Below are 65,121 nucleotides of genomic sequence, written 5' to 3' on the forward strand. Positions count from 1 at the left end.
AACTCACGAGAGAAATAAATGTAGGCCATACAAATATTTCTCCCGGCCCGGGAATCGAAACTGGGACCTTTCCGTGGCAGTCCGGCATGGTAACCGTTCGGCCACAGAGGCAGTTAAAATTATATAAATATTATAGAATTACTGAATTTGTATCAAAGGCTGAGTGAAGAAATAGACTTCTCACGGATGGCGCTACGCCAAAAAAGTAGTTGAAACGAAAAACAAAGATCTGTTTTTCAAAACAAGCACATTGAAAAATTCGTAAAGCCCGTTGGTTTGTTCCGTGGCTAAGTTGGCATAACGTCTGACACGGTTTGTTGGATGAAACTTGTTCGAGTCCAGCCGGATCGAAAGATTTTTTCTTAGTGTGCTTTTATATTCGTATTAATAATTATAACAAACTAGTGGAGTAATTTCACAAACATATTTGAATATCATGATGAAACATAATGACGTTCAATAAAAAACTTGAAAAAAAAAATTATACTATTAATTCCACCCGCAGAGTTGAATGAATTGGGCACTTTTCACAAATCGTCAAGCGGTCGACATCTATAAACCAATATCGTACCGTACCCGTGGTATAAAAAAGTCACATGTCTCACACATGAAAGTCAAAAAAACAATACGAACTACATGAAACAAATTAAACAAAAAGCATAAACAAGTTATTAACTAATTTCGTTCGTAGAATACCTAAACTTCTCTATAGAAAAGTTGTCACTTTGTTTGATGTCGCCTTATTACCTACATTTAATATAATGGAAAACACACAAAAATGTGTTGTTTTGTCATAAATGCGTCAAATATCGTCCTCTGTTATACGAGCGCCAAGGTATTACATAATTTTCCGCCCTAATAACACAATGTTCTATAATCTAGCCAGTTATTAAACTGAATTACATAAGCTAAATGCAGTAAAAAAGATGTCATTTAACTTTAATTTTCCAAAAACAGCTCTATGTCATAGCTGGTTACGTTTACAACTGTCACAAAACATTACATAACGTCACTAAATCGACATTTTAAAAGCTCTATAAAAAACACTTTATCCCGTATAGTGTGTTCCCACTATAGGACGATAATAAATAAGAACGGATGTATAAAAGAAGGGCTCTACAATTGATTGACATTGATACTCCGTGGTCGCTAATTATCATATATTGCACCCTTCTTGGTGTAGTAAGGCCTCATCTGCAAAATAAAATTTTTCAGGATAGTGGCTATAAGATTCTACAAACTAAATTATTCAATACCTTTTTTACGGGAAGAACAAATCGTGCGCGTGGTGGTAAGTGATATGCCTGTCCATAACAGTTGCAGAGCCACTCAAAGCATTAAATGACAAAGATCTGAGGAGCACTGCCACTGCGCATGTCATCCTGAGACATGTGTTGACAAGTCCCATGTGCCTGTAATTTCACCAGCACCCTTACCCTTCAAAACCGGGACTCAGTAATGCTTACATTACTGCTTGGCGGCAAAAATAGGTAAGGTGGCAGTACTTTCCTGGATCAACTCTTTCACAAGGAGCTCTACTGCTACAAAATTAAAATTAAATAACAGATATAACTTCACATATATGCGTAATTGATCTCATGTGGTTTTTTTTTTATAATAACGCACACAATCAACATAGCCCCGCACTAGGGAAACCCTGTGTCGCGGGTGCCTTGGACACATACATAGACAACCATAAATTACACCCAAACCCACGAGAGAAATAAATGTAGCCCTTACAAATATCCCGGCTCGGGAATGGAACCTAGGACCTCTGCGTGGCAGTCCGGCATGGTAACCGTTTGGCCACGGAGGCAGTTAATTATATTTATGATTTGTATTATATTATGACACTTACTTAACAAAAGTATTTCTGACGTTTGACCACACTTAATTATTATGTACCAAGAGCACCATATCTTTCTGGAGATACAATAATAAGCATTTAAGAACAATTTAGAACGGCTGCGTGTGGGTTCTTAAGTAAATTTTCTCGTAAATAACTTCGCTGTGTGACTGTCAAGTGTTGTAATTAACTTAATGTAACCTAAGTCAGAGTTTTTTATGGCACCAAGTGACGGGACGAACAAGTCTTACGTCTGTTGTTGTGTGTGGTAAGCGATGCGCCAGTGCCACTCAAAGGCTTTAAATGGCAAAGATCTGAGGGGCACTCTCACTGAGCCCGTCATCAGGCACATAAGTTGTCAAGTCCCATGTGCCTGTAATTTCACCAGCACCCTTACTCTTCATACCCGGAACGCCCCGTAACGCTCACATTACTGTGTTACTGAATCAATCTTTATCTTGGTAGGAAAATACTACAAGTTTTATTTATTCTCGTACCCATGGAAACGGACTCACTATTCATGCTATACTACATTAAATGCAAATTTATTTTCACGGTTCAAATAGCCGTTTCCCAACTCGTCCAAACTCTAGTTCCTCTGTTATACAATCGTGCGTTTATGTCTTTAATGCAATGGCCGGCTATCTATTTAAGTATTGGTTGGGCTAAAGAAGCGAATAGGGTATGGCGGAATCGTGATCCGTAATCTTGGTCGTTGTTTTACTGCCTATAGATGAATAGGTGGGATGATTGAATACGTGTAGTAGACTTAACTACAGAACGCATGAATTTAAGAAAATACTCTATTAGCTATAGTCTTATTCTTTTATTAATTCATTTCAGCTCTATATAGGCTCTACATATCTATATATCCTTTCGATCCTGCCAAGTTTCTGTGCGTCTGTGGTCCTGGATTTGCCCGTAACTTTTACTATGCAGACTTTGGACGACCCGGATTTCTTCGGCCTGTCCATAGCCACCACTCCGTCAAGGTCTTACTCCAGCGGTTATCACCACGTCTATCCAGATGTCCTTCCCAAATGCACTTAAGATCTATAAACACGGTCCCCAACGTCTTGAACTTTCGTCCGACTTCAGATTTTGAAGTTTATCGAGGAGTGTGATACCTGGCGCGTTCCATGGCGCTTTGTGCAACTCATATTGTGTACAGTTTCCTTAGTATCTATACTATTAGGAGTAGCTTTTATTAAATACCTTAAAAATTACCAATAATGGAGAAGTATTATTAAAATCATCATTAGGCATGATTAAATATTTGAATAAATTCTGACCTTTCAAAAAGTCTTTAGGTACATATTTAGATTTCATTACTTAGATTATGTAAAATTTAAGTTGGTTTTATGATACTAGGTGACGGGACGAATAAGTCTTTTATCTGATGGTAAGCCACACGCCTGTCCATAACATTTGCAGTGCCACTGAGAGCTGTAAACCTCAAATATTTGAGGGACACTGCCATTGCGTCCGTCACCCTGAGATATAGTTGAAGTCTCGTCTGCCTGTAATTTCACCAGCACCCTTACCCTTCAAAACCGGAACGCAGTAATGCTCACATTACTGCTTGGACGAACTCTTTCACAAAGAGCTCTACTGCAAGTAAGTTAAGAACTTATAAGCAAAATATTAGGCTGAGTGCCTAAAAAAATGATATAATTTTTATGTTATAGGTGTAAAAAAAATTTACCTCTGTATATATGTAACGAATTTTCCGCAAAAAATATCAGAAAATTAAATTATTGAAGAAAAATTAAAATCTACTGGCGGTATGGCTAATTAGATGCCTTCATCAAAATAAACATTATAACTAAAACCCATCAAAAATCCTTCTCCAATAGCGAAAAAATAATAATTGTTACATTGACTTAAAATATATAGAACAGCTGATTTGTTATTAAGAACACATATCAAAATCATGCAAACAAAACAACAACCCACAACGTGCCAGCGAGTCTAGTTAGACTGGAAATGATCTCTTGAATAATGCAACAGTGGTATACCGCCTACTGCGATCAACTACCTAGACTTAGATAGCCCTTTTGGTTTTGTAACTCGATTTTAAACCTAGGCAAAGTACCTTTAGACCTCGGGCAACAGAATACTAAGTGTTCTTTTGCAAAATGTTGTAACAGTTAACTCTAAGTGCAAGACAAAGACAAAAAAAATCCACTAAGTAGTTTATCTATCGCCATTGCATTTGATATAATACTAATTAAGTGTAAATTTAGCATATAGCAGAATGCAAATGTTTTTACTTTACGTTGAATTCCCTCTAGATCAGAGGTTCTCAAACTTTTTTTTCTGGTAGACCACATGAAATTTTTTTATTAATTATTTTACAAATTCATCAGTTTCACACCTGACGTTAGTGAGAAACTGAAAGAAAAACAAATTTATGATAAGCTTTACGCGTTATTGTCTTACCGAATATCGTGTTTGTTTTGAAATGATTAAGAACTTCATAGGTCGTTTATGTGTCTATTATTAAAAAGTATTATGTATTTACATAGACATAAATTTTGCAACGTGGATTATTCCATTTATGAAAAGTCAAAATGTTGGTCTTGTGAATCCCCATTAACGTCTCATACAGTCCTTATTTTTTCGCTAACGTGGACCCCTTGTAGGTTAGAGTGGACCCCTGGGGGTCTATGTAGAGAACTGATTTTGAGAATACCAGTAAGCTCTATGCTAGTTATACGTACAGCCAAAAAACAAAAGAAAAGCCATAATCCGTATTGCCACATCCATGCGAATCAGATAGAAAACGTTTGTCTTATGTACCTGCACTTATCTATTATGAGAACCACACGGAAATGATAAAACCGTTCATACAATTAACTTACGGTTATCTAATAAGTTCACTTTCAGTTCACGTGTTTAAGTTTTATGGGACCCGTATTGGTAGCGAACAAGAAAATCTGATTAGGTCTCGCACGCGAACGCGCGCTACCTTGCGTGTGGGGAAGCAAACTTTTTACTCATGAGATAACTTGTAAGTACTTACAGTGATTGAATAGAGCAGCGTGCTAAGTTGAAGCTGGTGATTATAGGTATGTATTGTGAAGAACAGTTTTAGTTACTATACTCTAGCTAAATTCCATATAGAATGTTTAATAATAAACGTTGCTTGGCAACCAATGAGGGCAGGTGTAAAGAACATTTTTTGTCAATGCTCATTATTTAGGCCAGGTCTACCCACGGCATGTTCGCGTAACTGGAATTTAAATACGCAAATAGGTAATCGGGAAATATAGATAGCATGAAATTAATACTTGCTTGACCAATTATTGCTAAGTTAGAAAAGTACCTAATTGACAAGGATTATTTATGAATAAAGTAGGTAATTAAGTTTTTGCTACCTATTTTTTATTTTTTTATATTTTATTGGATTAATACTTACTGCTAGATGTGGGTAATGGTTGATGAGAAGAAATAAAATTGTAAGACTTTATTTTATATTAATTTACTAAATACCTCATCTAGCATCAATTATGGATGCTGAACATTAATTACTACTTCAACTCGAATGTTTACAATCTCTCCCAAATGAAAAACTCATTAGAGATGATACATTTTTATAAATAATTAATTAACTCGTAATTTTTATGCTGGTTTCAAATTACTTACTAGTGATTTGAAACTTCTATTGAACAAAATACATCGCAGAGATGTCTTCAAGATGAATATTATCAACATCCTAATCGAATTTCGGGGAAAAATATTGAATTGTGATAACTGTAAAAGAGTCTGAGGTGAAAACCATAAAAATCATGTGTTTTTATACGTTGACATTTATGCCACATCGAAATTGGCTAGAATATAGAGTTTATTATTGTTTATATTCTGAGTTAAATGTATACGTCAATTTTTGTTGTCATCGATTACATACATGATCATGAAAACACTTTGTGCTAAAAGAAAAGTTATATTATACCGTGGCTTATACTACATTTAAATCGTCATGAGATGGTTAGACTGATTACAATTTGTTGTTATAATTATTATAAAATTTTTATTGTTATACTTTAATTTATTTAAAGTATTTTAAGAAAGATCTGATAAGCGTTTATTTATTCATGGCGTTTTATTCATTTATCTGTAACTGTATTTAATAGTTACTTTATACCGCATCACTAATGTTAATTAATCAAAATAGTTTGACACCGGGTGCAGTGTTCGGTACCCACGGTTGCGTCACGTAATAATCTAGGTGGAACAAAAGAGACGAGCAATTAAATAAGTATTTGCTAAGCGGCTCCGGTAAAAAGAGCGCTAAATTAGCGCAAGCTTCTTCCTGATAATTAGTAATTATCGCAATTACTGTACAGTCAGCACCTTCGAACATCACAATAATCAAATAAAATCGCCATCTCTAGCCAGTGCTGGTAGCCGTAAAGTTTCCTAACTGGGTGATGAAATACAGTAATAGACTTCTCATAGATGACGTTACGGCTAAAATGTCGTTGAAAACCAAATACAAAGATCCGACAACAAGCACATAAAAAAAATTCGTGAGGTCCGCTGGCTCGCTCTGTGGCTAAGTTGGTACAGTGTCTGCCACGGTTTGCTAGATCACGTCGGTTCGAATCCAGCCGGATCGAAGGAATTTTTTCTAAGTGTTCGGTCTTTGTATTAATAATTATTCAATACTTAATACTCAATATATTTATTGCATTCACATGGTACATACATGTCTTAAAATTAAAATAATGCTACACATATGAGCCCCTTATTAGCGATAACAATAAGAGCAGAGATGGGCCATGGTTTCAATTATTAATTAGAATTGTTACTTATCAAATAATAATAAAAAATAAAAAATATGTCACACAATAGGAAATACGTCGTATTATAAGCAGAATTGTCACTTGAAAGTTTGAATTTAATTATAACAAACTAGTGGAGTAATTTCACAGAAAATAATTGAATATCAATTTAATACAAATTTGATCAATTAAACGTTTGAATTTTGTGCCACTAGCTCCATAAACAGTTAAGGAAATAGAATCAAATTTAAAAAGTAAGCTTTGTCGGTGTTCATAATTATTACCTAGAGTATTTCATCTCGCTGCTTTGTTTAATTAATTCTAATTACTGTATGCATGTTAAGTGAATTATGTATGTTAACTTTTTTATAGTTCATTCTATTAATGATAGTATTCGGGGTAATTAGGCCATTAAAATTATATGCGTAGGTAAATTCGCAGGCCTTATCTTGAGAATTACGACTAGAAAATTTTACTTAACACTAAGTTAATTAAATATTTTTTAATTATGCGTTTTGTGGTTTGCTGCAAGAGAACAGACACATTGTTCAATTTTAGTGTTCGTTTCTTTCTCGAGATAAAATTATACTTTGCAATAGAAAGTAATCTTTATTATTTTTTTAGGTGTCAAAATCTTCATGTACATTTTTGTTTCCTTATTAGTGTGTAATTAGATTTTTGATACTATTTACTCACACCTTCAGTAACAAATATTATAGTTACGTATTACCTACCTACCCGTAAATATTATACACCTAAACAATCCTCCAATGTATATTTCGCAACTGGAACTACTTTTATTTTCTGACTGTACTATATTCCGCGAGGAGTATTAGTTGTGCGCGGTGCGACACAATTATATCATCGGCACACATCGATTACGTGGGAAATGAGATCTTCACATTTAACAATCACGCGCTGCGCCCGCGCACTTCGTCTCGTTACTCATGCATAACCATCAGGAAATGTATTGCTGTTTAGATTTAAAAATTGTATGAAGTCCAATTTATTTATGTGTTTTTGGAAATGTGTATTAATTACTGCGATTGTGAATTTCTACTGATGGAAAGGACTATGAATTCTTCTAATAATAAAAAGAGAGATTTAAAAATAATTTCTTTTTTATCACACTTTTCTCTGGTGCCTGGCCACCTACTTAGATATTAAAAATCATCCTTTAATTCCTTTTCTTCGTTATTCTTACTTTTCTTCTTTCTGTCGCCACTCTCTACTAAATTTCCTAAGCGAGCACAGGTGATCGCCTTCGTATAAAATTCTGACCAGTTATATATTATACCATTGAAAATCATTTAATCTATTTACTTGTAAAACATCAGTATTGTTATGAATTACACTTGTATTTTATTTGGCCTGTGGTACGAACACAGGCCCTTTAGGGATAAGTTCACTTACTTTAAATGTTAATCCGTTGTAAGGGAGTGTTTTATACACAGACCACATATACCAATGTACCTGTTTTTTATATCAATATATTTTGTTAAAGCCTGTTTGTTTCCCTTCCTCTACCTTTTCTTTCTTTATTTCTACAATAAAATTAATGTGGACCGATCGTTATTTACTTTCATTACTCTATGCGAGACCCGCGTGACAACTTTATTTCGGACATGGTAAATTCTATGCTCTGGTGGAATTATGAACGTCACATTTTGCAATTCATGCCTTCCTGCTAGTTGGTTGGTTACCACTAAAGTCTTATTATTTATACTTATCGGTCATTCTCACAATTCGGTGTTCTCAGCCTAATCACTGTAGCCATTTTTTTCTCGCTTATTAGACCTAATAACATTAAAATATGAACAACCTTAAGCTAAACTAATAATATCTCTAAATGGCCTTAGAATAGACAAAGTAGTTTTCGAGTTATAAGACACAAACATATTATGGCATCGGTAATTAGAAATTGTTATTTTACAACACTGCGGTAATTAGAAAGTTCGAACATTTTTAAGAAAATTAAAAATAACAAGTAACAACATCTACAACTTTCATTTCGATTTTCTAATCTTTCTGTTTAATTACACCGAAACGAAATCCTTTTTTGCTGTTTTTTTAACTTTAAAGGTTTTTTTGTTATTAATTATTAAAAAATCTACTCTAAATTCATTAAAAAAAATCTGGAATGACACTTGTATCGACAGAAATAGTCGTAAACCAAATGTAGCACAATATCTTCTTCTTCTCAGCACTGTTGGATATATGGCTCTTAGTATGATTTCTCATCACTGTCCTCGGTTTGCGGCGATTCTAATACAGGACGGCCCTGCCGTCTTTTTGATGCCGTCCAACCATCTCGTTGGTGGTCTGCTCACATTTCGTCTTTCTAAACGAGGTTTCCAGAACAAAACTCTCCGGCTCCAACTCATTGCCATTTCTGTTTGGTACTCGATGACTTTGGTGCGTTATTCCATATTAAGATATGGAATCGCTCGCGTAGAGAGACTCCGATCATAATTCGATCCATAGCTCTCTGGGTGATCTTGAAGCGATGTATGAACCCTGCAGTCAGAGTCCATGTCTCACAAGGGTAGGTCGTAACTGGTAAGACGTATTGGTTGTATACTTCGGTTTTGAAACATTGTGGGATTTTTGCCTGGCACATATGGTCTAATTTGCCGAAGGCTGCCCAGGCGAGTTGTATAGGTATGTGTGTCTATTTCTTTTAGATACTTATGTAAATTGCAAGCGATTCAGTCGAAACCGGTATATTCGCACTATTCGAGTGCCGAGACGCGGATGATAGCTCGCGATTCAGGTGATAGTGACTTTCAAATATTTCGTGGTTAAGGGATGCGCACTTTGAAATGATATGGCGATGGTAATTATACCTTCGGGCCTGATACTCCGATATTTGATGGTAGATTTTAAAAGAATAGCCGTCTTGGGTTAATTTTTTATGTGTTTACACAAGCAGTATTTCGCCATCCAGGATCTTGAATGGTACTGCGTAATCCATCCCGGACTAAAATGAGAAGTAAATTTGCACACAAAGGTAGCGTTCGGACAGGCTAGGTTAATTGGAGAACAAGGGTTTGAAAAATAAAATTTAATATGATAATTAAGTAGCAGAGCTAAAGCCTTAAAAATGCCCTTAGATAAAAGTACAAACTACATAAAAAAATATTTGTGGTTCTCTTTAATGTTATACAGAGAGAGGAAAAGCTCGCATATACAAAAATTTGCTATTTTGAGAATGGCCGTTAAAATTTACGCTCACAATGGCTATTTGACAAACAATGTCGAGATGCAAGTTTATTTTAATTTATGCTTAATGTGTTCTTGTATGTTGTTCATTTTGTTTCATTTTTTTAAGATACCAGGTGACGGGACAAAGAACTCGTGCGCTTGGTGGTACGCCACGCGCACGCCTGTCCAGTCCATAGCAGTTGCAGTGCCAGTGAGAGCTTTAAATCACGGAAATCTGAGGGGAACCGATACTCGCATTTGGGCTCATTCGAGTTCCATTGCAACTTTAAATCGACGCTGGAATGATGCTACAAACCCCCCTCGTCATCGCGTCAACCTGAGACATAAGTCAACAAGTCCCAGTTGTCTGTAATTCACTAGCACACTTATTCTTCAAAACCGGAACTCGGTAATGCTCACATTACTGCTTGGCGGCAGAAATAGTTGAGGTGGCAGTACTTCCCTAGTTGAACTCTTTCACAAGGAGCTCTACTGCAACAAAAAATTAGTTTAATTTGAAAATTTTCTCTGTGTTCCGAACCAACATTAAAGTTTTTTTTAATTCACCTAGTAATTTAGATGATTTTATTATTTTCTATTCTATGTCGAAAATATCCTCAAAACATTTCTTTACTCATGTAACATAGATGTGCATGTCTTTTACGATAGTTTTCAATAGTGTTGTTTACTTTTCGTCTTAACAGTTATTTCAATCGAGTTCTTAGGGTTCACGATTGTTACACTTAGGGAATGAAATTATTTTCAGATTTATGAATGATTTGCATTAACAGTTGGAAGAAATCTCTTTATGGGATAAGCTCGCCTTTGTACACAAATATTTAAATTGTTTCTGAAAATTTGTAAGTTACTTTGTGGTACAATAAAGTGTTTAAATAAATAATAAATAACATTAGGCAAAGTGGTTGATGACTTTATCATATATCAGTCAGTCGTGACCATGGGACCTGTAAAGAACCCGAAACATTGATTTGTTTGAAAAAACAAACATACGTGATTTAGATCCGATAAATAGATTCATTTCCTAAGTATTTCAATATTCACATAGTCAAACGTTAAGAGTAGCAGGTATAGAATGTAAGAAATAATAATTTGATACTATTAACGATTAAAGAGTCAGGTCAAGAGTTCCATTAAAGGCAACGAACACGAACGAATTTGAGCTGTTTGCGTTTTATTACACGCTTGGGTAGGATTTCACTGTATCAACGAGTAGTTATTGAATTTGCTTCAGTATAGATCATATAGTATATAACATTTGGTTGATTATTATATTATTTTTACTAGATATTGGTTTTACTAAGATGACATTAATTTATTTTTCCTTAATTTACTCCATTAGTTTGTTGTCATTACTAATACAAAGATCGAACACAAACAAAACTTCTTTCAATCTGACAGGACATGAAGCTGCCATACCAGGGCCATGTAGGCCTGTAAGATAGAACGAATTTTTCGTGTTCGATCTTTGTAGGTATTAATCATTTTAATCAAGTATTCTATTAGTTTTTTTTTTAAATAACTAAATGGCACTAGAATACTTTGTGCCAAAACATCAAAATAAAAGGTTAAGAAATGACATCACGTTCTCCGTTCAATATCCGTTCGAAACAAATGCTGTCAAATAAGTAATACTCGACTATTTAAAATACGTACGATGTGAATGAAGCTTCATACTTGACATGAGCTGTTGATTTGTCAAGTATTACTTATTTGACAGTAAGTGTTAAGGACGGATGTTAGGCGGAGAACGGGAGTTAGACTCCCTGTTTCCTACAGGGGTTGGCAAAGGTTATGGATCTCCACCTGCTGTGCACCAGACAAATGGAAGGTAAATCAAAAAAGAAAGAAAAAATGATCTGGAAAATAATATATAAATATTGGAATGAATTAATACATATAAGAACTATTTGTGATAAAAAAAAACATTACACGAAATACGACAAGGACTACGTTTTTATATCATTAACAATAATAAATAAATGTTTATTTTATTTATTATATTTTATTAATTTAATTGCTTCCGTGGCCGAAAGGTTACCATGCCGGACTGCCACGCAGAGGTCCCAGGTTCGATTCCCGGGCCGAGACAAATATTTGTACGGCCTACATTTATTTCTCTCGTGAGTTTGGGCGTAATTTGTGGTTGTCTTTTTATGTGTCCATGGCACCCGCGACACAGGGTTTCCCTAGTTAGGCTATATTGAGTGCGTGCGTTATTATCATAAATTATCTTAAATATCTTAAATAATAGACATTTCTTAAAAAATTATAATAAAGAATAGTACACATAAGGAGACATGATAAACGAGTAAGGAATATGTGAAGACAGGAATTGCTGGTGGATTATATTAGTCATTATAAAATATAAAAATAAAATAATATTAATGATACTGCTTGACTACTAACAGTGGTATGATATCAAAAAAATTACTTTTTTCTACAAAATTAATCTACATATGTATAAAATAATAAAGAATCAGTCGATGAGATGCTTTCGAAGATTTTCGTTATTAATAAACACTGTATTTGCTTACACAGTGGGGGTACCATCTTATGAGTTTTCATTGTAGTATAAACTAACTGTGTCTATTAATTTCAAATTACACTTTCCTAGTTGAAGGAATATTATTTGCACCGATGAATGTTATCTATTGGAACGGCTTATCCTTTCTTTTACAATAGGGTGACATTACCATTAGCAAAGGTTTTGTATGAAACGTACATGGATTTTATGATCTTGATCCATCCAGGTGTGTTAATGCTCTTTTTGTGTTCTAGTTTTGAACTATTTGCTTTACATAATTAGGTTGCTATTTAACCTGAATGTTGTGGTTACTCCGTAAAATACTGACTACTAACACTTTTATTTTAAACAATTAGCAAAGTAGTTTCACATAAAGATTATTAAGTTTAGAGTACTAGTGCATAAAAGTATTTAAATTTGGAGTTTGCAGTATACATATGGCATGTGCGTTACCCAGGCAGCTCACTCTTTTGTCCTATTCTATTCGAAAGTAAAGCGATAAGACGAATTGGTGCAAATTATATTTCATCAATAAGGTGACTCCATACTAGTTTATTATACTGTATACGTGTGTGTTTAGTAGCAGTAGAGCTCCTTGTGAAAGTTCAGGGACTGTACTAGTACGGCCACCTTGCCTGTTTCTGTCGCCAAGCAGTAATGCAAACATTGCTGCGTTCCGGCTTGGAAGGGTAAGAGTGCTGATGACATTAGAGGCTCATGGGACTTGTCAACTTATGTCCCAAGGTGACGGGCACAGTGGCAGTGTCCCTAAGATCTTTGTGATTAAAAGCTTTATGTGACACTGCAACTATTATCGATAGACGTGTCGCTTATCACCAGGCGCACGACTTGTTCGTCCCGTCACTTGGTATTATAAAAAAATACAAACGTAAGAGCGCGGCTTGAATGTGTGCGCACCCGTGCACGGTACGCGGCGGGCGTGCACACATACAAGCCGCGCTGCTACATTTGTGTGGAGTTACCATACTTGTCTTATTATACTATGTTGTTACTTTGCTAGTTAACAATGTGTTTTTTCCCTGTAATAATAAAACTCCGTACCTCAGTGTGCAATACGCAAAAACGCTACAGCTTATAAATGCGCCGTGTAATTTCACGCTACCCGCGTCCGCGCGCCTTTGCAGTGAAAAACTCTAATCGGTTCATTTTATGACGAGTGCTCGTAATTCATGTTACAAAATGATAATACAGAATCATAATAAAATTTATTACCAGCGAGTGCGAACTGGAGCGTTTATCGACCGTTTCCTTTCCCGATACTGAACCGACTTTTATTATCGATTTTCATAGAACTTATGTTTTAATCATTATAACTATTGTAATTAATCTTTTAAATTCCTGTGCGGCGAACTATATTTCTCGTTACTTGACGAAATGCCAAGCCGGAAATAACAAGGGTCAAAAGAGTCGAGAGAATGGGTCAATCTGTTATCAAAAAAATACCCAGCGGAATTGTTTAGCACGCTGTGGTAGACCACAACAAAACTTATACGAACTGTCTAAATTGTAAGTAGTTTATATACTATTTTGTTCTTGTGCTGTGACCAAAAAAGTGTATATCTATCTATCTAGTAGCAGCAGAGCTCCTTGTGAAAGTTTTCGTCCAGGGAAGTACTGCCACCTTACCTATTTCTGCCGCCAAGCAGTAATGTCAACATTACTGTGTTCCGGTTTTAAATGGTAGTGGTGCTGGTGAAGTTACAGACACATTAGAATTGTCAACTTACGTTTCAGGGTCTACGTAACAGACGCAGTGGCAGTGCCCCGCAGATTTTTGCGAGTTATTAACAATCAGTTACATAGGTACATAACAAACAATTATTACAACATTTAAAAACCACTAAGGTTTGAGTCAATGTTGTATGTTGTCTACAGCGACAATATATAAATCTTACTATAATAAAGTATTACTATCTATCTACATATCTTTGTTGAATAGCACACGTTACGTCATTTACGTAGTGTTTAAATTGCAGTTTAAAACGTGAATAAATATTCTTTATTGCTCATTAAAAATTACGACGACAGCACCGAAAAGTAATGTAAGTTGGTATCACAGAATAAAGTAATTACAAATAGCGACCTTATTGCTAAGTAGCAATCTTCCAGGTAACCATAATATAAAAATTTAAGAGTTGGAAAGAGGGGTGCAACCAAAGAATATCTTCCAATTTGAAGAAGTGTTTGCAATGACTACACTACACACTGAACACTAATATGTACATATAAATTTATTTATACACTTTTGTAGGAAAAAAAAAATGATTTTAAATTATTATTATCTTAAAATACAAGCTTCGGGTCTTTCCAGAAGTTGACGAATGCCTTGTTCACCTGTTTCATTCTAAATTATCATTTGCCATTTAAATTTTCTCGCTTATCACCTGATGCTACCTCTGATGCTAAGTTTAGTAGCACTAGAACTCCTGTCAAAGAGTTCATCCTGTGAAGTACTGCCACCTTACTTATTTCTGCTGCTAAGTAATGTGAGCATTACTGCGTTTCCATTTGAAGGGTAAGGGTGCTGATGAAATTACAGGCACGTGGGACTTTTCAACTTATGTCTCAGGGTCACGGTCACAGTGCAAGTGCCCCTCTAATTTCTATGGCTTAAAGACGCACTGCAACTGTTATAGATAGGCGTGTCGCTTACCACCAGGCGCACGAGTTGTTCGTACCATAAAAAACTTTTAATGTTTAGATTTGAGGTTAATTGGCTACCGTTACGCAGTTGCATGCGATATTTGAATTAGTTATTGTAATATACTTACGCGTCAGTACATATTAGAAAACTAATAAATTGAATAAATAAATTGAAAATTTTCAAGGTTTGCAAATTTCCATATACTAAGGTCTATTATATTTGTGGGCAGTTATATCGCAATAAACAATTTCTTTAATTATATGTTTTTTTCATGAAACCGAATCAACTCTGAACGTTGGGCTTTACAAATTAGTACTGTACAACTTAGTACAGGCAAAATAGGCCTGGAAAAAATTTATTTGTGTAACGCACCGAGAAACACAAAAAACATGAAGACAGAGTGAATTTTTGAAAACGTTCTAGATATATATAGCGTGTTATTTTTCTATATTAATTGTGTTATTTATGTTGTACTTATTTAATTCTAGTCTACATTTATTTTTTTCTTTAATTTTATTTATCATTTTTTTCAAGTAAAGGGTCCACTGGAAACCAGCGCTGTGGCTCCGCTGCAGTATTTGCTGACATTGACCCTTTTCAGTGCAATACACTTTAGTATAAATTCATAATATTGTACTCGTAACATGTATTGTACTGAATAAATTTATTTTCTTCTTTCTTTTTTAGTAAATATATAAATAACTTAGTTTGTATCCTCAAAAATAAAATAAATAAATAAAGATAAGACAACATCACATACATACATACGTTGTTCTGCCAAAATAAGTAACTAAAGCACTTGTATGCCTGTCTACTCGGACAAACCGTTCAATTAGGCAGAGCCAACTTCGAGAAAGAGGTCACTCGTCGAATGCGACTCGGTTGGGCAGCCTTCGGGAAGCTCCGGGACGTCTTCTCGTCCGCAATACCGCAATCTTTGAAGACAAAAGTCTTCGAGTAATGCGTGTTGCCAGCGATGAACTACGGGTCTGAGACATGGTCACTTACTAAGGCCTCATAAAAGAGCTTAAAGTTACTCAACGACCTACTGAGCAAGCAATGCCCCGCATTTCACTACGTGATAGAATCCGAAATAAGGAGATCCGTAGAAGAACGAAAGTCACCGATATAGCTCAAAGGATTAGCAAGTTGAAGTGGCAGTGGGCAGGGCATATAGCTCGTAGAACTAACGGCCGTTGGAACAGATAGGTTCTCGAATGGAGACCACGAACCGGAAGGCGTTCAGTAGGATGGCCCCCTACTAGATGGACGGATGACCTGATAAGGGCGGCGGGTAACCGATGAATACACGTCGCGTCCGACTGACTGATCTGGCAAACTTTGACGTCTTTCGGCTGGTATGATGATGATGAAAGCACTTGTGTTATGGAAATCGAAAACAACGACGAGTGCACAAACACCCAGACCCGAGACAATATAGAAAAGGTAGTTTTCTATATTGATTAGGTCGGGATTCGGCCCCGTGACCTAAGAGATGGCGATACCGTCAAAACACAATGCACGCGATTACGGAGCTCGCCAATATTTGTTCAATTCACCATCACGTATTGTACGACTACTTCTATTGCCGGGTATAGGTTTCCCGTATTTTACACCATCGGTCATGTTCTTGTGCTAGTCTCACCAATTTACGGCCTCCGACTGTAACGATATCGTTTTCCCATTTCGCAGCAGGACCTACAACGTTTGACGTTTCTGTAATAATTTCTTGGCTACTATCCCGTTGTCACTTTACTCCATTTGTCATCACGTTATGGCATTACGCTTCATGAGATTCCCGTTGATATTCAAAATTTGCCATTAACAAGGTTTAACATAATAGTGGAACAAAAACTTTATACTAAAGGTTATTTATACAGTTTCTGTGTACTTAGATGACAAAAATCTGTGGTAGTGACCCGTTTAGCTCTTGCAGGTATTCTCGTTCTAAGATGTTTTAAATAAATATCGTAAATAATAAATGTGAACAAATGTTTATTTACAAAGAGCAACCGCTAGAGTTTCTTGCTTCTTCTCTCAGGGAGTCTGCCTTGCGAATGAGCTGTAGAGTTTAATCAATATGACTATTTGAAGTGTATTTCGCTATGAACAAAATTTTTTCTCACTTTGATTTCGAAGAAAAGTAAATGAAGTTATATAATATCTATAGAAGATACTTTTGAATTAATGATAACGTAATGTCATTTTTTTTGGTACAATGAAATATTTACATAAATACATACTCTTTCGCGTAAAAATGTAGTAGCATGTTAAGTGTAACATGCTACTACATTTTGATACGTGATTAGTCGATGGACCAATCACGTGGCCTTGGTATGACGTGAAAAATTGAATGAAATTGAAAATGACCAATCACATAGCTTCGCCGTACTTTCTCTAAATCGTAACTTAAAGCACAATCTTACTAAAATGCGAAAAACGGATTGTATATACAAACTTTGCAGACTGATTTCACATCACATTTCATTCATATTCACACACTGGATTTTACCTATTCTTAAAATAATGTATCCAAATTAACAACCTTGATAAGAAATTTAAAATAAACAGAAAGTGTCGCCATTTCCTGAATATTCACTCTTTATAAGATACGAGTTTGAGAAAGTAAGGAATCGTAGCCTTAAATCATGCGAAATGTCCTATCAAAGTTAAAGTAGCCAATGACAGAGATGTGACTATTGCTACTTATACATATAACGCGAAAATATTATACAAGTTAAGTACTACATACATATTTCAATATCACCTAGTAGTTGAATTAAATAAAAAATAAATACGTTTTAAAATTACAGTTGATGTAAACCAGCGATTCTTGGTACTGGAAACATATAATTATATCAGCTAATCGCTGTACGAATCGCGGGGGCTGCGTTATTTTAATTACGACTATAGGGCTATTTTCAAGATCACTAAATGGTAGGCCGCAATTGAATATAAAAACAATTACATCCGTAGATGTAGCTGTTTACTCTATAATTGCCAGTTGAATTTACAATTTGTATTACATTACAATATTTTTAAGATATTCAAGCGTATATTTAGCCGGCGCTGATGAAAGGTGATAACCGCGCGCCGTCTGTGGAGATATTGTAGACGAGCCTCAAGGAATTATTTTAATACCATTAATACGCTGCTGGCTGTGGGGCATGAGATCTTAGGTCGCATGTGCAGAGGCCTTACCATGAACTCTTGTCATCCTGAGGCACAAGTTGACAAGTCTCATGTGCCTGTCACCCTAGCTTCAAAACCGAAACGCAGTAATGCTCACATGGCAGAAATAGATAAGGTGGCTGTACTTCCCTGGACGAACTCTTTCGCAAGGAGCTCTACTGCTACTAATTTAATTAATGTGTACTATTTTTTTTGTTGTTGTCTGTAAATTGAATTTGTATATTCTATTCTGTGCCCATAATTAACAAGTAGGTACTTTTTTTTTTTACTTCACAAATGCCGTGTATGGCTGACATAGGAATGCAAATTTACTCCTATAGTAATATATGTTAACTTTAGGCAACTTCACAGTAATTCTCTGGCTATGCCATAAATAAATAACTAGAGTTTATTTTTTTATCATTGTCCAGATGTAACTCAGACCGTTTTGTATGTATTACATGTAACTCAAGAGTAGATTGAGTAATTGTACTTCTAATTTCACTGTCAACATCACCTTACAAATAAAAACTGATTGAGATGATCAGTCAAGGTTGCTGAACTCTGATCTGAGGTGGTCACGAAATTGATACTCGTCAAATACAATTACGAAAAAAATTTGACAGAGAGACAAATTGTTTGGTGGATTAGTGATTGCTAGAAAGTTTCTTATTTTTATAAAAAAAATAAGTGCGCATTTGATCTCCAATTGGGATTTAAATTATTATAGTAGTAGTAATATTTTCTTCGTAGTAATTTTTTAATGATGTCTAATGACATAATGAACAATTCGTGGGCCTAGTGGTAAGCTACACGTCTATCCACAACAGGTGCCTTAAATCAGGTTATTCCCGTCTGATCCTCTATAAACGTATCCCCTGATAGATCCGTGACAATGACGGGATCCGTTGGGAGTTGCAAAATATCTATGTTTATTTATGTAGAGTGAATCAAAAGTTATTTATTTTTTATATTATTGGCGGTGGATGAGTTGTAGGGGATCAGATGGCATTAACTCCATTAAATAGCAAATATTTGTGAGGCACTACAGCTGCGCCCGTCATCCTTCAACATAAAGTTGACAAGTTCCATGTGCCTCTAGTTGCAGTAGCATTCTTACCCTTAAAAACCGTAACGAATTAATGCTCATGTTACTGTTTGGCGGCACAAATATATATATGTTTTAAACCACTTGACTTTGTGAAGACTATCAAGAATAGCTAGTTTATTTTTATCCATTACTATTTATATTTGGTAATATACGTCCTGTAGCTTAAAAAAAATGTATTTTGTATTTGTATTTGTACTATTTGTAATCGGGTGGTAGAGACTAGGAGACTCATAGCACGGGTCTAACCTAGTTTAAGCTCTTGTCTTTCAAACATTCCTTATTATATTACGCTACTTATAGATACTTTGTACACGATAGAAACTAAACGTAAACGTTAGTAAATTATTATTATTTATATCTAATGACCCTGGATAAATAAAAATTAAAATAGTTACCTTTTTGACAAGAAGCTATTTTAATTCTCTCAAGTTCATTGTACGCAGGTACCCCTCATGTGGATTCAAGGTGGCTCTAATGCACTCCAGATTACCACAAGTGCACAGAAGTCGGTGTAGTGTGACTTGTAGTAATTGCAACATTTATGCAGTTTTTGCTCGAGCCCATTAGTGGTCTTTACGAGCTGCAATGAGCATGCATCATTCGCATGAGTGGAGAACATGCATTTTAATTATCACTTTTATATTTGCTGAAAATTTAATTCTATTTACAACTTGTTCACATGTGACTGTCGAATATTATTGATATCATTTAATACAAATATTATTGCCATGATTTGGTAAGTCTGCATTTTAGAACAATAATTCTTTTAAAAGTTAAGTACCTATTATTTTAATAATTTAATCTTTGCCATTTAGGATTTTTTTTACAAATAGAAATAAAATATTAAAGTCAAAGTCAAATAATCAATTATTCCATAGGTAAAATTTTTACACTTGAAAACGTCATGTTTTCAGCTCACTGTTGCTACTGCTCGTTCACTACACTGACCTCCCTGAGAAGAACGAGCAAGAAACTCTAGGGATTGCTCTTTTCAAACAAACTTAAGTGCTATGGAATAAATACACTTTGAATCATAATTGTGTGGAATATAGACTCATGTTGTCTTTCCATACATCTTTATCTAATATGCTCTTCAATTTTATAATATGACTTTTCATGTCATGTCTGTCAGTTTTAAAAATCAAGGATATGTCGTCAGCAAACAATACTACTTCGCAAAGGTCCTTAATAAAGAATGGTCGATCATTAATATAAATGAGAAATAGGAAAGGTTCAAGTATTGAGCCCTAATAAAAAAATCTTAAAATTTAAGACTATTTTCGTCGTAACGTCACGGGAGAGGCGATAATCTTAATTAGATACCAAAAATAATAATAAAGTAATTATATTACATAATGATTTAAAAAAAACACTTCCGTTTCAATTAGACTGACTAAATATAAATGTTCGTTGTTTCTATGGGTTTGTGTGTGCATGTGTCCTAGATTACCTTTTCCATACTACGTATACCATTATTACCTACTCACTACAGATTTAGCATACACAATGCGCGATTTTTTTAAATCAGTATGTTGCATGAGACGTTTATACCAATAGACGAGATTGGAATATCTGCCATGAAAATGTTTTGTGTTATTGATCGAATAAGTTGAATAAAATATATAATGAAAATATTTAGATATACCTAGGTAAGTACTAGATGAAAATATGAAATAATTTACGCACTAGCGAAAACTAAGCAATATCTATAAGTACTTTATAGTTAAAGTTACCTATATAAAGATGTCGGTAAAATAATTGATAATTTTCGATTCAAAGAGACCAATGAAGGGAAGAGTACACAGAATTTCACCATTAATAATCAGGAGTCCGTTACATGTGTTTTACAATTAGTAATGCAGAGTCAATGAACAGAATGCTATAGGCATATTTATATCACATTACACGTCGTTTTTCTGACGAAGAATTTTCCTTATTGTAATTGAAAGTTGCTTTTCATTAAACAACAAACTACATAAATACCCAGTGAAGCCCCGACGCAATAGTTCCAATTTGGCGAGTGCGATCCAATTACTATCGCAGAGTGTCGCCAACTTTCAGTAAAATGCCGTCATAAAGTGCGATATCCCACTGCGAGAACGCTTTATTTTCCTATAAAAGCGTTTTATCCACGTATAAAAGCTTAAATCTGCGCGGAGCTTTCCCCGGTGGCGAGCGGCAAAAAGAGCATTAGCGCGCGGCAACATGGCAGCGGCACGCCCGCGGCCGCGCCCTCTCCCGCCCGCACGTCTCGCACCGCCCCGCGCCCGCACCGCCCCCCGCGTCATTGGCCGGCGCCGCCTCCTGCCCACCGCGCCGCGCCGCACCGCCGCTCCGCCGTCAGTCGCTCTCCAGATCTCGTCTCGTGCGATTCGTGTGCAAGCGCACACCACACTTCGTGAAGTAACTACGACTCTACCTCGTCGTTACAGTGGGACTTTGCCATCGAACTTGTGAACTTTCCTGTGATTTTCTCGACGTAGCATTAAGTGCTCAAACATACTAGAGGATTGTTGTTGTAGAGCGGCGCGCTGCATTTTTGCGTCTCAAAACGTAACCGCAAACCGTTCGCGAGGTGCACATGACTGAGTAATTAGGCGGCAAAGTGGGTTATTGAGGTGCATCGGAAGTGGCGATGCGCTCGCGGCAGAGACCAAGCAGCCGCGAGTCACAGTTGCAAAAAGTGTGAATCGGCATCTCGGTGCGGCGGGTGCTGGTGGTGGTGAGATGAGCCGGTCGCGGTGACCGCGCGTTGGCGTTGGAGTCAGGAGCGACGGCGAGGTGGCGGCGAGCATCGCGCTGGGAGGTAGCGGCGCAGCGGTCGAGCGGGGGTGGCATACCCCCGCGCTGGATGCGGCAGGGTGCGCAGGCGCCGCGGCGGGCGGCGGCGGCGCGCTGGCGATGACGGTGCAGCGCGACGAGCGCGAGGCGCGCGCGCCACGCACGCGGTTCATGATCACGGACATCCTTGACGCTGCGCCGAGAGACCTCAGCGCGCATCGAGACTCCGACTCCGACAGGTCGGCTACAGACTCGCCAGGTTAGTTTCCTTTTTACTTTTCAACCCAATGTCTTCCATAGGTCGAAAATTAATGATAAAGAACAATGAAACAAGTTGACGCAACAAATATAAACTCTACACTCACCGAAATTTCTTTAATAAGTTTAAATAGTTTGCTCTGAACTTGAAGTTCTAAAATTGAATCCGGCGCAGCACCGTACAAAAGACATCAACGAGTGACGGGTGTTAAATGAAATTGAGTTTTATATCAATCATTTTTAACTTAAAATCTAACGTACGCACACAATATTTTTAAGTATGCGGAATTGATTAATTAAATTACAAGCTATGCTAAAATCTAACAATGTACCTTCTACGCCAAAAGTGGACCACGTCTATTTCGCTTTCGATGGGATCACGTGAATATTTAAAAAAAAGACTTCAAGTATACTTATAAGATTATGATCTCCAACATGAAACGCGTGTCATTCAATAAATACATTATAGAACCTGAATAAAACGATTGGCAGTGCTGGCATTAATGACATTATTGATTGCAGCTGAATGCAAATTCTAACAGGTGTATATTTTGTGTAACGTTGTAACTATCATAATATCTGTCCAATTAATAAATGAGTTAAGGAAATTATTGTAAAATTATGAAAATATATGTTTATAAGATCTATTGGTCGTATAGAGATCATGTTAAGGTGTAGTAACTCGATTCTACAAGATTTAGTATCAGGATCAAGAGATCAGAGGTGGTTGCAGGTGGCGCGTCCGACCGGCACAAATTTTGTGTGACTTGAGAGCTTTCAATTTGACTGCAGATTGCCTTCCTTTTATATTATTTATTATATCAACATTTCATTACATTTAAATTTACGAATGAATTAAAAAAAAATATCCGGCTCGAAAGACCAACGTCTGAAGCCTTACTTTGACTGTAGGTATTTGGAGTTTTCGAATAACAACAAAGCTGTTGGCAGTTGTTTAATTTATTTAATGAACATGTACGGAGGACAAAATTACAGGAAAATGTATTATTTTTTGTAAGGTAGAGTTCCCATAAATGCAATCTAGTGTTGCCTTATTTACATTTACTAAAGACAGAATTTATTACCATTGATCTCGTGATGGTACTTTTTCGTGTCATCCAACATTTCCAAATTAATTATAATTGTACTAACATAGTTTTAGTTTTTTCTTTTTGTAACTAACATCATTAGGTATCTTACCAAACGAAAAGTTGTTGAATCATTTTATCAGTTTTAAAAGTACCGCATAGTTTCATATTATTGATTTTTTATTTCATTTAAAGCTTGTCATGTAAGCGTGCCGTATTATAATTTCTCATTAATGTTTTAATGAGCAGAAATATTAAATTATTCACCTGGGCCCGGATTAATTAAGGTCTTAGACAAACGCTCTTATCTGATCTATTTCTACTACACACATTATTTTAAACTAAATTTATTAATGCTTTTTAATGCTCGCCACGGTTGAAGAGATTGAACTTTTTAGTTTAAGCCATTTTATTGTATCTGAATATAATAAGGAATTACGAATCCGTACATTAAACCTTTGCTAAATGATATTTTCGATCTTAAAAACGTTATAATAGCATTTTATTAATAAATTTATTTGCAATTAAATATACTTTAATTTTTAACTTAAAATAGTAGTAAATTATAGCAACGATATGTTATCTTCTCTTAAAAGTTATATTTAAAAAAATAACACTTAGATAGATCTAAAAACTAAATTATGTTTGAGTTTCGATCGCATTATCCCGTCGACGATTTAATAGACAGGCCGATAAGTCCGAGGTGTTAAATAAATTAAATAATAAAATGTATAATGGGTACGATAAACACAACCCGTTCTCAACACTCGGGCGAGATAAGTAAGCCCTTATAAAACGGTTCAAATTAATCCTGGCTGAAAGGATCCTCGACTACACCAGGGAAAAAAGAAAAAACTGACGTCATAATCAGCTTTTTGTCAAATGTCAAGCTACGTTCGCTTTTTAAATTTTTAAATAGCTCACCGAAATCCACGGCTATAGATCGTACTCTGTGTACAATCGTGAATACAACCTTTTACATAAAAATTTTAGGGTCATATCAATTTTATTATGTGTTAAACAACTGAACGTGCCATTGTGTGGGAAAATACCATGTAATTTTCATATTCTTGACCATATATCTCATGAGTTTACATCCCAATTATTGTCTTTAACATCCGCTGGCAGTAATTAAACGTTTCAAGTAACTGTAAATAGAAAACTTCTCGAAACGTAAATTGAAAAAATATACTTATATATAATAAACATACTAAGAATGAGAAAAAAATACAACGTTTATAGCAATTAATGCTCAAACAAGCCAGGCTGACAATTGAACTAAGTAATTAATCTCTGTATAATGATGGGGTGAGCAGTCACACCATCAAATTCATTACTAAAAAACATATTTAATTGTGGGTGCTTGCGTGAGGCATCTGTTGCGCTTTTCTTATAAGACATTGATCTCGATATCTTTGACGGTATGAATGAATATCGCATTAGATTATAAAAACTTTCATAAATCTTTATTTTTATATTAGGACAATATTTTGAACCAACTATATTGTCACAATAGTGTTCTTGTCCGTTAATTTCAAATGTCTAAAATTATACCTCTTAATACCATCGCGTATATTTTACACGCAAGTAATTTGAAACGTTTAAGACACTTCATAAAATAAGAACGTTGACGAGACAAAATCTAGACACGAATCAATTATGTCATCGGTTGTACCTTTATTACCGTCAGCCACTTTCTCGTTACTCGAAACGTCAAACTAACCTCAAATGCGCGCCAATGCTTTGCTAAGCTTCTTAGCATACCTCACGGAACGTCTCTAAATATTGAACTCTATTCTTAAGCAAATAAAGATTACAATAGTGCGTGATTGAAGCGTGACTTTTGGCATCGCGATAAGGACAAGAAGGTGACAATTCTTTCATCGCTCGATAACATCAAAAGTTTTTATTGTGACAATAAATAGATTATCAGTGATATAAATAGGGTCCGTTTTAGTTCTCATAATACGGCTCCCATTCGCGGCTTTGCGTCGCATTTGACAGGCGATGCGAGCTGTGAAATTGAGTTCAATTTTTGAATATAAAGGCTCGTCTCAAGACTGTGATTAAAGTTTTTTTAAAGGGGATTATTTACAGTTTGTTTAGCTGTACTAATGCTTAGGCTGTCATGTGAGTAGTTCAAAAATTTGGATTGGAAACTTATTTAAAAGAACTTGAATAATACTTTTTCTTACTTTCTTTTCTTTTTCTACTTTTTCTTACGCTTTGACTACTTTTAATCGGATATTGGCCTCCCAGTTTATAACTACAAATCTTTGCACCATTACTAACTAGTAGATACATTGCCGTATAATATTTAATATAATAATAGTTTTATAAATAGCATTTATATATTTCAAAAATTTGGATCACAGCACATTTATAACATATAGGTTAAAGATTGACAAGAGATGATCCTAGGCTCTCAAAATAGGGTAACCTGAGACAGAGGAGTCTGTATTCCTCCATGTCATAAATGCAATATGCAAATTTTTGAATAGGAAAATTTTTTAATGTTAATATAATATTTTCTTCAACCTTTTCTGCTTTTTTTCTTCTTCTTTCTTTTTTTTCTTTCTTCAACCTTTTCTACATTTTTCTGCTTTCCGGAAACCATTATGGTTTCCGGAAAGCATTGCAATAGTAATTCTTAGGTGGTCAAATAATCGAATTCTCTATACGACCAAAGCAACGAAATTTACCACGGGGCACTACCAGGAATACCCAGACCAGAACAAATCATAAAAGATCATTTCCCAATTTGGTCTTACCGGGAAACGATACCTATTCTTGTAGAGCCTACAGTAGTGCTAACCGATACGCCACCGAAGTAATCAGATGTCATATTTTATGTCACCTACTAGTTCATTTAAATATCCATACTTATTACATTTCCTGTAATTATGCGCGATATATTGTATTACATTACAATATAATACGTTACACATATGGATATACGTAATATCCATACAAGTGATGTGTAGGAACCGTATAATAGCCACAGAGCGTCGATATGTGGAAAAATATCGCAAAATGCATAATTTTTCATCCGATTTCACTTGAATGCTCTTGTCAAGTATATTTCGATGGTTCGCTTTGATGTCGTATGTTTACTCGATACATTTGATATTAGGTACTATTATGTGAAACTACGAAAAGAAATCTGAAAGCAAATTATCGAGTTCTTAGGTTTTCGCGATTACACATTGGAAATGAAACCATTTTTTAAGATCTATGTTTCGGGTCCTTTACAGGTCTTATGGTCACGGTTGTCTAATACCTTTACTAGGACATGGAACCTGCATAGGGCCCAAAACGGTTTTTTGTAAGTATACGCGATTTAGATCCGAAAATGTTTTGTTTCCTATGAACGCAAGTCAGTCCGGATAGTAGAGTTGTATATGATAGTAAACGTTTTTTTTTGGCACCTGATGGTAAACTGTCTTGCCTGTTAACCTCTTAACAATTACAGTGCTATTCAGAGCTTTAAATTGCAAAGGTCTGGGGGCACTACCACTGCGCCTGTCACCCTGAGACATAACTTGACAAATCCCATGTGCCTGTAATTTCACTAGCACCCTTACCCTTCGAAACTGGAACAGAGTAATGCTGACATTACCGCTTGGCGGCAGAAATAGGTAAGGTGGTACGATAACCTTGGACGAACTTTTTCACAAGAAGCTCTACAGTTACTAGAAATAAACTACTACGTGAAATATAGATAGATAGATAGATGCACTTTATTGCTTACACACAAAAACAAAAACGTACATAACTAAGAAGTAATGAAAGGGCAAAGGCGGTATTATCGCTGAGAGCTATCTTTTCCAGACAACCTGTGAGACAGAGGAAAAATAAACAGAGAAGGAAACGTAGTGTGTCTGTGGTAAAATTGTAAATACCTTCATAAAAACTTGCATTTCATTAGGGAATAATAAATAACCATATTGTAATCCTTGTATACCTACTATACATATATGTATATATGAATATACATAAATAAGCTTATACTTACGAATAAATATACTTACAAGTTGAAGACTAAGACCGCGCCGAAAGATTTTTGCATTCAAGTTTTTAAAAAAGGAAGCGAATTAGAATGTCGGATTTCAGAAGGAAGTTCGTTACATAATCATGCAGCCTGAATCGCAAAGGAATTTTCGAAATAATCTGGCGGGTGAAAGGAGGCTTTAGTATGTGACCCTGGGATCGATCCCACATTTAGTTTAATTTCCATTAAGTTTCTGTATTAACGGTCAATAGAGGTTATTTTAATGTGTTATTATTTATTACTCAGGTGTAGAAATAACTAGAATTTTATTTGCACAGTGTTTAATCACGAACAATTCTCAAAATTCCCTCGAGTAGGCTAGATTTGAACTAGCACGTGTTTGCCAGTCCGGGGCTAATCGGTCTCCCAATTGAGCTACGGAACAAATCAGCAGACCTCTTCAGTTTCTCTATGAGCTTGTTGCCTATTTTTTGAGTTTTTAATTTAAACGGCTTTCTGTCGCAGCGCCAACTTATGAGAAACCTATGATACTCAATATGGCGATTTTTAATTTTCCTCAGAGATACACTCCCGATTGAAATAGTGGTAGATTTCAAATTTTAATTGTAAATTAAACACACTAATAGTTTGTTGAAATGCAATCTGTTGTGTAAAGAGCCCATTTAATAACAGCTTTTCTACGTAATTAGTGCCGCAGAATTATTGACTGCTGCGCAGGCGCAGGCAAACTGCGTTAATCAACTGATCGTAATCATTAATTAGAACGAGGAACTTATTGAAGAAATATAGTTTTAAACTGCTATACTTAACATTACAAAGAATACTTTATAGTATTAGGTCATACTCACATTATAGCTCTGTAATTTATTAGGAAATAGGATATACAATTATTTTATTTACGAATACATGCAACTCTGATAACATCACCAATTTTTGCACGGAAGTGGTAAATTTGTTGTTGTACATTAAAAATATGTAACTGTATGCATAACTGTACTGCTACAAGCAAAATAGGCGCCTAGATGTCGAGTTGTGGACACCAGCTAAACACACCATTAAAAATCTATATTAGATTTTTTTTATAATAAAATCAAGTGACGGGACAAACAAGTCTTGCGTCTGATGGTATATTACACGCCTGCCCATAGTTACGGATCTTTGCGATTTAAAAAACGCAAAGATCCTTAACTACGGAGGGGCACTACGGCGGCGCTTTAAATCGCAAAGATCTGAGGGGCATTGCCACTGGGCCCTTCACACTGAGACATAAGTTGAAAAGTCCCATGTCCCTGTAATTCCACCAGCACCCTTACCCTTCAAAACCAGAACACTGCAATGCTGACATTACTGCTTGGCGGTAGAAATAGATAAGGTGGCAGTACTTCCCTGGACGAACTCTTTCACAAGGAGCTCTACTGCTACTGATAAAAATCTATAACTATTTTTGTACCTTGAAAGCCACTACAGAAACTGGGCGCACATGGTTTAAATTGCCTTTGGGTTCCACCGCTTAACAATAAATAAAAATGGAATTATCTATGTCACATGGTAACCCACAAATAAATGTTGTGAAAAAAATAAAGCTTGCACTAACCCATCGAGTATTTAACCAGCACTAACCTAACATTCATATTTGAAATTTTAAAATAAGAAATTCGAGTATTCAAATAGAAAGGAAAAAATACGGGGAAGTTGCCAGACAAGTTTTCCCGCGAAAAAATATCGGAATATTAAATGATTGAAGAAAAATTACAATCTAAGATCTGGCAGTATGGCTAATTAGAGGCCATAACATGCCTCGAAAGGCGTAAAATTTGACTACTCGCATAGAAAAGGAATACCTAAACTAATGCAATACGCTCTTCGTCGTTGTACTGTGTTATGGCAATGTGTAGTGACGTAACGCATTGTGCGCTTGTGCCGATGCCACGCTACACCGCTCACACGCAGTCATCAACGATCAATTAATTTGTTCTTGTGCGCATACGTTAATACTCTTATTAATTTATGTAAACTGATAGATAGATTTTAATTTTCTTTTATGAAGTGGCAGATCAAAACCGGTAACATCAGAATTTGTAGACAGTATGCTAGTTGACCTCGACGTATATATCTCGGCCGGATTAAATGATGACCTCAAAAAAAAGATTCAATGACTAAATGAATATTAGCGGAGCAAGCAAAAGCGGTATGATAGAAATGTAAAAGCAAGCGGTGGGTATACGATAGGTACCTTAGAAAAAATGGAATATCATATGGTTAATCAGGTACCATACAAAAAAAAACAAATTATCGTTTAGTACAAGCTTAGACAAGTAGTCAAACTAAGCCATAATAAATAATCCGCCATTGCTCCCTGCATTTTTATTTTATTTATTTTTATTTTTTTAATGTACTGTCAGCAAAGTTGCAGTCTTACCGGTCTCAAAAGCAATGTTGTTTGCAGGCAGAGAATGTAGCTAGCCAAACCTTTACTTTGTGCACGCTATTTTTAAGATAAACTTTTGTTTATAACTGAAATATTGTGTAACCCTTAAGCACCTTTGGTTGGTGACCCTTAAGGTGGTAGATAAAGCATCAACTTTGATGACAATAAGATAGGCTTGATGGATAGTGAAGATGCGTACGAGGTAGGTACACGGTCGTCTTAGATACCTGTTTACTCTGGCCGTAAAAACATCCTGACAATACAATTCGAGAAATGCAGAACCTAATGATTGTTGAAGCTTTGTGCGAGTCCGTAAAACATCTAGGTAAAGTATAAGGGTGTAATCACTCATCTCTTTTAGACCTGGTGATGGAAAGGAATTTGTGAAATTGAATCACATAAAACCAGTGTGTTTACATTCATAATCACTAGATCTGTAGATGACATAGATGGCACGTTTACAATTGTCTCTTTGGACGAACGGTTACCATGCTGCACTGCTATTTTTAAAATCTCTTTCTTAAATATTCGTTAACAGTACCTACACACCTACTGGGCTCATAAATGTGCTTAAAATAAATATGAAACTTATTCGACCTATGGAAGTTAATAAAATGTTTGAGTATTGAGTGTTAAATATTAACACAAGTAGTTCTTATTAATCAACAATAATTTCCACCACCTACAGTGACAAATCTATTTTTCTGGGTCTGAATAGACTCATATTTTACTTTTTATCTCTCGTAATAGTGATAAAGGTTAACGGTGGAATGACACGATAAAGATAATCAAGGAATTGCATTCTTTTGCACTTTTTTTTTGTAATTGTTTCGATAAATGTTCCTATTCACCCCTATAATACAATCATCTGATGATTATCTGTACATACAAATAAATCCATTCTCTCACTCGAATAAGGATATATTTAAACGAGCGCGATCCTCAAACAAAATGACATTTAAAAAATCCGTTTTTATGAAGCATCATGTTGGAAAAGGTGCATCTATTCATACTGTACACAGCGAGGAGGCTCTTTCTATGCGCCAAGGGACTCTAATCCACGCGCGTTTACGTACTGCATCCGATGCGTATTCAGTCCGAATCCGAGATTATACAAATCTAGAAAAGTCGGACCCACTTCGGATGTCGCTTGTGCACTAAGTCCGATTCGAACACGAGAAAATACATATATCGCTTGTACACCTAGAGATAAAATGATCCCTGTGACATTTACAAGTACGTATAGTAGTGCCCAAACATTTGTACGAGGGAGGATCGCAACGCAGCTACAGATTGTAAAAAAAAACAATATAATCCTAGAATAAAAGAAGCACCGCCATGCTTACAAGAAGAATAATGACATTCATTACGTACAAAGAAATTTGTATTGCTTAATGAACTTAATTTTCAAACAATTTAGAACCGTTGAAAAGTTATTCTTTATTAACTGCCTCCGTGGCCGAATGGTTACCATGTCGAACTGCCACGCAGAGGTCCCAGATTCGGTTCCCGGGCCGGGAGAATTATTTGTATGGCCTACATTTATTTCTCTCGTGAGTTTGGGTGTAATTAGTGTTTGTCTATGTGTGTGTCCATGACACCCGCGACACAGGGTTTCCCTAGTGTGTGCGTTATTATTATTATTATTATTATTATTATTCATATTTGGCAGATTGTTTTAAAGAATATCTAAGAATGACTTCTTTTTTTCCTCTTAAACAAAAATAAATAACATCAGTAGTAGAAAAACATTTTCAGGGTTACACATTCAAACTAGACAAACAAAACATTATAGTTTTGTCATATCTGTCTATATGTCTATTATATGAAATTTTTCTCGTTTGTTTGTACGAGGTATTTCATGAAATTTGGTGTGATGTCTAAAACAGAAATGAATAAAAATTAAAAAAGAAATACATGTTCTGAAACGTGCACGAAAATTTACGCTTACCTTTTGCACAAAACTTCTTATGTCTCAGATTGACGGGTGCAGTGACAGTGTCCCTCAGATCTTTGCGATTTAAAGCTCTGAGTTTAAGACACAGCAACTGTTATGGACAGGCGTGTCGCTTACGCCTGGTTGTAACACAACTTGTACGTCCCGTCACTCGGTTTCATAAAAAAAATATTTAGCTAAAAAATCTGTTTATTAAATAGAGCAGCTCACCGTTTTCCTATAACCGTAGAAATTTAAACAAAGACTCTCAGACTGTAATAGACTTACTAACCATTAAATAAATAAAAATACTGCCGTATCACTGTTATTTGACACCGTTTGATACTTCATGAGGTCGCTAATAACAATCGTTTATCACCTTGTGCCTGCGCCTGTCTCCGCATTGTCTAGCAAGGTCCACCAATGAACTCTATCAGTCACGATTTACAAGCGCCCACCTGCATTAATTGTCGTTTTGATTTGGAGTTACAGGTAATTTATGTGCTGACAAATTCGTTCCCTTGATATTATAAAACCATGTGTAATCATACGTCAGAAGTGCTTTTGTCATATAAAAGTCATAAAAATAATACGAAGTGCATGAAACAGATTAAGCATAAAAGTCATCGACTAATTTCGTTCGTAACTGGCTCCGTGGCCGAACGGTTACCGTGCTGGTCTGCCACGTAGAGCTCCCGGGTTTGATCCCGGGTCAGGAGAAATATTTGTATGGTCTACATTTGTTTCTCTCGTGAGTTTGAGTGTAATTTGTGATTGTGTATGTGTGTGTTCTTGGCACCCGCGATACAGGCTTTTCCTAGTTAGGGGCTATGAGTTTGTGCGTTATTATTATTATTATTATTATTATTGTAGATTCTTGAAGCCTCTCTCCTGAAAAGTTATTATTTTGCAGATGTGGCCTTATTATTATTACACAGAGTGCGAATTGTAGCATATTATTATTCTATTATTTTATGATGCTAAGCTATATGAACAAGTCGTGCGTCTGGTGGTAAGCGACACGCCTATCCATAGCAGTTGCAATGCCACTCAGAGCTTTAAATCGCAAAGATCTGAGGTGCACTGCCACTGCGTCCATCACCCTGAGACATAAGTTGACAAGTCCCATGTGCCCGTAATTTCACCAAATGTTTATTTCTGTGTTTATTGACTATAACAAAAAACATCAACATTTTGCGTTTGTCATCTTCAAGTAATGTAAAGGAGACACTTAGTCTACCAAAGACCAAAATAAAAGACGACGAGACTACGACTACCACACTTGGCTACTCATCTGCTGTTAAGGGATAATGTAGCCGTCTTTGCTACGCGGTAGTAAAGATACATTTTTTTTTATAAAAGATAAGTGCGCTTTTGAGCTCCATCTCACCTGATGGAAAGTCAGATGAGGTTGATGATGTAGCATGCACACTTAAATAATTCTTATTCACCCTCGCCTTGAAAAGGTCCAAGTTATAGCGTTCGGGGAACAAGTCCGCAGGCAGGGAATTCCACTTCCTAGTCGCTCGCCATATAAATGTGGACGCGACGCGCTTCGTACGAATCTTGGGAATGTCCACAACATGGGGGTCCACAACCCTAGCCCACGTCCAGTCCCCTGATGATGGAGAATGGGGAGGGCGGAATCAAATTATGCAACTCTGCAGCTTCGCCTCTACTAATTCCGAGTCACCTATAAGCCTCTTGACACGCAAAATAAATCATCTTATTTTTTATTTTAAAAATATACTCGCAATACGCATCTATTTTTATCTATATCATTTTAAACTCGCAATACGCATCTATTTTTATCTATATCATTTTAAAATTCAAATCTCGTTGTATACAATTTAAAACCACCGAATAAACTAACTTCTAAATGGCTGCCAATTTAAATACTTTCAATTATAAATTATTATATTATTAATTAAGAAGTAACTGTCACATAAGTGAAATAAAAAGATAAAGCTGACCTTAATCTGTACAAATTAGTTGGTGATACGGTTTTATTAAGCAATTAAAACAAACTGGCATCAATCAGCCGACTTAAGAAATTAATATTCAATTATCGGCTTAACTTAATGTAGATATGAGTTGCGTTATCCTATACGTACCTAACTTATGTTATGTTTTTATAAGTACTTTAGGATGGGTTTCATGTTATTAAAGTCAGGTTTATTTTTCGTGCTATCTTCCCAGAGTTGGTCATTTTTACTTACGTTGTCAATGGATTTGCATTTATTGTCTTTACACTGAGCTCTCGACTGTCGAATGATTATCTAATTAATATATTTCTTATAACACAATCATGGTTAATAATAAAATAGAAAGAATAACTGTAGAGCTAGAGATGCTCAGTGTTTCCAAATCAATGTATTGCCCTCCGGAACAATGCGTACAGTACATGTATAATCCATCCAAATCTTTAAGTTTTCTGCAACTAAATATACGCAGTATTAATAAAAATTTTGACCAATTTAGACTTCTATTAGCACAAATTAAAGCTCCATGTGATGTCATCGTGTTGACTGAGTGTTGGCTGCAAAAATCACCATACATACCTACTTTATCTGCATACGAATCCTACTATACTAAACGACGTATAAATCAAAACAGTGGTATTGTGTTGTACGTACGTAGGGGGCTAAACTGTAACGTATACGAGTTTACTTCTCTTATAGGTGCGAACTGTCTTGTTTGTAAGATGGGAACTGAGCTTGCTCTAGTTTCCATCTATAGATCACCCTCAATACATAACATAGATACTTACCTAAATAGTCTCAATGATCTTTTATCGAGTTTGAATTCCTTTCCCTTTATAGGCGTAGTGGGAGATGTTAACGTGGACATAAAGGATGACAGCACTGACTTGCGATCTGATCAATACCTGGACTTGGCTGCTTCACATGGCCTTTTGCCTGCGCATACCCTTCCAACTCGAGAAGAAAACTGTTTAGATCACGTTTTGTTGAAATCCAAAATGTCTTCTGTTACCATGGTGATTCAGTCAGATATCACAGACCACTATCCTGTACTGTTGTCGACGCAGTTTGGATGCAGTCTGTCTCATATTTCCCACACACGTACTAAATTGGATCAAAGTGCTATTGTCCAGGATATCATTGAGTCTGATCTTTCAGAAGTGTTGTACTCTTGGGACGTGAATGCTGCGGCAAACTTGTTGGTATCGCGTGTATCAGACATAGTCAAAAAACATACAAAGGTCTTTACTATCACTCGTTCTAAAAGGATTATTAAAGCCTGGATAACTCCGGGCCTACTACGCTGTATCCGCAACAGAGACTCTATGCACAGGAAACTTAAGAGAGACCCTAACAATATTATACTTAAAATAACGTATACGCGATATAGAAATTTCATTAATAAACTCCTTAAAACCTTAAAAAGATCTTACTTGAAATCACTTCTAATGAATGCCAAAAACAATGCTAAGGCGACTTGGGATGCAGTCAAAACCATTACAAATATAAATTCTAGAATTAATCCGTCTGATTCTTTGCTCAAATTACATTCCGACCCGGTAACGTCAGTAAACTCAGTCAACCAGTTTTTTGCTGGTATAGGGATCGATTTAGCGAATAAAATTCAACCATCTTTGTCTGAAGTTAGCCGCCTTCGTCTGGCTCAATCTCCATGTGCAGAATCATTCGCTGTTTTGGATGTTGACAATGGGGAAATTGAAGGGTTGATTTTGAGCCTGCGTAACAATTGTGCGGTTGGTTGGGATGGTATTTCCTCGTCCATTTTGAGGTCGGCGCGTCATGTTCTGGTTCCATTACTTACCCATATCTGCAACTTGTCCCTTTCTACTGGGATATTCCCTAACGTATTTAAAAGAGCGCTGATACATCCTATTCACAAATCTGGAGACAATGACGTCGTTAATAATTATAGACCGATCTCCGTTCTTCCGGCTATGTCGAAGATACTGGAGAAGGTACTAAACTATCGATTAACTAACTACCTGGAATCAAAACACTTACTTTCTAGTAACCAATTCGGCTTCAGACAGGGAAAATCCACCAATGACGCAGTGTCTGCGCTAATTAACGATGTTATCTCCCACCTTGATAAGAAAGACAAATGTCTCTGTATATTTCTAGATATTACAAAAGCTTTCGACACGGTCTCCATCCCTTTACTTCTGTCAAAATTAGAAACATTGGGTATTAGAGGTACCCAACTGGATATTTTCAAAAATTATCTATCAGACCGCTCGCAGGCTGTTAAGATGGGGAGTTATGTTAGTTATGATGAACGACTTACAATTGGCGTTCCGCAAGGAAGTATTCTCGGACCTACCCTCTTTACTGTGTATATTAATGACCTGTGCCAACTTCAGCTTCCAAATTGCAGGATCTACACCTATGCTGACGACACTGCCCTGCTAATACATGGCAATACATGGGAAGAAGTGCGTTTACTGGCTGAGAATGCTTTTACTGCAGTAATGAGATGGCTAACCTCTAATCTACTCACTCTTAACATATCTAAAACCGTATTTATGCCGTTCGCTCACAAGCGGGTTTCCATTCCACCCACTTCTACATTTCTTATAAAGGCCCATACCTGCGAAACTCCAAGTCATAACTGTACTTGTCCTTGCATTGCAGCCACCAGTCAGGTGAAATATCTCGGTGTCATTATTGACCAAACCCTTAGTTGGCGCAATCACATAAATTATTTGAATACGCGTGTCCGTAAACTAATATATGTCTTCAAAAACCTCCGACAAGTGGCTGATGCTGACACCCTCTACATGACTTATTCTGCCCTTTGTGTATCCTTGCTCACTTACTGTCTTACAGTTTGGGGTGGTGCGGCAAAAACTACTATACTTAAACTGGAAAGAGCCCAGAGGGCAGTCCTAAAAGTTATGTTTAAAAAACCCTATCGGTATCCAACTTCGTTATTATATGCCCACACCTCAGTTTTGTCGGTTAGGCAGTTATACGTACTACAAGTGATCTTACAGAAGCATATCCTATTAAAATTTGACCCTGCTATCCTTAAGAAACGTAAAAATAATTATGTCTGTCCAAACAGGCAACATAAAACTACTTTGGCTGGAAAACACTTCCGTGTACTCAGCTCGCGTTTATATAACTCCTGTCATAGTAAAATAAATATTTACTCTCTTTCCCGTTATGAAGTCAAGAAAAATGTTACAAATTGGCTAAAAAGTCATGACTACGCTGCCACAGAGTCGCTGTTAAGGTAATTTCATATTTGTTGCATTTTCATAGTTACTCACAGAGGCTGTCTACTTCCATTCAAACTTATGGCTTCTGACTCTCCTATTTTCAAGACCTTTTTATGTACTCAATGGCAACAATTTTAACAAACCCACATACATCTCATTTACACACATGAACTTTCGAATCACTCAAAATACATAACACCCACACTCCACTATTTTTTGACACACTGCTCCATTACTAAACTAACATAGTTTAAGTTTCACATAAATTACACTAACTCTTTCTTTTGCATCTTCTGTATAAGTTTTTTTTTTTAACATTACAAATTTGTCCCTTCTGGGTCCCAAATGAACAGTTATATTGTACTGGTTTTGGGACTACAGACTTCCTTTTTGTATTCTCGTAAGCCATATGCTTAAAATATACGATTGATGCTTTCCCGCCGTGGCTGCAACAGTACCATCTGCGAACACAGGTTAAATCCTTCCGTAGGGTCTGCATGTTGCCTGACTGGACAGCAATCAATCAATTGCTAATTAAGTATTGTAACTATCTCTCCAGTAACTGTGAATGGCTATCAATAAAGTTATTATTATTATTATTATTATTATTATTATTATTATTAAACCTAGCGTAGTGGAGAAGGAACGCGTTTCAATAGCACATCTTTATTTTGGCATTTAACTAAAATAACTTTTTATTAAAATAACTTTGGAAGATAATGTAAATTTAGTAGCAGTAGAGCTCCTTGTGAAAGAGTTCGTCCAGGGTAAGTTGCCTGCCAACTTACCTATTCCTGCCGCCAAGCAGTAATGTCAGCGTTATTGCGTTCTGGGTTTGAAGGGTAATAAGGGTTTGCTGGTGAAATTCAGAGAACACAGAACTCTTTCACATGGAACTCTAATGTTACTAAAATAACATAATGCGTATACGAGTATACTTCTTCTTGTACTTCTCGTCGTCTTAAGGTGTATACCTCGTATGTGGTTTCTATGTAATTTTTAAGGATGAAGATAAAAGTGTGTTGTAAAATCATAAAATGTACTAAACGCAATAATGTTTGTAGGTAGCATTTTAATTAGTTAAATTATACCTCTTCCAAATACTATATTACATTAATACATTTGAGCTAGAAGTTTTTCTTTTACAAAAATCAGTAAAAACGAACTATGTGAAAACACGTATGCGAAGTTTTCACCGTAAGGCGCCGTTGTATAAGAGCTAGGTAGTTGTGGGTTGAATAATTTATTGCAAATTTTCTGTCCAGTTCCCTAATTTTGAGCTCATCTGACATGAACTTCGCTTGTAATAGCTTCAGCTTGGTCTTCGTTTGCCTTTCTGTCTTTCGAGCTTGCCTTTCGTAATATTTTTACAAAAACTGTATAGAAAAAGAAACTTTAACCGAACTTTGTGGGGTACACAACACGTACTTAATGATATAACTATATAATATGTACACATACTATATTGTACGTTCTGTTTTGATAGTTTAATGTGTCTTACACAAATGTTTTTTGAGTTATTTAGACTGTACTTACACAATTAACAAAAAATAGACCAATTTTCAGTAATCCAACTTTATATTTCTTTGATTATTATTTTGTCTGTTTCGTAAAATCAACCCTGTTATTAAATATTTTTTAATGTATTGTCGGTGATGTTTTCTGTATTTTAATGACTGACAATCGGGCGTCTACTGTTTTCATAATCATCATCAACAACCCATTTATACATGCCTCTGCTGGGCACTGGTCTCCTCTCAGGCTATAGTTAGGCCATAGTCCGCCTCGCTGATCCAATGCGGTGGTAGTCAAACCATTATGCTACCACGGCTTTTAAGCTTTCTTATCTACTGTTTTATCCCTTGCGCGTTTTAATACTTTTATTATTCATCCAGCTTACGACTAGTTTTTAAAGGCTCTAATTGGGAATATTATGATAGTTATATAATCATCCATAATTTATAGCTTTAAGAAAGATACTACTATCTTTCTTAAAACTCTCGTTTTCAAAAATACCTTAAATATTTTTTTCTGCTCAATCCAAGATCAACATACCTTTTGTTCAAATGGCAGTGTATTAGTTATGTGCCAATGTATTAGTTCGTTGTATTTCTCTCCAAGGTGGGCTATGGCAAAATAACAGCATAGGTTTGTATTGTCCTCAAATGTAATGCGATAGACCCTTTTGTCATACCTTATTTCATTTGTATCGTTGTTCTTGCAATTACGATTATAGATTATATAGAGTACAATTATGTTTTATGTATTTTTGACTCCGACCGGATTCGAACCAGTGACAGTGACGCCAAACCGGGGCTAGGAGGTGTAGTCCAGTGTGTGTATTATTAATGTAGGGAATTTGGTTTATAATTGCATAAAATTACATAAGTTAGCTAAAGCCCAATTAATGTGGAAGAAACAAATGGCAACAGAACGTATGGCGATAACAGTTCTTCAGGTTAATTATTTATATTTATCGATTTAGGTGATTGGTGCTTAAAGAAATTAAAACATCCTGAAAGTAACTTCATAATTCAGTCATGTTTAAACAATTCTAATGTTATAAACTATAATTTCAATTTGAAAGAGAGAACGCTCTTACGAAGTGCCAATGTTCATAGGGTGCTATAAGTTTCCGGAACTGGCCACTTACATAAACAATATTTAAAATGTAATTACAACATTTGAAAATGGAACTCTTTGGCTGTAGAATACAGTTTGTTTCATATGACTGTCACATTGTTTTTACATTGTGGCGTCATTTTAGAAATTGGTTGTCTACATCACTATGGATTTAACTCGTGAAAATTTTCGTAGTATGATTTTCTACGACTTTAAGTGTAATCTAACAGCTCAGCGGAGCTTCGCTCGGCTTCAAACTGCTTTTGGCGATAAAGCATCATGCAAGACGACTATTTATAGCTGGTTTGCAGAATTCAAACACGGTCGTGTAAATCTCAGTGACGATTTGGTGATAGTCGTCCGTTCACTGTAGTGAACAACAAAAACATCGATGCTGTGCGCCATATGATCAAAACAGACAGGCATGTGACATACCATGAGATTCGAGCATCTTTAGGCATACGCATGAGTCAAATACAATCAAAACTACACAAACATTTGGATGTGAAAAAGCTGTGCTTTCGGTGGATCCCACACAATTTGACTGAGGCAAAAAACGGATCGGGTCACTTGGTGCAATGCCATGCTTACCAGATTCAATGAAGGGGCGCCAAATTTGGTGTGGGACGTAGTAACAGGTGATGAAACATGGATTTATAGTTACGATCCCAAATCAAAGCAGAAATCGAGCGTATGGGTCTTTCGAGATGAGCCGAAACCAACCAAAGTGGCGCGCGTGAAAAGTGCCTCTAAGCGGACGATTGCTTCTTTTTTTAATAAAGCTGGACACTTGGCTACTGTTGCTTTGGACAATTGTTGTACTGTGAATAGTGATTAGTACACGACCATTTGTTTGTCGGAAGTTATTGACAAACACCGTAAAAATAACCGTACACGCCGTATCATCTTGCACCACGATAATGCCAGTTCACACACGGCCTGATATACAAATGAATTTTTGAAGGTGAACAACGTTGACCTTATGAGCCATCACGCGTACAGTCCCGACCTGACACCTTGTGGCTTTTATTTATTTCCAAAAATTAAGAACCAGTTACGCGGTCAACGATATTTTTTTCTTACTTTTTCCGGAAACTTATAGTGCGCCTCACGTATTAGTTCATTGTGTGCCTCTCCTAGGTGGGCTATGGCAAAATAACAGCAATGGTTTGTATTGTCCTCAAATGTAAGGCGATAGGCCCTTTTTAACCGACCTCAAAAAAGTTGGAGGTTCTCAGATTCGACTTTTTTTTTGTATGTATGTTACGCGATAACTCCGGTATTTGTAAACCGATTTTCATGATTCATTGGAAAGAGGGTACTCCATAGTGATCCTATTTAATTTTGAAGAAAATCATCCACCTCTAAGGGTGGTTGCTCACGCATGAAGATTCATTTTGTTAGATAGCGCCTAAATTTTATTATAAGGAGCAATTATTTTAATGGTTGATTTTGCTACTCTTCAATTCAAGGCGTTTTTCTCTCAATATACTCTGAGTAGTGAAAACCGATTTTTATTATCTCTTGTGTCAAGTCCCGTATAGTGGCGAACTAGGGGATGAATCTTGGTTTACGCACTTTCCGGTAACCGATTTCAATAAAACTTGGTAATTATATGCAATTCAACGTACTTTTGAGGTCTGTTTTTTTAGTACTCTGTACAGAGATTATGTCATGCTTTATTTCATTTGTGTCGTTTGTTCTTGCAATTTCTGTTTTATGTATTTTCATATTTCGAGGACACTCGACGTTACGATATACGATATCTATACAAAGGCATATACAGATGTAGAAGTACACGTTGGATAATAAAAATTTACATTACCCAGAGCGTATAATTGAAATATATGTACATTACAAAGTACCTAATTTTCTAAATAAAACGACAAATTATATGTCTGTATCCATAATGGATATACGTACATGCTTTATACAAAAGAGACAGTGGCGAGGCCAACAATAATTTTCAATTATAAACGCATTAGCAGCAACCTACACCGACTTATTTACATTCTGTACACGGGTCAAATCGACGATTATTTACAACTTATAAAGGTCATTTAGCCAGTCTTATGCACATTGATATACAGTACAAATTGATAATCTGTTATTTACATTAACAAAAAACAATCGTATTCAGCTAATGTTAGGCTATTTCCTCTATGAAACGTGATAATTGATATATTATTTTTTTATCAACTTATTTTTATCAACGTAAATATATTGTCTGATCGTAAAGCTAATAGCAGATTGATATCAATTAAGTGTTATTATTGATACAAAGATCGAATAAAGACAAAGAACAATTTCTTCAATCCGACTTGACGTTCGAGTGAACCAGCGACTTTACGCCAAACCGGTGCTACGAGGTCTAGTCCATTCTGTGTATTTTTAATTTAGGGAATTGGGTTTATAATTTTTTAAATCTTCATAGGATTTAAGATATTTAATTTAGGATATAAGTTAATGAAAGTCCAATTAACGTGGGATAAACAAGCGGCGACAGATTGCAGGTTAATTATTTTATCGATTTAGGCATTGGTGTTTAAAGAAATTAAAACACAATATAAATAGAAAATGGCATCAATAGCAAAATGTTTAACAATCCTGAAAGTAACTTCATAATACAGTGATATTAAAACATTTTTAATGTTATAAACCATAATTTCAATTTGAAAGAGAGAATGTTCTTACGAACTAACCACCTAATTCGTCCAATTGGAAAACGTTTTATCGATTGTTAGAGTTGCAAATTCACGGATCATAAAACGGCATCGTAAAATGCGCTGGCGCAGCGCAACGAATGCGCCCGAGTCGGTGATCGTGCGTTTTGCAACCATAATGCAATCGGTTTTCTAATAAATTATTCGAAAACGATACTGGTTTCGAACTTAGGAATCATATAATTTCTTGTCATATAGTCGCATAAAGTCTTTGTTTTAAAAAGCTAGTTTACTATATTTTGTTAGTCTAGCGATCGTGTATCAAAATTTGTTTATAAATTTGCTTTTTACATATCGTCAATTAATTATTTAATATTAATTTTTTATTATTTACGTTTTACTTCCTTGATATTTATTAATTTATTTTTTGTTAAATGGCCTACCGCCTAACTGAGTCGGTTCTTGAGGTACCTGCGCGGTGCTTGGGGTTTGACAGTTTACGCAACAGATATGTCGCCTAGTACACGGGATAATTTCAACAATATTTTTCTGGTGACATTCAATTACAATTTGAGTGAAAATAGAAAAATAAAAATACCATATTGTACAGTGAGTATTTCTTTTTATGATATCAAGTGACGGGATGAACTAGTCGTGCGCCTGGTGGTAAGCAACACGCCTGTCCATAGCATTTGCAGTGCCATTCAGAACCTTAAATCGCAAAGATCTGAGTGGCACTGCCACTGCGCCCGTCACCCAGAGACATATGTTGACAAGTTCCGTATGCCTGTAATTTCACCAACACCCTTACCCTTCAAAACCGGAAAGAAATAATATTCACATTACTTGCTTGGTGGCAAAAATAGGTAATGTGGCAGTAATTCCCTGGATGAACTCTTTCACAAGGAACTCTACTGCTGCTATATAACTATGTATATATAATTTGTGATGCATTCATGAATATTTAAAAAATATATAAGTAACCGAATTTCTCAGAAACACACACAACAGTAAAGATTAAAGCAGAAGGCAGCGACTCGATAGCATATCGAATCATCCCATTCATCTGTAGGGTAATCGATCCATTTTGCGGTCACTCGCATCTCCCGGCTTCCTGATTTACGAATTCGATGAACTGTACTGTAAAAACCATACCGTGTTTCTCTAGAGACGTTTGTATACTCTGTTGTAAGTACATTATTGTCCACTAATGATAATAATTTTCACGGTCGACTGAACGCACTCGGCAGTTGGACCTTATTATAATAAATTAACGGTGGCGTGCTCTAATGGGCCCTCGTAATTACATCGAATATTACAAACTGCTAAAGGGTCGTCAAAAAATCGCCAGATGTGGATTGTTAAGGTAAACTTTGTCTGATTTTTTTAGTGACAAAAGCATTGATAATTAATAAATACGAGTACCTATGCAAATAAAGCTACTTCAATGACGGGTCCGGAATTTTGATTTAAATTACTGACTGGCATTTGAAATCCATGTGTCCACGTCCATGTATTATTGAAAACAAAACATGTTACACCTGGTTTAATCCGTCAAAGTGCATGTGAGTGAATGTATGATATACCTTCAGTATTTATATACCTAATGTTTGACCGGACACAGTAAAATTTTTTTTTACAATATCAAGTGACGGGATGAACAAGTCGTGCGCCTGATGGTAAACTACACGCCTATCCGTAACAGTTGCAGTGCCACTCAGAGCTTTAAATCGCAACGATCTGAGGTGCACTGCCATTGCGCCCGTTACACTGAGACATAAGTTGAAAAGTCCCACGTGCCTGTAATTTCACCAGCACCCTTACCCTTCAAAACCGAAACATAGGAATGCTGACGTTACTTCTTGGCGGCAGAAATAGTAATCTTGGCAGTACTTCCCTGGACGAACCTTTCATAAAGAACTGCTACTGATAAAACTATACTTGTTTTGTGCATGTCAGCTTGTATACAACTTGATTTGTACCACTTTAATATTTATCGAGTATTTAGGTTTTCACGATTGTTATACCTACATAGGAAATGAAACTCAACCGAGTCAACCAGCCGTTACTTGTAAAGGGCCCGATACGTTGTTTAATTTCGATAAACAAATATACGCAAATTTGGATCCGAAAATTGTTTCATTTACTTAAATGTTTTCTTAAGTATCATCGACAAAATGAAAGTAAAATAAATAATCAGCTTACTTCAGCTACTCGAGAACCTTTGATGAGGTATTTGTCGAAGCTATGGTCAACATACGCGGGTGGCAAACCGCAACCACGCTCCTCTGCTCGACTGCGCTAATTCTTCACGCGTTATACCCTTAATTCTCAGCGTGCGTATTCAATAGCTATATCTCGTACTCCGTAGAATTATAAAATAATGTTTTATATTGTTTTCGATTATAGGTAATTTTAAACGTTTCTGTCGACTTTTGTACATAAGAAATGTGGATGTATTATTATGATACTTGAAACTATATATATTCAGAACAATGTCATAAATATTGAATGGCACGCCACACATATACATATATGCCACAAATCTCGTTTTGAAGATTGTACCAAAATATCATGTGTATACGTAACATTCTAAGGTATATTTTAAAAAAGTGACTCATTGTACGATAGTCCACGCAAAGGTTCCACGTTACAAACCAATGCTCATACAATGATTTACAGATCCTTAACGCGTATCGATTACTTAACAGTTACATAATTCTGTGCACGTTGGTCAATATATTAGGGTTGTCACCGCCTCTAACACAAACATATTTTCATATTTAATTTTATTAGACTCGGTACAGACAAAGTCTTGGAATGGTGTATTAAATTCTGTCTTAGTAGAAATTTATTGGTCATCAACAAATTAAGGGTTTAGGTAATCTATTACCTTCTATATTTTTTGATAAAGGAGTACTTTAATTTTAAATAAATATTTAATAAAGACCGAAATATTTTGTTTAATAAATTTAATACAACTGTATTAAATTTTAAGTTTTAATAAGGGGGGTTCGAAATAGAAAGGTAAGTAATGTCGAAGTAACGAAGGAAGTGCAGTTCGATCGGGTGTTGACCGCAGAAAGCTTTGCTAAGGCTTCGTATCTTCAGGGACACGATCCCGAGAAATCGAGGATGTAGAACAATATACAAATAAATTAGACCGGTTTAACGTCACGCGTCCCCAAGACGCACGGTGAATCATCTTAGTAAAAAAATATATAACCTTCAAAACTTTTATTAATGGTGGATGAAAACACAATGCGTTAAAGACACCGAGCGGTATGAGTCGTCCATATAAATACACGGAATCTGTGTTCCGACCGACCCGCATTCGCTCTCTCTGTGTTTCACTTAAAAGTCTTCCAATGGCGTTGTAACAAGGTATATTCACTCAGTAATTCAGTTAATAAAATGTCAGATTTACATATGGAAACTTCTTTTTTAGGTGTATAGTAGAAATGATTTATGTTCACATTTACTTATTTTTATTCGTTGAATATATTGTCGGATCATATAAACATTTATATTATTCAATGGTTTTTTGAAGTATAATGACTTAGCTATATTTATTTTAAACTACACTTTTTATTACAGGTGTAAAAGATGATTCAGATGATGTATCAAGCAAGAGTTGCGGCGGTGATGCTTCAGCGCTCGCCAAGAAACAGCGAAAGGCAAGAACTGCTTTCACAGACCACCAACTGCAGACTCTTGAGAAGTCATTCGAGCGGCAGAAGTACCTCAGCGTCCAAGACAGGATGGAGCTTGCCGCGAAGCTAGGACTTACAGACACGCAGGTCAAAACGTGGTACCAGAATCGAAGGTGAGTTAGTGCTTTAATTAAATTTATAATATTCCCTTTCGAGTTCATACTGTGACCGCATTAATGAATAAGAGTTTTCTTGTAGACTTTCAAAGAAAAGAAACTTTATTTCTACCTACGACGTACTGTGATTTCCCAAATTATTTATGTAAACAATTCTAGCACTGTTACACGTATTACTGACAGTAGCAGCACGATAGATGGACTTAAAAAAACAATTATCAAAACGTTTTAGGATTGGTATAAGTTATAAGATATAGTCGTCTTTAATCTCGCCTTTTTGAAAATTAGTTATATACACAGTAATAAATGTAATAGTATTATCTTAGTATAACAAGAATAAGACAAGTATGGTAACTCCATAATCCGCTACTCGCTTTGTATAGATGCACACATTCGTATAATAATAAATGGCGCGTAAGATGAAGCGCTAAGCATTGCGAGATTATACGAATGTGTGCGTCCACAGTACGCGGCGGACGCACACATACTCTGTTACGTTTGTATGGAGTTACCATCTTGTCTTATTATACTATGGTATTTCTAAAGCTTTCTGATTTACATAGTTTATCTTTCGTATCCATTTACCAGAATCGCTGTTACTAAATTACCCATACTCTAACCACTATCCACTGTCACTTTTACATTGACACTCATCTCTATTAGTTTGAGAGGCGCCTGTGAGATCGGCGGCGTCTCAAAGCAATGCTGAGTCAGCGTCTCTGCTACTGGCGGACACATGTATCTTGTAATCTATTGTCTTTTAAAGAACTTAGACCCCAACTGTGGGAAAATAAAATACTCAATAATTAGGTATCAGAATAAATTTCGATTGTACACCTGCTTCAAGTGTATTTAAGTATAGTAACATTTTTAGAATTATTCTTGCAGTTTTTCAGGAACAAACTATAGCTAAATAAAGAATATTTTATTTATTGGAAAAGATACTTAAATCGCGTATATTTCTTTTTTCGAACAAACCAACACTTAGGGTTCTTTGCAGGTCTCATGGCTAAAGCTGACTAAGATGGTGAATGATGAAGAGTATCGATAATTTTTTTTTTAATTTTAAATATAAGTTATTATGCGGAACAGCGACGATAAACCTTTACAGTTTTGTGATTATTTTTTATAAGTCACAGCAAGAAAAATAGATATTTTTAGGGGCGAAAAATGTCGTAATTTACTTTTTGCCGTTTTTTTCCTTGTTATTTATTTACTTTGTATTTTACATTATAAAATCATAAAATTAAGGTTTTATTTATTATTGCAAAAGTAATAATTATAATTTTAAATAATTTTGGTCAGTTGTAGTATACATTTACGTCATCGTACATAAACTTTTACTATCTTTCAGTATAAACTCGCAAATTCAAATTTAACCTATTTCTTAAAAAGAACAAACGGTTAATAAACCAAACGAACATTTTGGTAACAATGGGCATTTCATACAGAGTATGTGGGCAATCCATCCGTTTTAAAATGTATTTTATGTTGGCAATTTCACTTGCAGTTCTTAAAAAGGCAAAATGTAAAGTAAAATTTAATACTAAACAATATTTTATTTCTTTAAAATATAAGTAATGGTGGGGAACCATTATGACGGACGGTTACGGGATTACTTTCATTTATTAAATAAACTATTCAAACATTTTGGTAACAATGAGCATTTCAAACCAGCAAATCTATGCAATCTATACGTTTCAAAATAATATCAAACGGCATAAAGCATTTTGTGTCCGAGCGTCCGGTCGGCAATATCAAAAACAAACGCGAGTAATTAGGGCCGGCCGCCGCCGCCACAAAAACTGCGGTAGCTAAAAACAAACTACATTAATTTACTATTGATTCCATGGAGTTTTTAATCAAGTGAAACATGATGACTATTTGTAGATTGATTGTTTGTACGTGTTTTAATTAAACACGATGTATAACTTAGGAAATATAGCTATATATAAATAAAGCTATATGTAATTATACACCTCTACAATCAAAATTGGGTAAAAAAATTGTAGGCGCAATAGGTTCCTAGCTAAGGACTGTTGGTTTATGAGTAGATAAATGACAGGGATTTTTTTAAATTATAGGTTTATACCAACTTTTTCGTACCTACGTATTCTGTAGTCTCTGCAGTATTTTTTTTAAGCTGATAGGTAGTTTTCAACTTGACAGCATTACAAATATCAAATATTCAAAGTGCTCAATGCCCGGGTGCGGGAGCGTTCCGGCGCCGCACACGGTGCTGTGCCCGCCCCGTCTGCCGTTTTTCAATCGTCGCATCTTTTTGCTCTGGTTTTTGTTGATTTTCTATAATTTCTCTAAACTAATGTTTGGCCTTTGATTTTTCGGTTCGTGAAAGGGTGTGAAATCGGAGTTAATTGAAGAATGTAATGGTTTTTGTCTGCGGCCATTTTCTCCTTTCTGTTTTTCTACCGTGTCTACATTTGGACACAGTAATTTTTATCTTAAACTAGCATTACACGCTTTTGTGTCCGATAATTGTTGGTTTACCTTAAAAAATATATTATACTTTGTAACAGAAGTAATTGGTCTTAATTGCAGCTCCAACCATTTGCTATTTAGGCCATTCATTATAAGTAACCATAATTGCATAGACAAGATTTTTATTACGTAGTTAATTAGCAATTGTTATCTACAAACAATTAAAATTTGATCATTTGCTTTACATTATAGTAACGACGAGTAGTTTCAATGTGTATGTCGAATCTAGATCAATGTGTTTTTAACAAGTAATCATATACAAAACAGACTGAATCACTATGTTGAAATAGCTACTTATATGTTTTCGCGTACATACGAAATAATGTGACTGGTAAATAATTTTAGTAGCAGTAGATCTTTTTGTGAAAGTGTTTGTCCAGGGAAGTATCCCATCTTAGCTATTTCTGCCGCGAAGCAGTAATGTGTGCACTACTGTGTTCCGGTTTTGAAGGGTAGGTGCTGGTGAAATTACAGGGATACTTAATTGTCAACTCATGTCTCAGGGTGACGGGCACAGTGACAGTGCCCCTGTGATCTTTGTGATTTCTAGATCTGAGTGCCACTGCAACTGTTATGGATAGACGTGTTTTCTTCGTCCCGTTACTAGGTATCATAAAAAAAAAACTTCAAATAATTTTATTTTGTGTAATAAAATAAAAGCAATCTGAGTACGTTATTTTTCACAATTATATATTTTTTATTATCAATAAATCAGTCAATCATATCTTTTCGGTAAAAATAAATATGTATTTAATTTTGAAAGTTTAAGCCACATGAAATTAAGAGTCCGATTCTATCTAATGTTGATTACAGATTACCAAATTTTGATTTTGATAAAATTTGACATTGATTTTACTCGTTTGAATTTATTTGAAAATGATGTATGAAATAAAATCAACCATAAACACAATACTATACAAACACTTAATACCGTATGGTATATATCTGTTTGTGGTGCACCATTCATCATTCAATATAGAAAAATAATAAAAAAAACGAAACGATGAGTGTGAACACTTCGTTACAAGGTACTTTGACGCTTCTAAAACTTAAGTGGGTGCCTTAATTCCTCGATAAGTACTTCCGCTTTTCCTTATTTGGAGCAGCCTACGGGGAAGATCATCGTACTTAATAAATGTTGAATAAGGTCGACTATCGTGAACATCATTTTCATTACCTTTGCTTCATCTAAGGAGTTTCTATGGCTACCAATTCCAAAATGTTATAGCGACGTGTGAACGGCTCCCGAATAAGCAAGTCATGGCCGCGCCGACGCCGCTCTGCTCTCTGTTCTCTCATTATGTTACCCCGCCAACACTAAATTGACACCGTATTTATGAATCCATCGATTTATTTGTTTAATACTTTTAGAATATGACTCATGGTATGACGGAAATCTGAAATTAGCTTAAAAATACGTATACTGAAAAAATACTAAAATTTTATTGGCAGAAAAAGAACTTTTTCACCTCACTACCTCGGAGAGGCTTTCTTTCTCATTAGATATCTGGGCGCAAAAGCGTTTTTGCTAGTGTGGACTAGTGAGTGTGAAGGTTTTTGAAATTCGAACTTGACGATGGACAGTGGTGCACCTAACTTTTTCTTTCGATAAAAAAAAACTAATGACACGTTCTACTACGCGATTTATCATGCATTATATATATATGTAATATAAATCCGTTGCCATATTTTATTCTTATTAATGTTGACATTAGATTGACAACTATAACTTATTTAAAAAAATTTTGTTTATTAAATTATTTTGTTATAGTTCAACTGTATTTTCTTTCATGTATCATTTTCTTCGTTATAGTGAGGTGAAAAGTTGTGTGTTTCGCTCGGCAGCAAAGTTGTTTTGCGTCTTGTGCCTTGAAACCCTTGCTACGCTCAGGAATCTATTTTTGAATCTTAGCTTCCTTCGCTTGCTCAGGTTTCAATACAAGCACTAGCGTCAAACAACAACTTTGCGACCTTGCATAACAAATAACTATTAATAATTTAACATTGTTTGATTTTATTATTGATACAAAGATCGATTTACACAAAGAAAATTCTTTCGATTTGACTGAACTTGAATCAGCGTTGTTGCTTACATAGGCCACCGTTTTTACCAACTGAGAACAGGCCGTGCTAGCACATAGAAAAAACCGTAAGATCTGTGGATTCAGACTGTAGTACTTAGTTGGTATCAATAATAATAATAACTAGTGGTGTATTTTCACAAATAAAATATATGAATGTCATTGTAGTAAAAATATCAGGATATTCAATGAAAATCAATACCGCAATCTATTGATTTTCTCGCCTATTGAGTAGTACATTAAATCATATGTACAAGTTAACAACACAAATAGTACCTACCTTTGCTACGTATCTGCATGTTTGATTTTATAATTCGGTTAGGTACTAAAACTGAATAGATAGCGTTTATTTATGTGTAGAAGCCGTGGTAGCCTAATGGTTCGACCTAGTCCCTCTAGAGGTCGTGGGTTCAAATCCGGGCTCACACCTCTAAGTTTCCGGAATTTATGTGCGAAATTTAATTTGAAATTTAAAATGCACTTTTCGGCCAAAATGGGGAAAAACATCGTGATGAAGTTCAGAACTCTCGTAAGCCTTGTGTAGTAACCAACCCGCATTGGGTCAGCGTGGCGGACTATGGGTTAAACCTTCGCCTGAGAGGAGTCTCGTGTCTCACAGCGGGACATGTACATGGTTGATGATGATATTTATATGTTTGCCGACTAAAGTGGCCCAGCAGCTAGCACTATGGGCGCCAGATGAGCAGACATACCATTTGGGAAACAAATTTATCCGAACTAGTTCTGATCTGGGTATACTGGGTAGTGCTTCGGTGAATTTCGTAGCTCTGCAATACTAACTAGTACAGGGGATTGCCTAGTTCAAGACCACGTAATTTTCATACGGCGTTGTAAGCCGAAAAATCCTAGTACAAAGATCTATAACAGACAAGAACTTCGTCGACCTGCTTACTCAACCTGTAGCTTAGTTGGCAGAGTGACACAACGGTCCCGCACGGCCGCTAGTTAATGTCTTGTCGGGTGGAAGGAATTTTTCTTCGATTTTTGAATTAATTATAATTTTCATAGTTGTCTAGCACATTTTACATGCTGTACCTTTCGATAATATAAATGTATGTATAAATAGTATGACATTAAAATAAATGGTACCCTTAAGATCGCCTAAAATTATTATTTAACAAGAAAAGAAAAATGAACAAAACAAACACGCAGTTGGCACTTACGAGAAGTGAAATCATGTTCGCCGAACAGGTAAAGGTTTAACGTTAGCGCCGGGGAATATTACCCGAGCCTTTAGTCAAATGAAAGGTTGCGACGTGTGATTCAGCACAATCGTTAAATGGTGCCACTGCTGGACAAAGGCAGATGGGGATTTGGAAGGTCACGACTCACGTGATCTTTTAAATTTGCCTAAATTATGAGTCGGAACTTAATTTCCGTATCAAACAATGATTTTTAAGGGTTTTTGAAATAAATACCTTTTATTTCTCTTCTCGCTCTGTATAACTCAACTTAAGATATTTATTTTTCAAAAGACTACAAAATCACTTAGCGAGAAATACAAGTTAGGATAAAACTTCACTCTGTATAAGTAACGTTTTATACAATACATAGTTATACGTGTTCACAAAATATTCAAATTTATAGCCTTCTAAAACTGTTGTGTTCTAGTGATAAGAAAAAACAAGGCACCAATTGCATATCAATTCCATGTAATAATTTATAAAAAAAAGTCTAATTTTTAAACACATTAGGTACGTTTCTCCAATTTTCGTATTTTCAAGGTGGAAGAATGTTCATCATACAGGATTTTTCGTCTCGAATACTTGAGTATATATATTTAGATATTCTGATAGCTCATTTTAAGTTATTTCATTATTATTTTGTATGTACAAGGTGAACGTAAAATATTCCCAAGTATTATAGGTACATAGGTGGGTATTACATATTATATTTCGGATTACGCATATTGTAACACGATAGTATTATAATATGCGTAATCCGAAAATTTACGTTTTCGGGGTATAATATCGCTTTCCATATCAAAACAAGAACCATTTTTAATAATATGAAGTGACGGGACGAACAAGTCGTTCGGCTGAGGTAAGTTACACGCCTGACCTTAACAGGTGCAGTGCTACTCAGAGCTTTAAATCGCAAAGATCTGAGTGGTACTGCTACTGCGCCCTTCACCCTGAGTCATATATTGACAAGTCCCATGTGTCTGTAATTTCACCAGCACCGGAACGCAGTAATGCTGACATTACTGCTTGGTGGCAGAAATAGGAAAGGTGGCATTACTATCCTCGACGAACTCTTTCACAAGAAGCTTTATTGCTACTAATCGATCTTTGTATTAATAGGTATAACAAACAAGTAAGAGTAACTTCACAAAAAATATCATGGTAGTAAAACATATTCAATAAAAATTTCTATTTTGTCGGTTTCCTAAACAAACTACTTTTTGGATTCCTAATTTAGTAAAAAAAAAATCAAATACTCACGTTTTAGTAAAAGTTGAAAGTGATTTCTACAAGAGCGTTTTCAATTCCGTAGTCGTAAAGCGGTGGCGATCTTTTGCAGACCGTTTAGTCGCCGACTTGTAATCCTGTGATTGCTTTGCGACCGCCCTAATGACACACTCATCTCCTTCACTAAACTAATGTATCTACCATACTATACATATTAATACTATGTTGATTTGGCGTATACGTATGTTTTGGAGGCAAAACACACGAAGTTAATTGTTAAGAAATACCTATGCCTAATTAAAACGTTTAGTTTGAAGTTTTAGAAAAGAACTTTTCTGATTGTTCCTTTCGGGTGTTCTGAGTAGAGCCCCGGAGAGAATATTGTTACTCTGGTACTCATAATACAGAGAAATCCCTAGTTTGATACCAGGTAATTTCTGTGGTTGTTTTTTTTCATGATAGCAAGTGACGTGACGAACGAGTCGTGAGCCTGGTGTTAAGCGACACGCCTGTCCATAGGAGTTGCAGTGTGACTCAGAGCTTTAAATCGCAAAGATCTAAGGAACACTGCCACTGCGCCTCTCACCCTGTGACATAAGTTGACAAGTCTCATTGTCTAGAATTTCACCAGCACTCGTTGTTCAAAACTGGAACTCAGTAATACTCACATTACTGCTTAGCGGTGAAAATGGATAAAGTAGTAAGTAGTACTTCCCTGGACGAGCTCTTTCACAAGGAACTATTCTGCTACTAAACTTATTTGGCACACTATTATTATTATTATAAATTTATTTTTCTTACAGTATATATTTTTAAGCAAATTTATTGTCTAATTTTTCTTCTCATTGATTACTCAGTGTTTGAATCGCAATATTTAAAACGATCCTTAAATAAAACCCTTAAATAAATTACAGAATCTTAAAAACCCTAACTTGTACCGTAACGTTTGTGCTAAAAATGCTTAGAGAGTAAGCAGTCGGGTTGGAGTGGTGCGCAAATTCGTATCATTTGCGTAAACGCGTATAAGCTCGTTTCGATGCTGTGGTTGCCTAGGTGTGTGACTGTGAATCCGTTCACACTATGCGAAACCGGTGATAAAAATCGACCTTCCAACCAACCATATTTTGCTTTTTAACTTAAATATATCCTTTTTTATGTATATTACAGGTTCCATGTTTAAAAGTAAACATAACACTAAGTGATTTACACTAAGTGACATATTTGAGTTAAAAAGCAAAATATGGTATTTTGACTTACAACCTTACGTGTGAGGTATTGAAATGCTCCAAACGAAATTTGGTCTAGATTGCATCACTGGGTATATATATACCCATGCATATCGTCATGCATATGCATGACGAGCATGACTGTCCCTTAGAGATATACCTGTATATTTATTAAATTATAGCATGGTTTAGAAAATGATCCCTGCCAAACAAATTAAAAATTCCTTGTTTTTGTATGGTAAGGAAAAACCATACAGTCTTATACAAGTCTTACAAAAGATACGTTAAATTAACTAACAGACCAGATTATTCCATGACATAAGCCTAAATATTAGAAATCTAACCTACTAATTAAAAGAAAATCTAATGTAACCAAGAAGAAAAGGTAGTAGTAAATTTTTTCGTACTTTCAAACAAGTTGTCTAATTAACCATTCTGCTGGCAGTATCCGGACGTTATATTATAATTTTTTTCAATAGGTATATTAATTTTCTGACAATTTTCGCGGGAAAGCGTTATGCGTTAAGCGTTTAACGTAGCCATTTAAAAAAAGAAACAACAGAAGAAAAGGATTGGCGACACCTATCAATAAAAGAAAAAACATATAATAAATAATGTCGACAGTTAAACCAGCTGTCAAAAAGGTTTTAGTTTATTTATGGGGTCCTCTGTAAAATATTACATCTCCCACTTTTTATAAGTATGTATTGCTTGAGCGACATCGTAGCATCTATTTTGTGCACAAAATTGTTATTTTCTAGTTAGTCATGTATATAAATAGGAATTATTTACTTATATAATAAAAAGAACAGCGAAATATCGATAATTTGTTTTTATTCTTATCTCGATTTAGGATTGCTATACTGTCTGTTGCATATTTTCATATTAGCATGACCTTATGACCGAGTTCATCGAAGGAAGTACAGTCAAGAGCACGTCAAGTTTGACACTTAAGACTTACATCCAACTCTATGCCGCTCATAAGAACGGTCCAAAGTACAAAGTGTCAAGCTTGGCGTGCTTTTGACTGTGCTGTTGTTACTTTAAGTATTATTGTCGCCAAGCAGTAATGTGAAATTACACGCACATGTGACTTGTCAACTTATGTCTCAGGGTGACGGGCATAGTGGCAGTGTCCTTCAGATCTTTGTGAAATAAAGTTCTGAGTCACGCTGCAAGCATTATGGACAGGAGAGTCGCTTGGCACCAGGCGCACGACTTGTTCGTTTTGTCACTTAGTATCACAAAAAAATAGCATATTTTTAGTTCCAAAGGTTTTCAATCTTAGAAATTGAAATTCCACTCGTGTGTACACTACACACATCTGTAATGACATAATACGCAGGTTCCGCGGGTAGCTACCAAGAAGCAGACTTAATCGGTTATGGCGAACCCTCCAAATTACACCTCCAGAGACACTGGAATCGAACCAAGGACGCGCAGGTCGCCTGGCTTATCATTTAACCACAAATAATTATATTGCAAATGCCATTTCAGCTTTGGCCGGATTTTAATATGAGGATTGCCAAAGCAATTAGAATTCGGACTTGTAATTTAGTATACTAAGTTTAGGTCGTGATTCAACATTTGGTTTAGGTCGGTTTTTGATGCCTAAATGCTTTGATAGCAAAAAAAAAGGTATTCCATGAAACCTAAGTGGGGGATTTTAGCACTAAAGGTATTTTGCAATATTAAAAATTATTTTCTTGGATTAATTTTTATCCAAGCAAACCGACTCAAAAATATTTTTCTGCGACATAAATCCTCGCGTAAAAACAAAAATTCAACTCCAAACAATTCCCACAAGAACACTCGTACGCAAACATGTTTATGAACTTTCTAAGGAGTGTATAAATAACGTTCGAACAGAACCAAATTGGAGCGGACCACGGCGGTTGTGGCGGAGGGACGAAATGACTTAAGCGCGCCTCCGAGCAAACAGTTCGATCGATGAAAGCACTCTTTGTCTACCGGATACACAAGCCGAATTCGCATCACGTCGTCCAAACCCAAATCGAGATAAACAACCTCCCCCTCGGAGAGGTCGTAAGTGGGATCGTTTTACCGGACCATTTTCGTCTTTAACTTGAATTGTTAAGGCCCGTTTTCGGACGAACATCCTCGAACAACAATTGAATCAGTTCACGCAGCATCAAATCACTAAACCACTGGGCGGAGCGTACTCGGGCTCCGCCGGGGGACTGCGGGAGAGAGACGGAGAAAACCCGCTTTTAAGGTGCCGTGTTCGGGTTAAAAAGAGAGAATAGTATTGTCTGGTGAGACGTCTCGAGATGGCAGACGAAATTTAAGTGCGCTGTGAGAGCTTTTTGTTCGTAACCGACGGCAGCGGCAATAAAAAGAATAGTGTCACTGAGCACCGGGTAGATTGCCTCTCGTTCGCCACTTGACAATTAAATAAGTGCTCATGAATAACGTTCCTTATGAACACCCGTCATAATAAAATGATTAATGCCAGTCAGAACAGACGCTTTCTATCGATTAATTGTCAGCTACTGATAATTAAGATCGGCGTTTAAATTATCATACCATTACCCTTGTCTGCAATGTGTGCATGCATATAATTTATAGGTAGATAGATATCAACGCGTCTTTAGAACCGAATTCACTTTCAAGTTATTATAATTCGTTGGTTAATTTTGTTAAACTTTTACTTGATGGTAATAATAAATGAGAGGTTATAAATCATCAGATAGAAGGCGAACAAAACATCTGAACTCCCCCTAATTTACATTTAATAAAATTAAATGATCCATTTAGAGAAATTAATTAATGAGTTGGGCAGTGAAGCGTCTGCTAACAACCGCGGCTTGCGGCCGCGCTGGCGGGGTTCGGGGCCACACAACGAGGGCGCCCACAAAGGCCGATTACAATAACAGCAATGATAATGCGCATCGCAATAACATTCCCTTCGAATTAATAAAAACTCACTCGACGACAATAACCCACCACTTCGGAACTAATCGACAACTCCAGCCAAATTAAATTTTTCAAGTTCGGGGGAGTATTTTTATTGTTTGTTGATAATTGCGTCGGTATAATACAGATATGGTTTTTTTCTAAATTCATTTAATGAGACAATTCTCGATTATTACATAATTTATTAACTTTTGTGATTAATTATTCAAATGTAAAATATATGGTACTTTTTCAATTGGATATAATATGTACTAACGTACATCTAGCGTGGATTTTTATATTATAGTGTATCGAAGTTTCATGTTGCTTACACTGTAGTTTAATGTTATTTCGTTTTTACTAATACTAGTTTTATTACATTATGAATTGCAAACTATTAAATAGACCTTGTTCGCATGCTGTAATTAAGTTGTTTAGAGCACTACGCGGTTAAATGTAGAAACATCCCTACAGCAATATTGCTTAATTTATATGAATTCACCCTTTTCGAGCAAAGCAAAATAAATCAAATTAAGCCACTCGACTACGCTTCGTCGAGCACACGAGTGCCCAAGACGTTTTGTCAAATTTATTATTTTATTTATTTGTATTTTTTATTACTCCACGCACATTGCTATTGCTGCGTCTTCATTGTCCTCTCTAGTGCTTTGTGACAAATTTGATGACGATTCGGGACATTTGGGGTCATGTAAGGGTTACAGATCTATTGCTTTAGGGTACTTGTAAACGATAGTTTAGAGAATTTTAGACTCGATTGAAGCTCGTAATGTGGCATAAATCGTTTTTGTGTAATTCCTTGTGGGATTTCAACAACGGTTATCGATTTATTTGAATTGTTAATGGACCGTGAATGCTTTGTTAGATTTCACTGCAAAGATTGTAGTTTTTTAGCAGTAAATCATATGTTTGAAATATCAAACAGAGTAGAGTTCTAGTTCATTGCATGAAGTATATCTCTACATAAGAAAAAGTTTAAACGAGATTGCGATTCTCTATCTTGCCTTTTACAAATACTAATGATACTAGTCTATTGTAGTGTTGGTATGTCTGTAATATTCCGCGGTTAAAATCAAAGTCAAATAATCTTTATTTCATAGGTAAGCAAATTATACTGGAAATTGTCATACTGATTGAACTCTACTGCTCATTCGTAAGGCAGAATCCCATGAGAAGAATGAGCAAGAAGCTCTTTGTAAATGTACATTTGAATACATTTATCATTACAATTTTTAATTTAAACATCTTAGATCGAGACTACTTGCAAGAGCTAAACGGATCACCACTATGAATTTTTGTCATCCAAGTACGTAGAAGCTATACAATAATAACCTTTACTAAAAAGTTTTTGTTTCACTATAGGTACTTTAAACCTCGTAAATGGCAAATTTTGAATATCAATCGGAATCTTATTCAAGAAACGTATACATCGCACCTTAAATGAATTTGATACTGTATGAAGACGACTGTCAAGAATAGCTACTTTATTTTTATTCCTTGTACAAATGTCACTATTTTTCATAAAAAAATAATATGTTTCTTAACATAAATCACATTTTCATAAACGTATTGTAACGTGAGTGTAAGAATGTTAATAGCGGTAATAATAACCTCATTCTCTTGTCTTTAGGACGAAATGGAAGCGACAAACAGCGGTAGGGCTAGAGCTCCTAGCAGAAGCCGGGAACTACGCGGCGTTCCAGAGGCTGTATGGCGGGTACTGGGCTGGCGTGCCAGCGTACCCAGCGCAACCCGCTCCTGCGGCTGCCGACTTGTATTACCGCCAAGCCGCAGCCACGGCGGCTGCTGCTGCCTCCGCCACTGCTAATACGCTACAGAAACCTCTGCCATACCGGTAATGATTGTAAATCAATATCTAATTGGATTATGTAGTAGTAGTATGTAGCTTAATAACGTGTTTTCTGTTTAAGCACGATTCTAATATCTTTTTTATATTATGTAGTGACGCCTTATTTACATGTCGTAAATCTTCAATAGTTGTGTGGGTGGCTCAGACTTTTGACTCTTTGTTCTGGACGTTTATTCACATGTAATACTTGACAACAGGTTATATCCCGGCGCACCTTTGGCCGGAGTACCGCCTCTCGGGTTAGGGTTGCCAGGCCCATCGGCGCATCTTGGCTCTTTGGGAGCCCCAGCGCTGGGAGCGCTAGGGTACTATGCGCAGGCGCGGCGTACGCCATCTCCTGACGTAGACCCTGGCAGTCCCGCGCCCCCTCACCGCTCCCCCCGAGAACCCTCCATGGAAAGACGCACTGACGACGAGGAAGACGACGAACCTATACATGTTTAATTCATATGACTAAATACATTGCCTTGAAAAGACATTATGAACAACCATAAAAGCTAAAGAGTAATTTGTGAAACTTGTGAACATAAATTCAAAAAGACATTAAAGCGGACACTACAGACGTTGATTAATTTCTCCGTACAAAACGAACGCAGGACTACTTAATGTGATATCCGCGAGTGAGTCAAATAAGGAGATTAGTGGACATTGGTGTAAACGTGGAAAAACAGTGCTTGAAGTACGTTCAAACAAAAAGTGAAGAAGCCATCAAATTTTGGTAATCTTTAGTTGTATTACCTTCTTTGTTTTTGTATGGTTTCCATGAGTATCAACTTTCAATATTCTTATGTTGCACTAGAAAACTTTTCGCACTACATTCAGTTAACTGTAATTTGTTGTACATCTTATTTTGACCCACAGTTTTAAGAAGTCGATCGTGAAGTGTGGACAGTAGTCCAAATGTGATATTATAAGCTCTCACTATAAGAACGTATGTATAATATTATTCGATGTCGTGTACTAATAAATAGAAATTAACTTGCTTTGTAAGTAAATCGTAATTGCATAGAAAAACAAATGCATTCCATAGATGAATACTTAAATATTTTAAGTACGTTTTACTTCAGGAACTTGAAAGACATTCCCAGTGATAGGTACTTTTCTTAATTTCAGCTTCTGGAACAATGAAATTATTTGAGAATATTTTGGTTATTAAAAATAAACATTGGAATTTAATTTTATTCTTGTATTGTATAGAACAGCAAAAATATATTGTTCTTATTTTTAGAAAGGTCTATGGCACTCAAATATTTCGGTGAGGTCACTTTTAAAAAGCCATTTGAAATAGTAGAAAATCGAACAAAATCTCATGAAAAACTGATTGTGCAAACTGTATATTTAGACAAAATATATAACTATTCATATGTATGTATTGTTAGTATATAATACACAACATAAAGTATTAAATATACTGTAATAAAGTACCTAAAGCTATTATAGCTATGGCAACGTACTTAAGCATTCCGAAATGTGACATTTTATGTCTGATAGATTTTGTGGTGTTTTGTAATTAAAATGTTGTCAATTAATTTTTATTTTGTTTCCTTTATACCAAAGTACTTGTAACTTGAAACTTTGGCAACTATGAAAACGTTGAAAAGAACTATAAACAAGTTTCTATCGTACGCGTTTACATGTGATGTGATTAGTATAATGAAAATTATATTAAATGAAGCCGTGACAGCCTTATTTATGGTCTGACCTCTCAAGCAGAGGCTGTTGGCCCGAATTCAGACCTCTTCTGAGTTTTTCGGAATTCATGTACGCAATTTAATTTGATATTTACCATAACCTTTTCGATAAAAGAAAACAAAGAAGGAAGTCGAAGTAGGTTCACAACCCTCTGAAAACGTGTGAAATCATCAACCCGCATTGGGCCAACGTGGCGGACTATGACCTAAGCCCTAGCCTGACAGGAGACCCTTTTCCAGACATGAAACGTGTAAATGGGTTAATGTTGTTGGTTTATTGACATTAATTTCGTCCTCACAGAAGGGATGTGCCTACGATGATACGAAAACATATAAGTATTAGGATGTACCTAAGTACTAGTATTAAAACTCTTTTTCTGTTCTAATATCTTACAATTACGAGTGTGAGTGCATGATATACATTACAAGTAACAATGTTATTCCAGTAGTAGACTTAAAGTGATACGTCACACTTTTGTATTCGTATTGTACAATCGTTTTTGCACGTTTGCACTCAAATGTTAAGTTTTCTACTAAATTATTATTGTTTCACTCATTTATTATACAATTGACATTTAGCAAAAGGAAAACACAAAAGTTTCTGCTTATTTCTTAAATTTTTTTTTTTCGTGTAGACCTAAGTATCTACAGGTTATCATTTCGCTTCTATTCTGTAATTTTATATTATCGTAAATGAAACCTTTCTATTAATCACATACCTTAGTAGAATTTTATATTTTCATTTATATATTTAAAATACTGAGAGTCGGTGTGGAATATGCAGAAACTTTTACATAAAAATATGAACAGAACATACCACCTTACACTTACAACAACTGCTTACATTACAACATATATCGTGCAAAAACCAGTGTATGCGGCTACCTAACGTAGGCATCACAAATGGAGATAGCACACACAATTTAGCACGGTCCTATTAACGTTGGCGTGACAAGCGAGCGTTAGCCGCCGCAGCTCGGGTATTCGTTACAGCTACTTAACTGCTCAAACGAACGGGCTAAATGCATTTTTACTATTTAGCCATTTTGTTTCACCTACGACTCTTGAGCAACGAGCAACCACTATAGCCGGAAGGTGGGTAATATACTGATTATTATGCGGCGGTATCGTCTATGTTTTGTGGAAAGGATGTAAGCGACATTTCGTCGTTTTTTCAAGGGATCATGTTTCTATAGTCTGTTTTAAAACATTTACGTCTTGTTTTAAAATTCAATTTTGGATTTAATAAGTTTAAGTTTTAAAATTAAATTTAAAACAGATCGTAAATATTTTAAAAAAGTTGCTAAGATTTAAAACGTGCTGCCTTGAAATATCTACGAAATATCGCCTTTCCTACAAAACAACGACGATTATGTTCGAGCGATTAGCTCAGGATTCTTGTTACTGTAAGTATTTTTAAGTTATACAACACGGCTTAAAGTCAAACTGTACAACTGACTGAAGTGGTTGCTGTCGTTTGTAACATTAGCTATACTTCGGAAGTATTAAAGTAAGAAAATGGGGACAAAAGGTATGTTAACAATAGCGGTATAAGCGGTTGCTTATTTATCTACAATCTGTTGTTCGTTAACATTTAATGCACTTTTGTATAGAGTAAATCCCGCCACAACAGGATTTACGAAATTATGAAGTATACAATTAAGAACATTTAAATTAAATCTATTTTATTACACATAGACAGTGAAAAATTTAAAAACTTCAGACATCTAGATAATTTTTTTTTTTTTAATTTTTTTTTAATTTTTTTTAAAGTTTTGTAGTCCTAATATTTTTTTACCGAAACCATTGTTTACGTTTAAAAATGACGTTTTTAGCTGTTCACAGTACTGAGATCTAGTTGTCATATTTCTAGTCATCTTCAGACCTTTAGGATTATACGTAAAACATAATGTCGCACCTTTCAACTCGGGATTTAAGAAGCCGCTTCCATATTCGATAACGATTCACGACAAAAAGTGTACTTTAGGTATAAAAGCACCAGAATATTTGACCACTAGTTATCACCCAACAGCATTTTGTTTTTTTTTACCACGCCGCTTAGTCAAAATAACTTTAGTAGATAATGAGGCCTTCGTATTAGGTGCCTGTACTTGAGCGCAATTATAAGAACGACAAATGTGCGACAATTAGGTGAAACTTTGGTTCGCACTACTTGCACAGTAAATCCTGTCACCAGAACACACCAATATAAGTAAATACTAACCTCTTATCACATAAGCGTTCGTTTACATTATTAACTAACTGTCATCCTTTTAAATAAAAGGCGTTATGAGCTTCATTTATTCGTCGATGTTGCACAGATTATATATCTGAAATATAATCAAATGATTGTTCAACTATTACTTTGAGCAACTCATTACCGCGTCCTTTCGAAAACTTATGAAATATTATGAAACAGCAACAATAATAATTTGAATGATTGTGCCGGCCATATCAAACGGTCGAGTAATCGATGGCACGTTACAACATTTCACGTTGAAAAGTCACGGTCGTCAGAATCGCGTTTTATAAAATAACTTGTCCTCCCTCGCGTTTACACAATCGCTCCTTACGAACTTTCGCGGGGCTTTCTTTGATTTCCTTCGAACATTTTTAGTGGGCATAAAACCTATTTAAAAAGCAATCAGTCAGGGGTCGCTGATTGCTCGCGGAGCACGCCACTGGCCGTGTTCACAAAACGGAGCAATTAACAACGGCTGCCGCCCCCGCGCGCCTTCCATACCCCTGAGCTGATCTAATCGCAAAACGACCGTTTTCTGGAATCGCCTATACAAACTATTGCGTGTTCTACCGTATGGGGTTACGCGGTGCTACAGCACGGACTGCGCTTTGCCACTCGTAAAGATCGTTATTTGCTCATTTGCTTTGCGCACATCGCAGCTATCGTTTTTACTATTAGGGCGAATTCAAATTAGACGCTTGTGGCGCTGCAGTGACGCGTCTGTGGCGCTGCAGCCGCGCCACTACTAATTTTCATGTTTAATCTGCTAAAGTGCGTGTGTGTAGTGCTACAGATTTTTTTTATAATACCAAGTGATGGGACGAACATGCTTGGTGGTAAGCGACACGCTTCTCCATAACAGTTGCAGTGCCACTCAGTGCTTTAAATCACAAAGATCTAAGGAGCACTGCCATTGCCCCGTCACCTTGAGACATAAGTTGACAAGTCTCATGTGCGTGCAATTTCATCAGCACCCTTACCCTCCAAAATCGTAATCAGTAATGCTCACATTACTAATTGGCGGCAAAGTAGGTAAAGTGGCAGTACTTCCCTGAATAAACTCTTCCACAAGAAACTCTACTGCTTTTAAATATTATAGTTATATTTGTTACATTGTATGTATTACATCGTGCATCCATTAGTTCCAAGAAGTGCCTCTAATTACCCTTGCTCATATTTGGGTAAAGTTAGGAGATTCAAAATTTCATTCCAAAAGGTATCAATTACATTAACACTTATTTGCAAACGAAGCACATTTGTCTTATTAAGGTAAGCTAAACCACACGCAGCCGAATGAATATTTATATTCACTGATTGCTATACGTTTAATATGCACGAACACTTTTTGCTGCCATTCTCGCGCTTATGTGCGGATCTTGCGAGTAATTGAAACAGTGTTGCAAGTCCTACGGTAATACACAATATTACTTATCCGCTGAAAACGACGCTTCCTCAATAAAAATTAAGTAAATTGATAAATTAAAGCCAATTTTCAAATTGACTTGTTTTAATCAGAAAGATTTTTTAACATCCATTAAACATGCAACTACAACAGTGTATTACAGAAGTTTTACAAAAATCGAGTTCAAGAACAGTGAACGGACGAATGAATTTCCTTTCCAAGAAAGCACCTTCCGTTGTTTCTAGTTCTATAAATAGATATAAATATCTCTCTCATTGAAGAAACCCAACCATCAAATTAGCTACGTTTTGTGTATGTACAATTTGCCAAATATGAAAACAAACCTAATGTCGTGCTAATACGTATAAAAGACAGAAAGCTAACGAGTGTTTAGCTGTAAATCAATGGCCAAGTGAGGGGGTCCGGTGCGATGTAGATCCGTATCTGCTTCCGTCGGCGCCGCCGCCTGCCTCGTAATTACTCATTACAAGCGATTTTAGGCTTTTTGTCCACTGCTACTTATGTAGAATACGTAAATTACAGCGAGACAACTTGCCTCAGGCCTCGCAAGCCA

General features: G+C 35.8%; 1 protein-coding gene across 1 annotated transcript; it reads left to right on the forward strand.

Annotated features, from left to right (window-relative positions):
- The first annotated feature begins 22,044 nt into the window (after positions 1 to 22,044).
- On the forward strand, positions 22,045 to 60,615 carry LOC113232903 (homeobox protein B-H1-like). Its single transcript, XM_026467796.1, has 4 exons — positions 22,045 to 22,369; positions 45,939 to 46,167; positions 58,973 to 59,197; positions 59,410 to 60,615. The coding sequence occupies exons 1-4, from the start codon at positions 22,231 to 22,233 to the stop codon at positions 59,654 to 59,656; spliced, it is 840 nt and encodes a 279-aa protein (XP_026323581.1). The 5' UTR covers positions 22,045 to 22,230; the 3' UTR covers positions 59,657 to 60,615.
- Positions 60,616 to 65,121: the final 4,506 nt, after the last annotated feature.

Source organism: Hyposmocoma kahamanoa, unplaced genomic scaffold (assembly GCF_003589595.1).
Source record: "Hyposmocoma kahamanoa isolate Upper Pololo Valley unplaced genomic scaffold, ASM358959v1 78, whole genome shotgun sequence".
Taxonomy (NCBI): domain Eukaryota; kingdom Metazoa; phylum Arthropoda; class Insecta; order Lepidoptera; family Cosmopterigidae; genus Hyposmocoma; species Hyposmocoma kahamanoa.

What these genes read in the sequence shown, in the direction of transcription:
- LOC113232903 (XM_026467796.1), top strand. Translation starts at nt 22,231, where the DNA reads ATGACGGTGCAGCGCGACGAGCGCGAGGCGCGCGCGCCACGCACGCGG. An exon ending in GTCGGCTACAGACTCGCCAG is followed by an intron (nt 22,370 to 45,938) that starts GTTAGTTTCCTT and finishes TTTTTATTACAG; the next exon opens with GTGTAAAAGATGATTCAGAT. An exon ending in ACGTGGTACCAGAATCGAAG is followed by an intron (nt 46,168 to 58,972) that starts GTGAGTTAGTGC and finishes TCTTGTCTTTAG; the next exon opens with GACGAAATGGAAGCGACAAA.